The sequence below is a fragment of the Caretta caretta genome, chromosome 6, assembly GCF_965140235.1.
Source record: "Caretta caretta isolate rCarCar2 chromosome 6, rCarCar1.hap1, whole genome shotgun sequence".
NCBI lineage: Eukaryota > Metazoa > Chordata > Testudines > Cheloniidae > Caretta > Caretta caretta.
Window position 1 is genome coordinate 3,123,205 of NC_134211.1, and position 71,900 is coordinate 3,195,104.

At 44.6% G+C, this 71,900-nt stretch overlaps 5 protein-coding genes and 1 pseudogene across 5 annotated transcripts; 5 read left to right on the forward strand and 1 right to left on the reverse strand.

Annotated features, from left to right (window-relative positions):
• The first annotated feature begins 4,064 nt into the window (after window positions 1-4,064).
• LOC142072394 (olfactory receptor 5W2-like) lies at window positions 4,065-4,997 on the forward strand. The gene has a single exon (XM_075129058.1). The coding sequence runs from the start codon at window positions 4,065-4,067 to the stop codon at window positions 4,995-4,997; it is 933 nt and encodes a 310-aa protein (XP_074985159.1).
• A 17,764-nt stretch (window positions 4,998-22,761) lies between these two features.
• Window positions 22,762-23,700, forward strand: LOC142072274 (olfactory receptor 5AR1-like). Its single transcript, XM_075128969.1, has one exon. It carries the CDS (start codon window positions 22,762-22,764, stop codon window positions 23,698-23,700), a length of 939 nt encoding a protein of 312 aa, XP_074985070.1.
• A 14,741-nt stretch (window positions 23,701-38,441) lies between these two features.
• On the reverse strand, window positions 38,442-39,380 carry LOC125629755 (olfactory receptor-like protein OLF2). Its single transcript, XM_048835150.2, has one exon. The coding sequence runs from the start codon at window positions 39,378-39,380 to the stop codon at window positions 38,442-38,444; it is 939 nt and encodes a 312-aa protein (XP_048691107.2).
• A 10,288-nt stretch (window positions 39,381-49,668) lies between these two features.
• LOC142072275 (olfactory receptor 5W2-like) lies at window positions 49,669-50,607 on the forward strand. The gene has a single exon (XM_075128970.1). The coding sequence runs from the start codon at window positions 49,669-49,671 to the stop codon at window positions 50,605-50,607; it is 939 nt and encodes a 312-aa protein (XP_074985071.1).
• A 6,055-nt stretch (window positions 50,608-56,662) lies between these two features.
• Window positions 56,663-57,250, forward strand: LOC125629849 (olfactory receptor 5AS1-like). Its single transcript, XM_048835219.2, has one exon. The coding sequence runs from the start codon at window positions 56,663-56,665 to the stop codon at window positions 57,248-57,250; it is 588 nt and encodes a 195-aa protein (XP_048691176.2).
• Window positions 57,251-66,857: 9,607 nt separating this feature from the next.
• LOC142072395 (olfactory receptor 5G9-like) lies at window positions 66,858-68,801 on the forward strand (annotated as a pseudogene).
• Window positions 68,802-71,900: the final 3,099 nt, after the last annotated feature.

Here is a 71,900-nt window from a genome sequence, read left to right on the forward strand (position 1 = left end):
ACTCCTCCATTGATTCAGGGAATATCGATACTAAGGCCACTACATTGACTCAGCTATGATGTGCAGCCGTGCTGTAGCGTAGATGATTTCCACATTGATGGAAGAGTTTTTCCATCGATGTAGTTAATCCACGTCCCCGAGAGGCAGTAGCTAGGTCAATGGAAGAATGACACTGGGGTTCAGTACAAGCTAACTGCCTTGCACAGGGTGTGAAAAGTTTCCCCGCCCTGTGTGATGGAGCTCTGTTGATCTAATTTTTAAGCATAAACCAGGCCTCAGAGAAGCTGCTGATGGAAAAGACCAGTTGGGAAATCTAGTCCTATCTCCTTGCCAGGGCAGGAGAATCCCCTTAGGTTCTTTCTGTTCAGGCGAGTTGGAAATAGTCCAGCTGTTCCAGCCTCCCAACAGAGATTATTCTGCATTCTGACTGAGCTCAGTGTCAGGCTGTGTGTGTGTAGCAGGCACTCTGTCTGTGTGTGTGTGTTTGGTGTGCATCAGGGACTATGTGTGTACATGTGGTGGAGGGTACAGTGGAGCTGAATGTCAAGTGTAGGCGTGTGTGTCTCTTGTCCTGCCCAAGGCTCACCTTAAGAAGTGTTCCTGACTCTAACACTCAGATGCTCAGCTCCCAATGCGGTCCAAACCAGAAATAAATCAGTTTTACTCTGTATAAAAATTATACAGTGGAAACTCATAATTTGTTCACCCTCTGTAACACTGATAGATAGTTATGCACTGCTGTATGCTCCCCCAGGTTTTAATACATACTCTGGGTTAATTAATAAGTAAAAAGTGATTTTATTAAATACAGAAAGTAGGATGTAAGTGGTTCCAAGTAATAACAGACAGAACAAAGTAAATTACCAAACAAAATAAAACACACAAGTCTAAGCCTAATACAGTAAAAGCTAAATGGAGGTAAATCTCACCCTCAGAGATTTTCCAATAAGCCTCTTTTACTGATTAGAGTTCCTCCTAGTCTGGGTCGAGCAATCACTCACACCCCTGTAGTTACTGTCCTTTGTTCCAGTTTCTTTCAGGGATCTCCTTTGGGTGGAGGGGCTATCTTTTGTGCAAGCTGAAGATGAAATAGAGGGGTTTCCCCAGGGGCTTATATAGTCTCTCTCTTGTGGGTGGAAACCCCTTCCCCTCTCCTATGCAGAATGCAGCTCCAAGATGGAGTTTTGGAGTCACATGGGCAAGTCACATGTCCATGCATGACTCAGTTCCTCACAGGACAAAGCTACATTCCCAGGAACGTTCAGATGTGGATTGGAATCTCTCAAAGTTCATTCTTATCTTAAGTGTTTCTTGATTGGGCACTTATAGAGAATAGTCTTTTCTCATGAAGCTGACCAACTGCTTCACTGAGGCTACTTAAAATCAAACAATTACAGAGCACGTATTCATAACTTCGAATACAAAAATGTTACATGCATGCAAACAGGATGAATCTATCCAGTAGATCATAACGTTTGCAGAGATATCTTACATGGCCTATCTACCATGCATAAGCATATTTCTGTAAAGAATTATGGGGTGCAATGCCACACTCTGTTTCATGGACTATAAATGATAGGAAATAAAAAAAAAATAACAAAAGAATCAGAAGGGAGCTGGCATTCTCGGAGATATTCTCTAGCAGCTTCTGCAGAGATGCTGCAGAGATCTTGAGCTGAAGGGAGCTGGCCTGCTCAGAGATATTTTGTGGCAGCATCTGCAGAGATGCTGCAGACATCTTGAGTGTTAACCACCAGTTTGGGGAATATCCTCCTTTTTGCAGCCTGCCCTGACCTTTGTATTTTCAGTGAGGACTGCCCCAGGCACCTCCGGGTCACAGGAGGCACAGAAACCAGGAGGAGGAGTTATGAGCATGACTCTTAGAGGGGGCATAGTGTTTCCTGGGCACAGACCTGGGGTGACAGACTTTGGATAGAGAGATTGCTGGTTGTTTGTTTTTTCTAGTGGTGTTCAGGAAGCAGGACTTTGTGTACATTTCTATTTAGATTAACCGGCACACACATTTCTTTGTTGAAGAGAGACAAGTTTGCCAGCTTCAGTTTGGAACATATATGAATAACATGATACAGTGTCATCTTATAACTTCACATACATTAACAAAAAAATGTATTAATATTTGCAATGAAAGCATGAGTATTTCAAGTTGACTCATAGATTTATTTATCATCTTAAACTTTGCTCTGTGTGCAGATAATATGCATAAAGAGGGATAGTTTTGTGAACTGCAGAAGTCTGTAGCATGCTGTGGTCTCCTCCTCAGCTCCTCTGGTCATCATGTGGTCTCCATCAAGCAAAATGAGTGAACCTATCTTTTCTACATTGGGGAGTAACCTCGCAATGGAAGGACGTAAGATAACATGGTGATTGGCATGCTATAAATAGCGAGATAATCTGGAGCACTCTTACGTGTTTTACAGGTTTTACATTCCACCTACTGGGGCCAGGATAATGAGGTGATTCTGAAACCAGGAATAACTGAGAAGGAATCAGCTACAGCCGGAAACAATTATTACGTTTCACCTGTATCTAACTTTCTGATCCTTTGATTCCAAATTTGTTGCTTAGGTGGTTGAATTTTTTTCTTGAGAAGTTTTTTTTCTATAGGAAATTGGATTTTCCATTTAACTATTTCTTCCGAGAAATTATCTTTTCCCTGGAAATTATAAGCTTTCCATCAAAACACCAAACTCCTCTCCTCCCTAAACCATGGCTTTGTGATTCTGGTGATGTTCCAGAGCTGTTCAGCAAGAGGAGAGACCATCATGCATCATGGGCGATATCATCCAGCCTGGGAGCCTGGCCCATGGAAGAGATTGGTGGTGTGTGGTATCTGAGGAACCCCCGTGATACTTCAAGTCTAAATATTAAGTTTTTAGCTAAAAGATTTTGGTCTCCACAAAAAAAACAAAACAAACCCTTTGTGGATCAGGTCTTTGCAGTACCCAGCTTGCACTGAAAAGAGCAGGATGAAATATACCCCTCACCTCATATTCTGTAACTCTGGTAGAAATTGCATAATTTAATAACACAGTAAGAAAGTGTAGGTAAAATTAGTCCCCAGGGCACCAATTATGGGAGGGTGGCTTTGGTTCACCAAATGCATTAATTAGGTGTTGTGTCTCTCTGAGCTCAGGTATTCCCAGTTGCTTCTGGAATCATGTCCCATAGATCACACATCTCAGTATAAAACTTCCTGAATGCTCCTAAATGGCAGTTTCTTTCGATGAGGAAACACCAGCATACCTCTCTCTCTCTCTCTCTCTTCTAAGCAGGTACGTGTTATTGTCCCGATTGGTCCAAAGAGGCAGTTTCTGTCAATGAGGAAACACAAACACATCTCTTTCTGTCTTCTCATCAGGTACGTGCTATTGTCCTGAATTACAGTCCCACACACACACACGCAGACACCATGGGGATCAGCAGGTATTGAATATCAGACCTCCAGCACTAAAAGCCTCAGCCCCAACTCCTACCCCTTCAGCTAAAGGAGTGATGTCCTTGGTTGGAAAAAAAATAGGCAATTACCTAGTCACTGAAGCCAGGGCTTCCCATTCTGTCTCTGGGTTTTCACACAGGCTCAAGTAAATGCCAAATGGCTAAATTAGCACAGAAAGCAACTTCACCCCAAACGGACATGCCAAGCCACAGAGCTCCCCTTGCCCAAAGAAGGTGGAAAGATTGACACTCCTTTACTTTCACTTGTTCTTTAGCTGAGGAATAATCCCTTTAGACTGATTCTCTCCCAGCAGAGTCACAAGTTACAGTTTTCTGTTTGTAGTAGTGAACAGGAGTGTTTGTGGGTGGGGCATGATTAACCTGCATGTTATTATATTTGCACAGTGTCTGCATTTTATCAAACACTTGGAATGACCAGCTGTGAATATCTGGATCTCTGTACAAAGCCCTTTCCGGAGCGGGTCCTGATGTCCATTGAGAAACTGATCTCCATTTATCTTCACTTACTTCATTACAGAGACGTGACAGTTTTCCGCACCATCCACCAGACCACATCTATGTAGCAGCCTGATCTCTGTTCAGAGGTAATGGAAGAGGGAAATCACTCAGAGGCGACTGAGTTCATTCTCTCAGGACTGACAGATCGTCCGGAGCTGCAGGTTCCCCTGTTTGCAGTGTTCCTACTGATTTATGGTATCACCCTGGTGGGGAATGGGGGAATGATCTTGTTAATCACGATTGATCCCCAACTCCACACCCCCATGTACTTTTTCCTCAGGAATTTGTCTTTCTGTGACCTCTGCCTTTCCTCGATAATTTCCCCTAAGATGCTGCTGAATTTATTAGCTGAGAGGAAAAGTATTTCTTACACTGCCTGCTCTGTGCAAATGTATCTCTCTATCATTTTTGCAGATGTTGAGTGCCTCTTGCTGGCTGTGATGGCGTATGACCGTTATATGGCCATATGTAACCCGCTGCTCTATACGGTCACCATGTCCAGGCAGCTTTGTAAACAGCTGGTGGCTGGGGTGTACACTGTGGGGGTGGTGGATTCAATGATAATCACGTGTTGTATATTTCGACTGTCATTCTGCAGCTCCAACATCATCAATAATTTCTTCTGTGACATCCTCCCACTGCTGGTGCTCTCCTGTTCTGACACCCGCATCAATGAGATTGTGATCTTTGCTTCCATGAGCTGCATTCAAGTGATCAGCTTTGTGATTGTCCTCCTCTCCTATGTCTATATCATCTCCACCATCCTGCAGATCCGTGAGGGCCGGCACAAACCCTTCTCCACTTGCACTTTCCACTTGAGCTCTGTGGTCCTGTATTTTGGCACCCTCTTCTTCATGTATTTACGTCCCACCTCCAGCTATTCCATGGACACAGACAAAGTGACCTCAGTGTTTTACATGCTATTGATCCCCATGTTGAATCCCCTCATCTACAGCCTGAGGAATACGGAGGTGAAGGATTCCCTGAGGAAAGCAATGAATAAACTCCTAACCAATTTTTGAATCTGTTTAGTGGTGGGGAATGGGGAATGGAAATAGGTGAATTCAATTCCCAGCCTATTACAAAGTAATTTCGCAGAGTCCATGGGAGTATTGTACTTTATTGTATTGTTATTATTATTATTTTTTTCTATTCCTACAAGGTCTGCAGCCGCCAACTGAGATCAGTGGACAAAACATGGGAAGCATGACAGGGCCAGCGAGAAAGAATGATTTTATAAGCTGGTGGCTTGGGCATCCACCTAGAGGGTGAAATGTTCAACTTCACATCTCAGGACATTGGTTGGCAGTTCCAAAGGCGTTTCTGTGACCCAACCAGTTACACAGAGTTTTAGGAATAAAAATAGGAATAAAATTGTAAAAGTGTGTGTGTGTGTGTGTGCGTGTGGAGGGAGGATAGCACAAGAACCCATGAACTTCAATTGCAGAAGGGTGGTTTAGGTTGGACATTAGGAAACAGATCCCAACAGTGAGGGTGCCTATGCAGTGGAATAACTTGCCTCGGAAGTTTGTGGAATCTCCACTTTGGAGATTTTTAAGAGTAGGTTAGAGAAACACCTGTCAGGGATGTTCTATATAATACTCAGTTCTGCTGTGAGTGCAGGGGACTGCACTAGATGACTTCTCGAGGTCCCTTCCAGTCCTATGATTCTATGATCACACAAGGAGCCCTGCACTGGGAGGAGGGGGGACGCCAGCCAGAGCACTGGGCAGGGCAATAGACACACATCTGCCAACACTTGATATTCAGCTCCACTGTAACCCCACCACATGCACACACAGAGTGCCTAATGCACACACACAGAGAAGGCGCAGTACACACACACACACACACACACACACAATGCCAACTTCACACCAAACACACACACACAGCCTGACAGTGAGCTCAATCAGAATGCAGAATAATCTCTTCTGGGAATCTGGGAGAGCTCCAATATTTCCAACTCTCCTGAACAAAAAGAACCGAAGGGGATTCTGCTGCCCTGGCAGAGAGATAGTATTCAATTTCCAAACCAGTCTTTTCCATCGGCAGCTTTTGTGAGGCCACGTTTAGGCTTATAAAATAGATCAACAGAGCTCTGTCACACAGGGTGGGGAAACATTTCACACCCTGTGCGAGGCAGTTAGCTTGTACTGACCCTCAGTGTCATTCTTCCATTGACCTAGCTATTGCCCCTTGGGGATGTGGATTAACTATGTCGAAGGAAAAACCCTGCCATCAACGTGGAAATCATCTACACTATGGTGCTGCTGCACACCATTGCTGAGTCAATGTAATGGCCTGAGGATAGACATTCCCTGACTCGATGGAGGAGTTTTCCCCCTTCCAATTAAAGCAATTTTTCTCTCCTTTTCCGTCATTCTTCTCTCTCCCTTGTAAAGCTCTTTCCTTCTTTTGATGGGTAAATAGGTTCAGAAATTTTTACTCTCAGCATAATTCCTTCCTTCCCCTCCCATGAATGTCATTTCAATTAAAGGCCGAAATGCTCTGAAACTGACTTGTTTGCCCATGACTTGGTGGTACCTCTTTGTTTTTCCTCCCTTCACTTATAATGAGTTAAGACAGGTTTCAGAGTAGCATCTGTGTTAGTCTGTATCCTCAAAAAGAAAAGGAGGACTTGTGGCACCTTAGAGACTAACACATTTATTCGAGCATAAGCTTTCGTGAGCTACAGCTCACTTCATCAGATGCATTCAGTGGAAAATACAGTGGGGAGATTTATATACACAGAGAACATGAAACAATGGGTGTTACCATACACACTGTAACAAGAGTGGTCAGGTAAGGTGAGCTATTACCAGCAGGAGAGCGGGGAGGGGGGAAAAATCATGGGGAAATAGTTTTACTTTGTGTAATGACCCATCCACTCCCAGTCTTTAGTCAAGCCTAAGTTAATTTAATCCAGTTTTCAAATTAATTCCAATTCAGCAGTCTCTCGTTGGAGTCTGTTTTTGAAGTTTTTTTTGTTGAAGAATTTCCATTTTTAGGTCCACTTTTACTTTCAGGTAATCGAATGACCAAAGAGATTGAAGTGTTCTCCGACTGATGCGTAGGAGAGGTTTTAGTTGGGGGCTGAAGGGGATGGCTAGTGGCGTTCTGTTATTTTCTTTGTTGGGCCTGTCCTGTAGTAGGTAACTTCTGGGTACTCTTCTGGCTCTGTCAATCTGGTTCTTCACTTCAGCAGGTGGGTTCTGTCACAATCCATCCCCCAGTCCAACGGCTGCTTCCTTTATCCCTTCAGATGCAGTGAATCAATGGGCAGAGAGAGAGACAGAGAGAGAGAGAGAGAGAGCATGAGAGAGTGCACAGCTCCTTGGGATGTCTCCACCTTCTTTTTAGAATCCTACTCCCCCTTTGAGAAACATTTCCACCTGGTTACCAGAAGACAAAAGGTGTATGTAGAAGGATGTTCCCTGCTGCTTTTTCCTCACCTTTTGGGCTTCCTTTGTTTCCCTTCCTGCTTGGTGACTCTGGTTTGGTTTCCCCAGGAAGAGCCACTGAGTTTGGCTGGGCAGGTCATGAATAGACTTGGTTCCATGTGCCAGTGTGAAAGTGAAGGTCGGTAGACAGGTGTCAGTGTGGGTCACAGGAAGACGCCCAGAGTGCCCTGCGAAGCCGTGGGCTCATGACTGGCAAGGAGCCTGTCTGGGTCTAGGAGTGTGTGATTCCATCCCTTCCGTCCTCTGACAGTCTGTTTCCGGAGCCTCTTTCCTCCCCTGTCTCTGGTTCCCGCCTGAAGGAGGTTTGAAAAGCCACTGTGTGATCTGATCACCTCGCCCGAAGTGACAGAGTATGTGGCACCAGCTGACGCTCTTTGCTGAAGGGGGGCTGTAAGACAGTTGTGGAGGCCCGAAACAAACCTTCCCTGTGTGAGTGGGACGAGTGAAAGATCCGTAGGGATTCTGGGAGCCAGGGGGTCCAAAAGGGATTCCCGCACTCGCCAGCTGAGTGAAAGATCCATAGGGATTCTGGGAGTCAGGGGGTCGAAAATGGATTCCCGCACTCACCAGGTAAAATGTGGGCCGGTGAGTCAAAAAGGATCACCGTCCTCCCAAAAGGCACACACTAGTTCACTTGCAAGTTTCTGGAAAAATTGGAATTGGTATGCCAGGGATAGGGATCATTTAAAGTTAAAGTGAAAGTTTCAACCTTGACAAGGTTGTGCTCCTCAGAAGTGCACTTATGGCCAATGTCAGTGTGAGGCATATTTCTATTGGCATGAAGAAACAGAAGGGGAAAAAAAACAACTCCGTGAATCTCAAATGAGGAGTCACAAGGACTCCCAGGAATAACTTACAACATGATTAAAAGAGATAAAAAGAAAACTGGCAAAGAATTTAAATCCAACTAAGCCCACAAGAAATATTAAGTAACAGAAGCCCCTTATGTTCACCCCTCAGACAGTGTTTCCTTGTACTGAGGAAATGTTCCCCTTGCACCAGTTCCCGGGCTTTGGTGCTTCAGGTCATGAGATTGCGGAGTCTGCACATGCACCTTGGTCTCCTACGGAATTGTACAACTTACGTAAAAATTTTCCAAAAATAAGAGAGGACCCTGTTAAATTCAAAGAGGAATTGCAAATTGTTATAAACTGTTATAACCCTACATGGGCAGATTTAAACCAGCCTCTATGAGGGATCATGCCTCGGGAAACACTGAGTCACCTTTGTGAAGAAGCTCACTGGCCCAAGCAAAATCCAGGCCATGAGCAGGAAAAGTTAAATAAAATCAGGTAGAAGCTGTTCAATATAATTCTCACAGTCTGCCCAAAGAAAGCCGACTGGAGAAAAAAAATAGCACCTGTATAGTAAGTAAAAATAAGAATTTGAATAAAACCCAAATACTCTCACCGCCACATTAAAACTATGTTAAGGACCTTCCAGCTCCAGAAAATACAGGGACCCCATAATAGCCGCCCATTGAGGGGGAGAAGAGGAAGGCCAAACCAAGTCCCCACCGTCCAGCTCCCCTAGAGACCCAGTGATGGCGCGTGTTCCAATTGCAAGCAAATGGGCCACTGGATACAGTAAATGTCCCTACTGCCCTGATCGATCCAGAAGCGGTAGGGGTGGGCAATACTCTTATTCCGCACCCCATCTCTTCACCTCTGTCTGTTTCTATCGGTCCTTTGTTTGACCGTCATGCTTTCCTCCTAAGCCCTTGTTCACCTGCTAACCTTTTGGGAAAAGACTTGGTGTGTAAATTAAATTGTATAATCTGCTATACCCCAAATGGTGTGTATCTGGACGTGCCCGATCCTGCTCACAATGAGGTCCTGGCAGTTTACAGGAGAAGACCGACCCCAGCCCTTCCTCATTGCAACAGGAACTGCTGGCTAAGGTCTCTCCCTCCTTGTGAGCATTGTGAGCCGATCATGCCAATCAGGTTGGGTGCACTGCATCTGCCCAACTCGTTAAGATTTGCCTAAACCCAGCAAGACCCCTTCCCGAGGTGCAGCAGTACCCTCTATCAAAACAGGCCAAGGGAAAATCCAGCCTGTTCTTACCTCCTGTATTCAGTAAGGAATCATTATTCCTATGGTCAGTGAGTGTAGCTCCTCCATTTTACCATGCTGTTAATACTGCTGTACTCCCTACCTTTCCCATTGTCCCTAGCCCTGCAACTATCCTTTCCTCCAAAGCACCGGTGCTGAGGGGTTGTTACCGCCTCAAATAAGAGAAAGGTTGAATTAAGTCCAGACATAAAGAATTAAGGTTATTGTTAAATAAGATTGTCAAGGTTCCTTCCCCACTCTGAACGCTAGGATACAGATGTGGGGACCTGCATGAAAAACCTCCTAAGCTTATCTTTACCAGCTTAGGTCAAAACTTCCCCAAGGTACAAAATATTCCACCGTTTGTCCTTGGATTGGCCGCTACCACCACCAAACTAATACTGGTTACTGGGGAAGAGCTGTTTGGAAACATCTTTCCCCTCAAAATACTTCCCAAAACCTTGCACCCCACTTCCTGGACAAGGTTTGGTAAAAAGCCTCACCAATTTGCATAGGTAACCACAGACCCAAACCCTTGGATCTGAAAACAATGAAAAAAGCATTCAGTTTTCTTACAAGAAGACTTTTAATAGAAATAGAAGTAAATAGAAGTAAAGAAATCCCCTCTGTAAAATCAGGATGGTAGATACCTTACAGGGTAATTCGATTCAAAACATAGAGAACCCCTCTAGGCAAAACCTTAAGTTACAAAAAGGATACACAGACAGAAATAGTTATTCTATTCAGCACAATTCTTTTCTCAGCCATTTAAAGAAACCATTATCTAACACATACCTAGCTAGATTACTTACTAAAAGTTCTAAGACTCCATTCCTGGTCTATCCCCAGCAGAAGCAGCATATAGACAGACACAGACCTTAGTTTCTCTCCCTCCTCCCAGCTTTTGAAAGTATCTTGTCTCCTCATTGGTCATTTTGGTCAGGTGCCAGCGAGGTTACCTTTAGCTTCTTAACCCTTTCCAGGTGAGAGGATTTTCCCTCTGGCCAGGAGGGATTTTAAAGGGGTTTACCCTTCCCTTTATATTTATGACAAAGATGCATCTAGATATGAGAAATAAATGTGTGTATAAATAAATAAAAGGGGGGTTAGTCAAAAAGCCCACCCTCCTTGCTAAATTGGTAGTGAAACAATGCCTGTGTCCATGGAAACAAATAATGCAACAAGAAGAAAAAAAGGATTGGGCCCAGACAAGCAGGCAACCACAGTAGAGGAAGTTAAAAGAAAGAAAGTGAGAGGTTAACTCTGTAGTTACTGGAGGAAATTAGGCAGTGAAACTTTGTACGGATGTTAAAAGAAGGTGTTATAAAAAGAAAAATCTTGGTTTCTTTGCAGCCATTCCTTTGAAGAAAGGACACATTTCTCTGGAAGAATTTCTGTAAATAATCCAGGAAAAGGTTATTTAAGTGAAATCATTTAACTGTGAACAAGTTAGTCAAATTAGCTAAAAAACACTCCTGGTGTGTACAATCTTTGTTTTATAAGTTTAAGATAAATTGGTGTTGTTTTAAAATTGTAAAACCAAAAAATACTTTTGCCAGACAAAAGAAACTAGTGTTGTATTTAGCATTTAATCCTTAAGGTGACTTAATGCTTTACAAGATTTAAAATGTTTTTAAATAAAGACCAAAGTTGTGGTTGCAGCAGGACAGTCAAAGCCAGAAAAATGGAAAAAGATTTTAAATCTGTTTTGGTAACTTGTCTATAAAACAAATACAGGAAAATATGGGGAGTAATTCCTCAGTTTTGCCTGCAATCAGCAAGGGTATTTGTAAAAAAAAGTATATTTTAAGCAATACTGCCAACAGTGCGTAATCTACCGGCAACATAGTGTTGGTAAAGCTGTCAAGGTTAGGCAGGCAGCACATCCCCCTTCCCGGGGACCTTCTGTAAATATTCAAATGGATTTTATTTAAATGCCTAAATGTTGTAATTATAAGTATGTTAGTTTTAGTTCATGTATTTTCCAATTGCGTTGAGGCCTTTCCCTATAAAAAGGCAGAGGCGAAAAGTGTTGTAAAACTTTGTTTAAGGATTTTGTACCACAATTTGGCATACCTGTGAGTAGCAACAGTGATAGTGGACCTAATGTTATTGAACAAATTATAAGAAGTTATGTGTAGCTTTACAGATCCAACACAATCTCCACTGCCCCCACCACTCGCAGTTTGCTGGGACAGTAAAACATCAAAATGGGATTCTGAAAAATAAACTGGCCAAGATCTGTGCTAAAACAAATTTAAAGTGGCCAAATGCCCTCCCATTAGCATTAATGAATATGAGGGCCACTCCCAATCGAAAGACTGGACTTAGCCCTCGTGAAATTCTAACAGGGCTCCCGATGTGACTACTGGCTGTGCCCCCACTGGCCCTGGCTCAGATGGACAGTCATTTAATGGATGACACAATGCTTAATTATTGTCAGGCACTAACAAAATGTGTTAGGTCTGTTTATATACAGCAGCCTTGCCACTCGCTGAAACCAGGAGTTTCCAGGAGCTATATAGAGGTCCATCAGCAAGGAACTGCCCTGGCCCCATGCTGAAAGACCCTTATCAAGTCCTGTTAATAATCAACACCTCTGTGAAGTGCCAAGAATTGACTATCTGCCCATGTTTCTCACTGTAATGGCTCGCCAACTGATGATCAGTCTATCTTTCCTTCTGGCATTGTTGCTCCTTCTGGACAGCAGGAGTGAAGGACAAAGTGAAAAGCCGGTACCCTCTCCCTTATCCACTGACAAAACTACTGTGCATTTGGACTTTGCTAGAAGAACCAAACCATTACAGGGTGATATGCTAGTAACCTCTCCCCTGCATAATGCCAAAGCACGACTGTTCCAAGAAAGAAGAAGGAACACTCGCTCTGCTGAAACCACCAAAGTCCAGGGATTCCTGACTACAAAAGACATTAAGAATTGGACATGATGGAAAAGACAAAGTATTGTTTACTGGCAAGGATGGAGTTGTGGACACTTTGCTTGGGAATGTGGCACTACTTGGTATTTGGGGTTTCTCCTGGGGGGCCGCAAAATGTGCCGTTGAGCAAGTACCCTGGGGATGGACTGTCCTCCCTAATTGGCTCCCAGACAATGGATATCCAAAACACCTTGCTACCACAACCATGAACCCCACCATCCCTTCCTCCATTAACCTCACCACCACCCCCACAACCTACCCAAATATACACGATACCCTATATTCAAATGAAACCCAATGGTCAATACCTTCGCATTTCAGTGATTTATGGAAATTTTGCTCTGAGAAATCATTTTTTAAGGTTCAGGACCATTCATATGAGAGAATGATTGAGTGGAGAACAGATGGGTTGGTGGAAATAGAAATATATGATATCACTACAACTGAGCCCCAAAAGTCAGAAATTAAAATTAATGGGGCCCATAGCTGGACAAAGATGATGGCCATTCCTGGAGTTTGTAGCATAATAGATAAAAAAAGGCCCTTACTGTTATTTAATCACCCAACTGGTAATTAATCAAACAAATACCCCAAAAGTTTGTTCTGCTGCTGAAAAAATTACCAGTACTGAAAATGTCCCAGTAACGAACCATTGGCCTGTGCCCTATTGTAATATACCCCATCCTAGGCTATTGATGTGATGCGTCTCAGTCTTTTCGGGAAGTTGTTTAGCCAACAGATGTGGTCTAATACTTCTCAAGGGAGAGATGTGTCAGTGTGTTGGGACACCGATGGACTGTAATTCATGCTACACTAGGGATTGTAAAATTTACACCACCCTTATCCATTTTTCAGATTACCTCTATATATCCTAATTGTTCAAAAGGAGCTGCCATTCGGTTTGCACAACAACGCACCTGGGTTTCCGCTAGAAAGAAGAGGGACTTGGCTGGACACCTATGGGATGGTGAAAATCGCGTAGCTGCAATCTGGAATATCCATAAAGGTCAGCAACACGAGGAAAAATTGGGACAGTTGGAAAAAGCCACGGACCTTATTACTGGAGCACAGCTAGCCCAGGTTCAGGCTGGTGTCAGTGAATGATACGTTATATCCACCCTTAGTTCAATGACCCAAAAGCTGTTAACAGAAATGGTATTAGGTATCACCAATGCTGGAAAGGCATTGCAGTGGGATCTGGCTTGTTCAGAGGTTCAGAATTTTCTGAATGACCAGCTTAAGACCATTCAGAAGGATCTTGAACATCAGGCATGGCCTACTGCCTTTACAAATACCTCAGGAGTTCCATGTAATCTGTGGCCATGGAGACATACTTGGAGATTTTCTGAATGGAGATGCAGACGTTCACAGTGCTCCTTCCAAGCACACGGGCCACTCGGAGGGGTCTGGGCTCCCACCTGCTGAATCCTGCCTGGTCCGTGGGGAGGATGCATGTGGGATTGGACAATTCACTGAGACATTTGGGAACTTGAACTACCTGGTATGCCCAACCGATTAGTAGTCAGTGCTCCTGGAATAACACCGGACATTTGGGAAGGGATTGGAAGCCAGTGGACACTCTGGCCATTAGAGCCCCCTCAGCTCCAGTATGCATGTAAACTAAAACCAGGAGAAGTTGTCACTGTTCATGACAACATTTGTTGGGAGGGTATGGGACACGGGACTACCCTGCCAGGATGCCTACTTTTCCAAGCTAATAATAGTTGTATGCATCTTGAAACCACATCTTGAATGATGTACATTGTAATCTCACCACAGCCGCAGGCAATCATATCATTCATTGGCCTGCGGATAAAACTCTGCAATTAGCCCTTCGGTTCCAGATACCCTTTAACTGGACTGCTTTAGTACCTGACCAATTCCAAAATTTGCTTTCAATCCTACCAGAGGTTTAGAAAATTTCCAAATTACAGAGACAGATTCACATGCTCCAAAATATATATCAAGCCGAAAAGAATGCCTTTAATACTGCCTATAGAATGTTTACTTTGTGTACCCAGACAAATGTATTGTGTTTCGTGGCTAAAGCTATACAACAATCCCAACCACATCATATTATCCCCATGGGAATGCTGTTGCTTTTACCGCTGTTTAGCATAGGGCTATGTTCTTGTTGCTGTAAGAAATGTATTTATCATTGCCTATCCAGCCCTAGACCTGCCAACCTCAGTGCAAGGAAGCAGGTGGCACTAATGATTGTAAATGAAATGTGTGACACAGTTTGGGCAGAAGAACAGGAGGACCAAAAGGAGAAAATTAACAGGCTCATGGCTATAGAAGTATAGGCCCAATTAATGGTGCCAAAAAGGCACAAAAGGGGGGAATGTGAAGGAACATCTAGTAGGACTAAACTAAGGGTATGTCTACACTACAGAATAAGGTCGAATTTATAGAAGTCGGTTTTTTAGAAATCGGTTTTATAAATTCGAGTGTGTGTGTCCCCACAGTAAATGCTCTAAGTGCATTAAGTGCATTAACTCGGCGGAGCGCTTCCACAGTACCGAGGCAAGCGTCGACTTCCGGAGCGTTGCACTGTGGGTAGCTATCCCACAGTTCCCGCAGTCTCCGCTGCCCATTGGAATTCTGGGTTGAGATCCCAATGCCTGATGGGGCTAAAACATTGTCGCGGGTGGTTCTGGGTACATATCGTCAGCCTCCCGTTCCCTCCCTCCCCCCGTGAAAGCAAGGGCAGACAATCATTTCGCGCCTTTTTTCCTGAGTTACCTGTGCAGACGCCATACCATGGCAAGCATGGAGCCCGCTCAGGTAACCGTCACCCTATGTCTCCTGGGTGCTGGCAGACGCGGTACGGCATTGCTACACAGTAGCAGCAACCCCTTGCCTTGTGGCAGCAGACGGTACAGTACGACTGGTAGCCGTCATCGTCATGTCTGAGGTGCTCCTGGTCGCCTCTGTGAGGTCGATCAGGAGCGCCTGGGCAGACATGGGCACAGGGACTAAATTTGGAGTGACTTGACCAGGTCATTCTCTTTAGTCCTGCAGTCAGTCCTATTGAACCGTCTTATGGTGAGCGGGCAGGCGATACGGACTGCTAGCAGTCGTGCTGTACCATCTTCTGCCGAGCAGTCATGAGATGTGGATGGCATGCAGTCCGTCTGCTGCCAGCCAAAGATGTAAAAGATAGATGGAGTGGGTCAAAACAAGAAATAGACCAGATTTGTTTTGTACTCATTTGCTTCCCCCCCCCTCCCCTGTCTAGGGGACTCATTCTTCTAGATCACACTGCAGTCAAGGTGCAGCGAGGTAAATCTAGCCATGTATCAATCAGAGGCCAGGCTAACCTTCTTGCTCCAATAAGGACAATAACTTAGGTGCACCATTTCTTATTGGAACCCTCTGTGAAGTCCTGCCTGAAATACTCCTTGATGTAAAGCCACCCCCTTTGTTGATTTTAGCTCCCTGAAGCCAACCCTGTAAGCGCCCCTCCCAGCGTCAGAGCAATGGCAAACAATCGGGCATCTGAGAGTGCTGTCCAGAGCAGTCACAATGGAGCGCTCTGATGGGGCTAAAACATTGTCGCGGGTGGTTCTGGGTACGTGTCGTCAGGCCCCCGTTCCCTCCCTCCCTCCGTGAAAGCAAGGGCAGACAATCATTTCGCGCCTTTTTTCCTGAGTTACCTGTGCAGACGCCATACCACAGTAAGCATGGAGCCCGCTCAGGTAACCGTCACCCTATGTCTCCTGGGTGCTGGCAGACGCGGTACGGCTTTGCTGCACAGTAGCAGCAACCCCTTGCCTTCTGGCAGCAGACGGTGCAATACGATTGGTAGTCGTCCTCATCGTGTCCGAGGTGCTCCTGGCCGCGTCGGCTGGGAGCGCCTGGGCAGACATGGGCGCAGGGACTAAATTTGGAGTGACTTGACCAGGTCATTCTCTTTAGTCCTGCAGTCAGTCCTATTGAACCGTCTTATGGTGAGCAGGCAGGCGATACGGACTGCTAGCAGTCGTACTGTACCATCTTCTGCCAGGCAGGCAAGAGATGAGGATTGCTAGCAGTCGTATTGCACCATCTTCTGCCAGGCAGGCAAGAGATGGGGATGGCTAGCAGGCGTACTGTACCATCTTCTGCCAAGCAGCCATGAGATGTGGATGGCATGCAGTCCTTCTGCACCGTCTGCTGCCAGCCAAAGATGTAAAAGATAGATGGAGTGGGTCAAAACAAGAAATAGACCAGATTTGTTTTGTACTCATTTGCCTCCTCCCCTGTCTAGGGGACTCATTCCTCTAGGTCACACTGCAGTCACTCACAGAGAAGGTGCAGCGAGGTAAATCTAGCCATGTATCAATCAGAGGCCAGGCTAACCTCCTTGTTCCAATAACAACGATAACTTAGGTGCACCATTTCTTATTGGAACCCTCCGTGCAGTCCTGCCTGAAATACTCCTTGATGTACAGGCACCCCCTTTGTTGATTTTAGCTCCCTGAAGCCAACCCTGTAAGCCGTGTCGTCAGTCGCCCCTCCCTCCGTCAGAGCAACGGCAGACAATCGTTCCGCGCCTTTTTTCTGTGCGGACGCCATACCACGGCAAGCATGGAGCCCGCTCAGCTCACTTTGGCAATTAGGAGCACATTAACCACCACACGCATTATTCAGCAGTATATGCAGCACCAGAACATGGCAACGCGATACCGGGCGAGGAGGCGACGTCAGCGCGGTCCCGTGAGTGATCAGGACATGGACACAGATTTCTCTGAAAGCATGGGCCCTGACAATGCATGCATCATGGTGCTAATGGGGCAGGTTCATGCTGTGGAACGCCGATTCTGGGCTCGGGAAACAAGCACAGACTGGTGGGACCGCATAGTGTTGCAGGTCTGGGACGATTCCCAGTGGCTGCGAAACTTTCGCATGCGTAAGGGCACTTTCATGGAACTTTGTGACTTGCTTTCCCCTGTCCTGAAGCGCATGAATACCAAGATGAGAGCAGCCCTCACAGTTGAGAAGCGAGTGGCGATAGCCCTGTGGAAGCTTGCAACGCCAGACAGCTACCGGTCAGTTGGGAATCAATTTGGAGTGGGCAAATCTACTGTGGGGGCTGCTGTGATGCAAGTAGCCCACGCAATCAAAGATCTGCTGATATCAAGGGTAGTGACCCTGGGAAATGTGCAGGTCATAGTGGATGGCTTTGCTGCAATGGGATTCCCTAACTGTGGTGGGGCCATAGACGGAACCCATATCCCTATCTTGGCACCGGAGCACCAAGCCGCCGAGTACATAAACCGCAAGGGGTACTTTTCAATAGTGCTGCAAGCTCTGGTGGATCACAAGGGACGTTTCACCAACATCAACGTGGGATGGCCGGGAAAGGTGCATGATGCTCGCATCTTCAGGAACTCTGGTCTGTTTCAAAAGCTGCAGGAAGGGACTTTATTCCCAGACCAGAAAATAACTGTTGGGGATGTTGAAATGCCTATATGTATCCTTGGGGACCCAGCCTACCCCTTAATGCCATGGCTCATGAAGCCGTACACAGGCAGCCTGGACAGTGGTCAGGAGCTGTTCAACTACAGGCTGAGCAAGTGCAGAATGGTGGTAGAATGTGCATTTGGACGTTTAAAGGCGCGCTGGCGCAGTTTATTGACTCGCTTAGACCTCAGCGAAACCAATATTCCCACTGTTATTACTGCTTGCTGTGTGCTCCACAATATCTGTGAGAGTAAGGGGGAGACGTTTATGGCGGGGTGGGAGGTTGAGGCAAATCGCCTGGCTGCTGGTTACGCGCAGCCAGACACCAGGGCGGTTAGAAGAGCACAGGAGGGCGCGGTACGCATCAGAGAAGCTTTGAAAAACAGTTTCATGACTGGCCAGGCTACGGTGTAAAAGTTCTGTTTGTTTCTCCTTGATGAACCCCCCCGCCCCTTGGTTCACTCTACTTCCCTGTAAGCTAACCACCCTCCCCTCCTCCCTTTAATCATTGCTTGCAGAGCCAATAAAGTCATTGCTGCTTCACAGTCATGCATTCGTTATTCATTCATCACACAAATAGGGGGATGACTACCAAGGTATCCCAGGAGGGGTGGTGGAGGAGGGAAGGAAAATGCCACACAGCACTTTAAGCACAGCACTTTAAAAGTTTACAACTTTAAAATTTATTGAATGACAGCCTTCTTTTTTTTGGGCAATCCTCTGTGGGGGAGTGGCTGGTTGGCCGGAGGCCTCCCCACCGTGTTCTTGGGCGTCTGGGTGAGGAGGCTATGGAACTTGGGGAGGAGGGCGGTTGGTTACAGAGGGGCTGCAGTGGCAGTCTGTGCTCCAGCTGCCTTTGCTGCAGCTCAACCATACACTGGAGCATACTGGTTTGGTCCTGCAGCAGCCTCAGCATTGAATCCTGCCTCCTCTCATCACGCTGCCGCCACATTTGAGCTTCAGCCCTGTCTTCAGCCCGCCACTTACTCTCTTCAGCCCGCCACTTACTCTCTTCAGCCCGCCACCTCTCCTCCCGGTCATTTTGTGCTTTCCTGCACTCTGACATTATTTGCCTCCACGCATTCGTCTGTGCTCTGTCAGTGTGGGAGGACAGCATGAGCTCGGAGAACATTTCATCGCGAGTGCGTTTTTTTTTCTTTCTAAGCTTCACTAGCCTCTGGGAAGGAGAAGATCCTGTGATCATTGAAACACATGCAGCTGGTGGAGAAAAAAAAAGGGACAGCGGTATTTAAAAAGACACATTTTATAAAACAGTGGCTACACTCTTTCAGGGTAAACCTTGAAAGTTAACATTACATACATAGCACATGTGCTTTCGTTACAAGGTCGCATTTTGCCTCCTCCCACCGCGTGAACGGATTTTGGTTGAATGCCAGCAAACATACACTGCAATGCTTTGTTCTACAGTGATTCCCCAGTACGTGTTGCTGGCCTGGAGTGGTAAAGTGTCCTACCATGAAGGACGAAATAAGGCTGCCCTCCCCAGAAACCTTTTGCAAAGGCAGAACCGCAAATGCCAGGGCAAAGTAATCCTTTCACATGCTTGCTTTTAAACCATGTATAGCATTTTAAAAGGTACACTCACCAGAGGTCCCTTCTCCGCCTGCTGAGTCCAGGAGGCAGCCTTGGGTGGGTTCGGGGGGTACTGGCTCCAGGTCTAGGGTGAGAAACAGTTCCTGGCTGTCGGGAAAACCGGTTTCTCCGCTTGCTTGCTGTGAGCTATCTACAACCTCCTCCTCATCATCTTCTTCGTCCCCAAAACCTACTTCTGTATTGCCTCCATCTCCATTGAAGGAGTCAAACAACACGGCTGGGGTAGTGGTGGCTGAACCCCCTAAAATGGCATGCAGCTCATCATAGAAGCGGCATGTTTGGGGCTCTGACCCAGAGCGGCCGTTCGCCTCTCTGGTTTTCTGGTAGGCTTGCCTCAGCTCCTTCAGTTTCACGCGGCACTGCTTCGGGTCCCTGTTATGGCCTCTGTCCTTCATGCCCTGGGAGATTTTCAGAAAGGTTTTGGCATTTCGAAAACTGGAACGGAGTTCTGATAGCACGGATTCCTCTCCCCAAACAGCGATCAGATCCCGTACCTCCCGTTCAGTCCATGCTGGAGCTCTTTTGCGATTCTGGGACTCCATCATGGTCACCTCTGCTGATGAGCTCTGCATGGTCACCTGCAGCTTGCCACGCTGGCCAAACAGGAAATGAGATTCAAAAGTTCGCGGTTCTTTTCCTGTCTACCTGGCCAGTGCATCTGAGTTGAGAGCGCTGTCCAGAGCGGTCAGAATGGAGCACTCTGGGATAGCTCCCGGAGGCCAATACCATCGAATTGTGTCCACAGTACCCCAAATTCGAGCCGGCAACGTCGATTTAAGCGCTAATCCACTTGTCAGGGGTGGAGTAAGGAAATCGATTTTAAGAGCCCTTTAAGTCGAAATAAAGGGCTTCATTGTGTGGACGGGTGCAGGTTTAAATCGATTTAACGCTGCTAAATTCGATCTAAAGTCCTAGTGTAGACCAGGGCTAATAGGCCAAAAACTATGGTCAAACTAACTGTGTATATGAAGCATAAGGAGAGAGTGAGGAAAATTCCATTAAGGGGCAATTGTAACACCACAGCTTAAGAAATGTAACCATAACCTCTAAAAGTTTTTTTAAAAACCCATTAACCGCAAAGGAAACACCAGTCAATAACAGGAAAAGCTTGTTTTGCTAAACTCCAAGTAAGGCAAACCTACTGTTAAAGCTTGCACTATCTGCCAAAAAAGGAAAATGTTGTTGAAGGAAGTGGTTTAACAAATTGTGGTTTTCAGCAATATAAGCTTCTGTATTTCTGTTTACGCCAGGACAGCTCCGGCTGACTCTCCCTGTATGCGCATGCATGAAGAAAGGAGCCTCAGGTTTGTTCTGGTCCAAACACAACACATGGTTAATTTCCCACCACACTGTTTAGAAACAAAATTAAGCAGAACACACATTTCTTTGTTTACGACAGAGAGGTTTGCCAGCCTCAGTTTGGAACATGTATTAATAACATGACAGAGTGTAATCTTATAACTTCATAAACATTATCAAAAATATTAACGTTTATGATGACAGCAAGACTAGTTTTAGTTAACTCGTAGACGTATTTAGCATCTTACAGCTGAGCTCTGTGTGCAGATAATATGCATGCAAGAGGGATAGTTTTGTGAACTGCAGAAATCTGTAGCATGCTGTGGTCTCCTCCTGAGCTCCTCTGGTCATCATGTGGTCTCATCAAGCAAAATGAGTGAACCTACCTTTCCTACTTTGGGGAGTAACCTAGCAACAGAAGGACATAAGATACTCTGGTGATTGGCATCCTATAAATAGCTAGATAATTTGGAGTGACAGGACAATGACGTGATTCTGAAACCAGGAATGTTTGTGAAGATATCAGCTATGGCTGCCAATAATTAGTATGTTTCACCTGTATCTAACTTTCAGTTCCTTTGATTCCAAATGTGTTCCTAAGCCTGGTTGAAAATTCTTCTTGAGAAGTTTTTTTGATGGGAAATTGGATTTTCAGTTCAACTACTTTTTGCATAAAATTATTTTTTCCCTGGAAATTATGAGCTTTCCATCAAAAAAGCCAAACTTCCCTCCTCCCAAACCATGGCTGTGGGATTTTGGTGATGTTCCAGGGCAGTTCAACAAGAGGAGAGACCATTATGCATCATGGGGGATGTAGTCCAGCATGGGAGCCTGGCCTGTGGAAGAGATTGGTGGTGTGTGGTATCTGAGGCACCCCCGTGCTATATCTGAGTCAAAATATTTTAGTGAAAAGATTTTGGTCTCCAGAAGAAATACCCTTTGTGGATCAGCTCTACACAGTACTCGGCTTGAACTGAAAACAGCAGGAAAAAATATACCCCTCACCTTAAACTCTGTAACTCTGATAGTAATTGCATCATTTTATAACACAGTAGGAAGGAGTGGGACAAATTAATCCCCAGGGCACCAATTACACCAAGGTGGCTTTGGTTCACTGAATGGATTAATTAGGTGTTATGACTGTCTGAGCTCAGGTATTCCCAGTTGCTTCAGGAATCATGTCCCATAGATCACACATCTCAGTATAAAATTTCCCGAATGCTCCAAACTGGTGGTTTTTATCGATGGGGAAATGCCACCACATCTCTCTGTCTCTTATCAGCAGGTACATGCTATTGTCCCGAATTACAGTCCCACACACACACACGCAGACACCATGGGGATCAGCAGGTATTGAATTCTGGACCTCCAGCATTTAATGCCTCAACCCAGTTCCTACCCCTTCAGAAAAAGGAGCGACCTCCTGGGTTGGAAAAAATAGGCAATTACCTAGTCACTGAAGCCAGGGCTTCCCATTCTGTCTTTGGGTTTTCATACAGGCTCCAGTAAATGCCAAAAAAGCTTAATTAGCACAGTAAGCAAGCTTAACCCCAAACGGACATGTCAAGCCACAGAGCTCGCCTTGCCCAAAGAGGGTGGAAAGATTGACACTCCTTTACTCTCACCCCTTCTTTAGCTAAGGAATAATCTCTTCACAATGATTTTCTCACAGCAGAGTGACAAGTCATTGTTTTCTGTTTGGATGAGTGAACAGGAGTGTTTGTGTGGGGGGCACGATTAACCTGAAGTGTCATTGTATTTGCACCGTGTGTGTATCTTATCAAACACCTGGAATGACCAGCTGTGAACATCTGGTTCTGTGGACTAAGCCCTTCCCTGAGAAGGTATTGATGTCCATTAAGAAACTGATCTCCATTTATCTTCACTTATTTCATTACAGAGAAGGGGCAGGTCTTCCGCACCATTTATCTGCCCATATCTCTGAAGCAGCCTGATCTCTGTTCAGAGGAGATGGAAAAGGGAAATCACTCGGAGGTGAGTGAATTCATTCTCTCAGGACTGACAGATCGTCCGGAGCTTCAGGTCCCCCTGTTTGTGGTGTTCCTACTGATTTATGGTATCACCCTGGTGGGGAATGGGGGGATGATCTTGATAATTATGATTGACCCCCAACTCCACACCCCCATGTACTTTTTCCTCAGGAATTTGTCTTTCTGTGACCTCTGCATTTCCTTGATAATTTCCCCTAAGATGCTGTTGAATTTCTTAGCCAAGAGGAAAAGCATTTCCTATACTGCCTGCGCTGTGCAAATGTCTCTCTCTATCGTTTTTTCAGATGTTGAGTGTCTCTTGCTGGCTGTGATGGGGTATGACCATTATGTGGCCATCTGTAACCCGCTGCTCTATATGGTCACCATGTCCAGGCAGCTTTGTAACCAGCTGGTGGCTGGGGTGTACTCTGTGGGGATGGTGGATTCAATGATATACACGTGTTGTACATTTCGGCTGTCATTCTGCAGCTCCAACGTCATCAATCATTTCTTCTGTGACATCCCCCCGCTGCTGGCGCTCTCCTGTTCTGACACCCACATCAATGAGATTATGATGTTTGCTTTTACGTTGTGCTTTACAATGAGCATCTTTGTGACCATCCTCCTCTCCTATGTCTATATCACCTCCACTATCCTGCAGATCCACTCCGCTGAGGGCCGGCGCAAAGCCTTCTCCACCTGCTTTTTCCACTTGACCTCTGTGGTCCTGTTTTATGGCACCCAACTCTTCATGTATTTACGTCCCACCTCCATCTTTTCTATGGACACAGACAAAATAGTCTCAGTGTTTTACACATTGGTGATCCCCATGTTGAACCCCCTCATCTACAGTCTGAGGAATATGGAGGTGAAGGACTCCATGAGTAGAGCAATGAATAGACGGCTAACCAATTCTTGAATCTCTTTAACTCAGTCCTGGTTTAGTGATGGGGAGTGGAAACAGCTGAATTCAATTCCCATCCCATTACAATGTAATTTCGCATAGCCCGTGGGCGTATTGTTCATTATTATATTGTTATCATTATTAATTTGTTTGTATTCCAACAAGACCTCTAGGCCCCAACTAAAATCAGGGCTTTGTTAGGCTATTACCCCATCAAAATTCCAGGAGTCACCTGTTTCAGATTTTGTGAATATTTGTGATGTGCTTCTGTAGAACTGATCAATGAAATTGTTTTTAATTGTTCATTTTATTAATATAACTTCAAAATAAAGTTTTATGAATGAAACTACATTCATTCATAAAACCAGGTACCCCAATAACTGGCTAATTGAGTTTCACTTTCAATCCAATTGCTGCTTATATCGCTGAAACTTACACTGTTTCAACATTGTAACTTCTTCTCACTGTTTGTCATAGCTTACACTTGTCCATATTGTAACTCAAAACTCCATTTTAACTTGTCCCAAACTCCATTTTAAAATGCTCACTTCATTTTGTAAAAGTTTGCTGCAAGCTTCATTTTTGCAAAACCCTGCTGTAATCTTATTAGTGTAGTTTAGATGTGTGAATGATGGATATATGTATGGATGATGGAATCAACCTCCAGCCCCAGCCTGTCCTGATGAAATAAAGTGTAAACACAAATGACTGAAGATGCAGACAACAGCCCTCACAAAGCAAGAAGGGTCCACCCTCAAAAGAAAAGAATAAAAGTACAATTGAGGAAACATCAAAGCCAGTTCCTAGGCTGAAAGTCATGTCTACAATTGATGGGTGATCAATCACACCGAACCCAGAGGCAGCGTGACAGAGCAAGACCAATAGACTCTGGATTCAAAATAAAGCCTACAAAAAGGATGGGTGAGATGGATCACTTTGGAGGGTAACATTCTGCTGCCAACCTGGAAGGGCATTGGTGCATGCCCAACAGAGGCCCAGCCCTTTGTTGCGCCCGGCTTTCCTGGCCAGTTAGCCTCCACAAGCTAGAAACCCAGGCCACGAACTCAAGTTACATTCAGGACTGGTAACTAACTAGCAACTGCAGAACATTTGATGTGTGTGTGTGTAAGTATATATACATAGGTATTAGATATTAGTTATTGGTCAGAAATCAAATTGTGTTATAATAAACGTGACATCTTGTCTTGTCCCCTGAAAGGATCCGGTATAGTTTTCTGCTTTGTAGTGGGTTTGGTTTTGATATGCAGTTGCAAGTATGAAGTGCGTGAACTTTCCATGGCTGAACCAAAGGGAGTTTTGCACCTTGCACCCTCCTGATATTCTGCAGCCCTTTATGTCCTCCGTGGGGTTCTTGTGTAGATTTTTGCTTGGATTGTGTCCATTGCTGTGGAGGAGAAAGACACCATGGCCTTTATTTTAAGTTAAGGGAGCAACAAAACAAGTAAGAACAAGGGAAACATATCCAAAAGAGAACATGGTGTGTGTGCGTCCACTGTGAGAATCTGCACTGAACTGAATAAAGAATAATATGGAAAGGGTGAGTTTTCTCGAGCACATAAATTAAACAGAAAGAAAAAGTCATATCAGACACTCAATGTTTATACCACAGGAGCATGTTTGCTATGAGGTCTTACTCTTAGTTCTGCGGGTAAGTCCTATGGACTCTGAAGAATAGGGATTCTGGGAATTGTACAGCTCAGGTTACGGAGAGTGAGAAATGGCTAGAGCTGGGCCAATAGCTGATTTTTGAGTTCATGGGTGGTTACAAAAAATTGAAAAACAAATTCAGTTCAACCTGAACCAAATCTGAAAATTCCTCAAATGTTTGGCAAATTGAAAACATTGACAGAAATGTCCTGTGGGGTGGAAGGAACTATTTAGCATGACCAGAAATGGAACATTTCCTTTCCTTCCTGGATACTTTTTGATGTCAAAGCAAAGACAATGCAGGGCCACACTGACAAAATGAATGGGAATGGAAGAGACGGTAAAGGTGCTGCTTCCCCTGTAGACTTTAAATGAGTGATTAGATCACTCCCGTGGGAAGTGGGAGATCCCGGTCAATCCCCCCTCTGTCTGATGGGGAGAAACAATTTGAAAGTGGGTCTCCCACATTTCTGAACAGGATCCTAGCGACTGGGCTATGTTCTGTCCTGCATCGTTCTCAGGACTGGTCTACGCTACGGGCGTAAATTGATCTAATTTATGCTGCTTCAAGTTGACTAATTTAGTCTGACTTACAGCAGTGTTCACATCGTGCTATGTCAACCGGAGAGTTGTGTAACTGAAGTAGTGTAACACAGATCATCTGACAATGTTAGTGTAGATCATCCCTGAGGAAGATCCATGATGGAACAGTCTCTGAGGGGGGGTGGAGTACAGACTTCAACAGGTGAGCGCTCTCTTATTGACTTAGCATGTCTTCCCCAGACCTGCTCAATCAACACCATTTCATCTATAGCAGTAGTCCCAATTGAGCCACTTGTGTAGATATGGCCTCAGTCTCTCCTGTTGAAACTGTTGCATTGTGGATAAAACACAGGAAGAATCACAGGGCCAGAAAGAGAGAATGACTCTACAGACAAGTGGTTCGGGGCACCGACATGCTCAACTTCATGTCTGTGTTCCAATGGTTTTTTAATTAGTTTTCCACCGTAGAAGAACATTGAAAGGAGAGATTGAGAGCAACCCAGACTGGAATAGTACATCACTTAGGGGCTGGGGTGCTTTCTGGAAATACAGGAAAGCCAAGTGTATATCTTTGCCCAGCACTGGACAGAAGCGGGAATTGAACCTGGATCTCCCACCTCACAGGTGAAGAGCCTAACTATTGAGCTAAAAATTACAAAGAGAGGGAGTATCACCACCTCCTACCGGTGGCTGCTTTGCGACCGGTACCTAAGTCTTCCTCCTCCACACACATTGTTTTGTTTTGGGACAAGGCTATTAGGAGACTTTCTAACACATTTGTGAATAGTTTCAGGTCAATCCCAAAAGCATTGTTTTTCACAATAAAGTATTCATAAATTTAATAGTGAAATGTGCAAGGTCATGCATTTAGGGATTAATAACAAGAATTTTTGTTATAAACTGGGGAAGCATCACTTGGAAGTAACAGAAAAGGAGAAGAACCTCGTAGCATTGGTTCAACGCAGAATGACTATGAGTTCGCAAGGTGATATGGCCATGAAAAAAAGCTAATGCAGTCTTGGGATGCATCAGGCAAGGTATTTCCAGTAGAGAAAAGGAGCTGTTAGTGCCATTATCGAAGGCACTGGTGAGACCTTCTCTGGAATAGTGTGTGCAGTTCTGGTCTCCCATGTTTAAGAAAGATGAATTCAAACTGGAACAGGTACAGAGAAAGGCTACTAGGATGATCCAAGGAATGGAAAACCTGTCTTCTGAAAGGAGACTCAAGGAGCTTGGCTTGTTTAGCCTAACCAAAAGAAGGCTGAGGGGAGACATGATTGCTCTCTGTAAATATATCAGAGGGATAAATACCACAGAGGGAGAAGAATTCTTTAAGCTCGCTACCAATGTGGACACAAGAACAAATAGATAAAAACTAGCATCAGGGAGTTTAGACTTAAAATTATATGGAGGTTTCTAACCAGTAGAGGAGTGAAGTTCTGGAACAGCCTTCTAAGGGAAGCAGTGGGGGCAAAAGACTTATCTGGCTTCAAGACTAAGCTTGATAAGTTTATGGAAGGGATGATATGATAGGCTAGCCTAATTTTGGCAATTAATTGATCTTCAACAATTAGCGGTAAATATGCCCAATGGCCTGTGATGAGATGTTAGATTGGGTGGGATCTGAGTTAGTACAAAGAATTCTTTCCTGGGTGCCTGGCTGATGAGACTTGTTCACGTGCTCAGGGTTTATCTGATCACCATGTTTGGGGTTGGGAAGGAATTTTCCTCCAGGGCAGATTGTCAGAGGCCCTGGGGGGTTTTCATCTTCCTCTGCAGTGTGGGGCATGGGTCACTTGCTGTAGGATTCTCTTCACCTCAAAGACTTTCAACCATGATTTGAGGATTTCAATAGCTCAGACAGAGGTTAGAGGTTTGTTACAGGAGCGGGTGGGTGAGATTCTTTGGCCTGTGTTGTACAGAAGGTCAGACTAGACAATGATAATGGTCCTTTCTGACCTGAAAGTCTATGATTCTATGATTAGTCCTGTCATAAATATAAAGGGAAGGGTAAACCCCTTTAAAATCCCTCTTGGCCAGAGGAAAACTCCTCTCACCTGTAAAGGGTTAAGAAGCTAAAGGTAACCTCGCTGGCACCTGAACAAAATGACCAATGAGGAGACAAGATACTTTCAAAAGCTGGGAGGAGGGAGAGAAACGAAGGGTCTCTGTCGGTCTATATGCTGCTTCTGCCAGGGATAGACCAGGAATGGAGTCTTAGAACTTTTAGTAAGTAATCTAGCTAGGTATGTGTTCGATTATGATTTCTTTAAATGGCTGAGAAAAGAATTGTGCTAAATAGAATAACTATTTCTGTCTGTGTATCTTTTTTGTAACTTAAGGTTTTACCTAGAGGGGTTCTCTATGTTTTGAATCGAATTACCCTGTAAGGTATCTACCATCCTGATTTTACAGAGGGGATTTCTTTACTTCTATTTACTTCTATTTCTATTAAAAGTCTTCTTGTAAGAAAACTGAATGCTTTTTCATTGTTCTCAGATCCAAGGGTCTGGGTCTGTAGTCACCTAGGCAAATTGGTGAGGCTTTTTACCAAACCTTGTCCAGGAAGTGGGGTGCAAGATTTTGGGAAGTATTTTGGGGGGAAAGACGTTTCCAAACAGCTTCTTCCCCAGTAACTAGTATTTGTTTGGTGGTGGTAGTGGCCAATCCAAGGACAAAGGGTGGAATATTTTGTACCTTGGGGAAGTTTTGACCTAAGCTGGTAAAGATAAGCTTAGGAGGTTTTCATGCAGGTCCCCACATCTGTACCCTAGCGTTCAGCGTGGGGAAGGAACCTTGACAAGTCCGTGAAAAAAACACCCATTTCTAGATACTTTCTTGTCCCAACACTGGGAAATTACTTTAAGAGACTCTTGGAGAGGTGACCAGCACATGAAGTGGAATAGAATCACCTCAGTTACAGTGCAGGCAGGATGCTGTGGTCAAGCTCATGGGGGAGGAAACTGACATGCTCCCCTGTATGGTGGATCTAATGCGGGAAAAACAGCAAGACCACAGACTGCCACTGCAGCCCCTGAATAACCACCCTCCTTCCTCCCCAAGTTCCATAGCCTCCACACCCAGATGCCCAAGAACACGAGGGGAGGGGGAGGCTACAGGGAACCACACAGTCAACCCCAGAGGATTGCACAAGCAGCAGAAAAATGGCATATCCTAAATGTTGATTTGGTTTTTGTACTTGTCCTTCCCTCCTCCTCCACCCCCATAACCCAATACCCCCCTCCCCCATCTAGCCTCTGATTTCTCTCAATGTTTTGTTCAACAAATAATAAAGAAAGGTTTTTAAACAATTGTGACTATATTTCCTTTCATATATATAGAGGGGGTGGGTAACTTTAAGAGAAACAAACACAACTCTCACACCATACTCTGGCCAGACATGAAACTGGCTTTCAAAACTTCTCTGATGTGAAGCACACCCTGCTGAGCTCTTCTAATCGCCCTGTTGTCCGGCTGTGCAAAACTGGCCACCAGGCGAGTTGCTTCAATCTCGCACCCTGCCATAAATGTCTCCCCCTTACTCTCACAGATATTGTGGAGCACACAACAAGCAGCAATTAAAATTGAAATATTGGTTGTGCTGATATCTAACGGAGTCAGTAAACTGCGCCAGCGTGCTTTCAAATGTCAAAATGCACATTCTGCCACCATTCTGCACTTGCTCAGCCTAAAGATGAACTGCTCCTTACTACTGTCCAGGGTGCCTGTGTACGGCTTCATGAGCCATGGCATTAAGGGGTAGGCTGGGTCCCCGAGGATAACTATGGGCATTTCAACATCCCCAACAGTAATTTTCTGGTCTGGGAAGTAAGTTACTTCCTGCAGCTGTTCAAATAGACCAGAGTTCCTGAAGATGCGAGTGTCATGCACCTTTCCCGGCCATCCCACGTTGATGTTGGTGAAACGTCCCTTGTGATCCACTAGTGCTTGCAGCACCATGGAAAAGTACCCCTTGCGGTTTATGTCCTGGCTGCCCCGGTGTTCCGGGGCCAAGATAGGGATAAGTGTTCCATCTATCGCCCCGCCGCAGTTAGGGAACCCCAGCGTATTAAAGCCATCCACAATGGTCTGCACATTTCCCAAAGTCACTACCCCTGATAGCAGCTGGTCAATGATTGTGTTGGCTACTTGAAGTACAGCAGCCCCCACAGTGGATTTCCCCACTCCAAACTCATTCCCGACTGACCTGTATCAGTCAGGCATTGCAAGCTTCCACAGGGCTATGGCCACTCGCTTCTCAACTGTGAGGGCTGCTCTCATTTTGGTATCTTTGCGCTCAGGGCAGGGGACAGCAAGTCACAAAGTTCCATGAAAGTGGCCCTACGCATATGAAATTTTCTCAGCCACTGGGGATCATCCCATACCTGCAACACTATGTGTTCCCACAGTCTGTAGTTGTTTCCCGGGCCCAGAATCGATGTTCCACAGCATGAACCTGGCCCAAAACCACCACAATCTCCCAATCACCACATGCCGTGCCGTCTGTGTCCATGTTCTCGTCCTCATCAATATAGTAATCACGCTGTCATCGCTTCCTCACTCGGTTTTGCAGGTACTGCACATACTGCTGGATAATGCATGAGGTATTTACAATGGTCAGAACTGCAGCGGAGATCTGATTGGGCTCCATGGCTATGGCGCCTGCATGGATAATCCTGAAAAAAGGGCGCGAAACATAGTAGAGCAGAATGGCAGCAGCAGCTGTGCTGTTCAGTTCATGGTAGCTGAAGAATGGCGGAAAATGGTTGTCTTCTGTAGCTTTCACGGATGTGGGAGCCCAGGACAGACAACATGGAGAAGCTCGGAAGCATGGCAATAGCGGGAGAGCAGAGTTGGCGGTGGAAGCTGTGTTGCTCGGTTCACGATGGTAGAGCAGAGTTGGCAGCAGAAGTGTTTGATGAGGAAGAGAAAGAGTAGATAGTAAAGATTACATAGGAAAATGAGAGATGGATTCATAGTAGCAAGAGAGCAGCGGTGCACTGCCTGCTGAAAGCAGTATGGCGTCTGCATGCCAAGAAGGCGTGAAACAATTGTCTGCCATAGCTTTCAGACAGCATACACCCAGAAACACCCGCGAGAACGTTTTTGGCCCATCATGAACTGGGAGCTTAACCCAGTATTCCAATGGGTGGCGGGGACTGTGGGAACTGTGGGATAGCTACCCACAGTGCACCGCTCCGACATTCTATGCTAGCCTGGGTACTGTGGACTCAATGCACTGAATTCACGCTCTTTGGCGGGGACGCAGAAGACCAAACGTATAAAATAGCTTCAGAAAATTCGAATAGAATAATTTTGAAATAATTTCATACTGTAGACATACGCTTAGTTAACAGAGACTTTCCCAGTGCCCAGTGTTCAGCCTTTCTGGTCAGTCTGCAACTTTGGCAGTTCTAGCTTCTTCTGGTCTTCACTCTTACTTATTTTTCTTATTTTTACATCCCTATTTCCCTTACCTGAAAGAAGCAAACAAAAAATAACAAACCAGTAACCACTTTGTCTGTTCTTCACCCACCACACCCAAAACTCACTTAAAATCACTACCAATGTCTCAAAGCAATCAGCTGTGCACAGATCCTGCTCCACGAAAGCTTACATACTCTTGTGGGTGGAAACCCCTTCCCCCAGAGGAGAGATGGGGTGCAATGTCACACTTTCTTTCACAGACTATAAATTATAGGAAACAAATAAAATAAACAGAAGAATCGGGAGGGAGCTGACATGTTGGGAGATATTTTGGAGCAGCATCTGTAGTGATGCTGCAGAGATCTTCTGTGTTATCCACCATTTTGGGGAGTATCCTCCTTTTTGCAGCCTGCCCTGACCTTGGCATTTTTACTGACGACTGACCCAGGTACTTCCGAGTCACAGGAGGCAGGGAAGCCAGGAGGAGGAGTGATGAGCATGACTTCCAGATGAAGAAGGGGCACAGTGTTTCCTGGGCACAGATCTGGAGTGACAAACTCCAGAGTTTCTGAACAGAAAGAAGGGGGTACCACTTAGGAGAAGGGGGCACTAACATGCCCTGGAGCACTGATAATACCATCCAAGCCTGCACACCTGTGCGGGGTAATTTCCGCTACCATAGTGAAGAAGGGAAGAGTCATCACTGGGCCAACCAGGGATCTCCTTGCGGGGAGGTGATGACCACAGTGTCCTTGTGCATCTGCAGCTGTGCATCACTGCATGGGCCCATCCCTGTGGTGGCCTCATGCTTTCATGCCAATTGAACACTCCTGCCTCTCGGAGAAGTGGATTAACTACATCGATGGAAAAAACCCTTCCATCAATGTGGGACGCATCTACACTACGGCGCTGCTGCACGTCATAGCTGTGTCAATGTAAAGGCCTTAATATAGACATTCCCTGACTCAGTGTGGGATATTTCCCCCTTCCTATAAAAGCTATTTTTCTATCCTTATCCTGTCACTCCCCTCCCTCCCTTGATAAAGCTCTTTCCTTCTTTCGATAGGTAAATATTTTCAGAAAAGTTAAAATTTCTCTTCTCAGAATAATTCCTTCCTTTCCCTCCCATGAATGGCATACTTCTTTCATTAACCGAGTTACTGCCTCTCGGAGACATGGATTAACTACACTGAAGGAAAAACCCTTCCATCAATGTGGAAAGCATCTACACTCTGGCTCTCCTGCACAACATATGTAAGCCAAGTAATGGCTTTAGTATGGACATTCTCTGAATCGATGGGGGAGTTTCCCCTGTCCTATCAAAGCTATTTTTCTCTCCTCTTCCAGTTACTCTTCTCCCTCCCTTGGTAAAGCTCTTTCCTTCTTCTGTTAAGTAAATATGTTCAGAAACATTGAATTTTTCTCCTCTAAGGATAATTTCTTCCGTCCCCTCCCATGGATGACTCACTGTCATTTCAATTAAAGGCTGAAATGCTCTGAAACTGACTTGTTTGCCTATCACTTCCTTTTACCTCTTTGTTTTTCCTCCCTTCGCTTAAAATGAGTTGAGTACATGCTCAGAACCCTAAAATCAGCCTAAGAGTCGAATCTTTCCCTGTTTGCTAGCCACACCAACATTATCCTTCATACTTCTGGAGCTGCTTCCATGCATGGCAGAGGTTAAATTTGGCTTTGATGACTTTGATATTTACTCCCTGGAGCATCTTTGCTCCCAGGACAACAGGTATGCACAGCAAAGGCAATTATGTTGTTGTTGTATCTTTCCCTATGGAAATGGAAAACAAAGAGCCAGAGCATCAGCTGGCCTGAATCGCTGTCTCTCCCATGAGGTCTTTTTAATATAATACAAAACTGAGTTAAACGTATTCCACTTTATTTGTTGGTCACCTCTCCAAATGGCTCTTTAAGTAATTTCCCAGCACTGGGACACAAAGGTGTCTATAAATGGGTGAAATTTCTTCTGGACTAATAATTTATTGTCGAAAACAATACCGTTTGGATTGACCTGAAACTATTCACAAATGTGTTACAAATACTCCTAATAGCTTTGTCCCAAAACAATGTGTGTGTGCGGGGGTACGATTTAGGTGTCGGTCGCAACGCAGTCACCGTAGGAGGCGGTAGTGGTCCTCCCCTTTGGAATTTTTAGCCCAATAGTTGGGGTGGTCACCTGTGAGGTGGGACATCCAGGTTCAATTCCCCCTTCTGTCCAGTGCTGGGCAAAGTTCTGTGTGGCATTGCACTCTATATGCTTTATGAAAATATGCTCATGAATGTGATGTAACTGAAATATGCTTTATGCTAAGTGCCCCATATAACATATCATTATAAAGGTTATAATCTATTAAGTGTGTTCATCCTGTTTGTTCACATGGATTATTTTTATATCTGGAATTAGGAGAATAAGGTAAAAAGAAAAGGAGTACTTGTGGCACCTTAGAGACTAACCAATTTATTTGAGCATGAGCTTTCGTGAGCTACAGCTCACTTCATCAGATGTTTACCGTGGAAACTGCAGCAGACTTTATATACACACAGAGAATATGAAACAATACCTCCTCCCACCCCACTGTCCTGCTGGTAATAGCTTATCTAAAGTGATCAACAGGTGGGCCATTTCCAGCACAAATCCAGGTTTTCTCACCCTCCACCCCCCCACACAAATTCACTCTCCTGCTGGTGCTAGCCCATCCAAAGTGACAACTCTTTACATAGTCAAGTTGGGCTATTTCCTGCATAGATCCAGGTTTTCTCACATCCCCCCCACCCCCATACACACACAAACTCACTCTCCTGCTGGTAATAGCTCATCTAAACTGACCACTCTCCAAGTTTAAATCCAAGTTAAACCAGAACATCTGGGGAGGGGGGGTAGGAAAAAACAAGAGGAAATAGGCTACCTTGCATAATGACTTAGCCACTCCCAGTCTCTATTTAAGCCTAAATTAATAGTATCCAATTTGCAAATGAATTCCAATTCAGCAGTTTCTCGCTGGAGTCTGGATTTGAAGTTTTTTTGTTTTAAGATAGCGACCTTCATGTCTGTGATTGCGTGACCAGAGAGATTGAAGTGTTCTCCGACTGGTTTATGAATGTTATAATTCTTGACATCTGATTTGTGTCCATTTATTCTTTTACGTAGAGACTGTCCAGTTTGACCAATGTACATGGCACAGAGGTCTCCCTGCCAACACTACAGAAAGAGGGATTCTAGATGGACTCCTCCTGAAGGTCGAAACAGCAGACTGGACTTCTACATAGAGTGCTTCCGCCGACGTGCACGGGCTGAAATTGTGGAAAAGCAGCATCACTTGCCCCATAACCTCAGCCATGCGGAACGCAATGCCATCCACAGCCTCAGAAACAACTCTGACATCATAATCAAAAAGGCTGACAAAGGAGGTGCTGTTGTCATCATGAATAGGTCGGAATATGAACAGGAGGCTGCTCGGCAGCTCTCCAACACGAGTTTCTACAAGCCATTACCCTATGATCCCACTGAGAGTTACCAAAAGCAACTACAGCATTTGCTCAAGAAACTTCCTGAAAAAGCACAAGATCAAATCCGCACAGACACACCCCTGGAACCCCGACCTGGGATATTCTATCTACTACCCAAGATCCATAAACCTGGAAATCCTGGGCGCCCCATCATCTCAGGCATTGGCACCCTGACAGCAGGATTGTCTGGCTATGTAGACTCCCTCCTCAGGCCCTACGCTACCAGCACTCCCAGCTACCTTCGAGACACCACTGACTTCCTGAGGAAACTTCAATCCATCGGTGATCTTCCTGATAACACCATCCTGGCTACTATGGATGTAGAAGCCCTCTACACCAACATTCCACACAAAGATGGACTACAAGCCGTCAAGAACACTATCCCCGATAATGTCACGGCTAACCTGGTGGCTGAACTTTGTGACTTTGTCCTTACCCATAACTATTTCACATTTGGGGACAATGTATACCTTCAGATCAGCGGCACTGCTATGGGTACCCGCATGGCCCCACAGTATGCCAACATTTTTATGGCTGAGTTAGAACAACGCTTCCTCAGCTCTCGTCCCCTAAAGCCCCTACTCTACTTGCGCTATATTGATGACATCTTCATCATCTGGACCCATGGAAAAGAAGCCCTTGAGGAATTCCACCATGATTTCAACAATTTTCATCCCACCACCAACCTCAGCCTGGTCCAGTCCACACAAGAGATCCACTTCCTGGACACTACAGTGCTAATAAACAATGGCCACATAAACACCACCCTATACCGGAAACCTACTGACCGCTATTCCTACCTGCATGCCTCCAGCTTTCACCCTGACCACACCACACGATCCATCGTCTACAGCCAAGCTCTGCGATACAACTGCATTTGCTCCAACCCCTCAGACAGAGACAAACACCTACAAGATCTCTGTCAAGCTTTCTTACAACTACAATACCCACCTGCAGAAGTAAAGAAACAGATTGATAGAGCCAGAAGAGTTCCCAGAAGTTACCTACTACAGGACAGGCCTAACAAAGAAAATAACAGAACGCCAGTAGCGGTCACCTTCAGCCCCCAACTAAAACCCCTCCAACGCATTATTAAGGATCTACAACCTATCCTAAAGGATGACCCAACACTCTCACAAGTCTTGGGAGACAGGCCAGTCCTTGCCTACAGACAGCCCCGCAACCTGAAGCAAATACTCACCAACAACCACATACCACACAACAGAACCACTAACCCAGGAACTTATCCTTGCAACAAAGCCCGTTGCCAATTGTGCCCACATATCTATTCAGGGGACACCATCACAGGGCCTAATAACATCAGCCACACTATCAGAGGCTCGTTCACCTGCACATCCACCAATGTGATATATGCCATCATGTGCCAGCAATGCCCCTCTGCCATGTACATTGGTCAAACTGGACAGTCTCTACGTAAAAGAATAAATGGACACAAATCAGATGTCAAGAATTATAACATTCATAAACCAGTCGGAGAACACTTCAATCTCTCTGGTCACGCAATCACAGACATGAAGGTCGCTATCTTAAAACAAAAAAACTTCAAATCCAGACTCCAGCGAGAAACTGCTGAATTGGAATTCATTTGCAAATTGGATACTATTAATTTAGGCTTAAATAGAGACTGGGAGTGGCTAAGTCATTATGCAAGGTAGCCTATTTCCTCTTGTTTTTTCCTACCCCCCCTCCCCAGATGTTCTGGTTTAACTTGGATTTAAACTTGGAGAGTGGTCAGTTTAGATGAGCTATTACCAGCAGGAGAGTGAGTTTGTGTGTGTATGGGGGTGGGGGGGATGTGAGAAAACCTGGATCTATGCAGGAAATAGCCCAACTTGACTATGTAAAGAGTTGTCACTTTGGATGGGCTAGCACCAGCAGGAGAGTGAATTTGTGTTGGGGGGTGGAGGGTGAGAAAACCTGGATTTGTGCTGGAAATGGCCCACCTGTTGATCACTTTAGATAAGCTATTACCAGCAGGACAGTGGGGTGGGAGGAGGTATTGTTTCATATTCTCTGTGTGTATATAAAGTCTGCTGCAGTTTCCACGGTATACATCTGATGAAGTGAGCTGTAGCTCACGAAAGCTCATGCTCAAATAAATTGGTTAGTCTCTAAGGTGCCACAAGTACTCCTTTTCTTTTTGCGAATACAGACTAACAGGGCTGTTCCTCTGAAACCTGAGAATAAGGTATAAATTTGTATTTCTGATGTAGACATTTTAAGTGGAGGCCATTAAGGGTGCTTCAGAATCAATGAACTGTGAATGGCTCTGTTTACCTGCAAGCCTTCCTGTGTACCTGTGGGCCAACCCAAGAAGAATGGAAACTGGGGTCTTACAGTGACATGTGACCATGTCACCTGATACTGAAATCCATCTTGAAGCTGGTACTTTTTCAGAGGGGGGTGGAATTCCAAAAAAGGATTCCTGCCTTAGGGAAGTTCTATTCAAGTGTGGAAGGCAAACAATGAGTGTCTTCAGCTGGCTTCCCCACTCCACGGAGATACCTGCAAGCACCTGGAAACAAAAGGACTGTAACCACAGGAACACTGGAGAATAGGCTGGACCCAAGTCAGAAAAGGCATCTGACCAGAGAATGATTTTACCTCAAGTAATAACTGGGATAGGAAGTTAACATTTGTAACTGTTTTCTGAGTGTATTAAGTTTATCCTTGCATGTTTTGTTTTATTTTGCTTTGTGACTTATTTTGTTCTCTCTGTTATTTCTTAAAGCCCCTTAAATCCTACTTTTTATACTGAATACAATCACTTTTATTTATTTATAAATTCAGTGCAAGTATTTGTAACCTGGGGGGCAAACAGCTGTACATATCTCTCTTGCAGTGATATAGAGGGCAAACATTTATCATTTTACCCTGTATAACCTTTATACAGAGTAAAATGGATTAGTTTGGGGTTTAGATCCCATTAGGAGCTGGGTGTCTGCATGCTGGAGACAGGTATCCTGCTGAACTGGTTTCAGTCTAGATCTGCAGTTTTGGGGGTGTGGCCCAGACCCTCAGTCTGTGTTGCAGCAGGCTAGCATGTCTGGCTCAAAAAGGCAGGGTTCTGGGGGACCAGGCTGTCAGAAAATGGGCTCATAGGTAATTTCAGCACATGAGGTGACAGTCCCAATGAGGGTCTCTGTGACTGAATCTGTCACACTCTGGACTTGGGTTTCCTTCATTTCCAGAAAGCATCCCAGCTCCTGAGCTCTTGGTGCTATTCCAGTCTGGGCTGCTCTCACCTTTCAAAGTTGTTCAACTGTGGATAACTAATTAAATAACCCTTGGAAAAGAGACTTGCAATTGAGCATCTCACACTCTAGGTGGATGCCCCTAGCACCAGCTTATAAAATCATTCTCTCTTTCTGGCCGTGTGAGTCTCCCTGTGTTTTGTCCACTGATTTCAGCTGTGGTCTGCGGACCTTGTTGGAATATAAACAAATTAAGAATAATAACAATACAATAATGAACAATACTACCACGGGCTCTGCAAAATTACATTACAATTGTCTGCGAATTGAATTCACCTGTTTCCACTCCCCATCACTAAACCAGTACACAGTTAAACAGATTCAAGATTTGATGAGGAGTTTGTTCATTGCTTTTCTCAGGGAATCCTTCACCTCCGTGTTTCTCAGGCTGTAGATGAGGGGGTTCAACATTGGGATCACCAGCATGTAAAACACTGAGGCCACTTTGTCTGTGTCCATGGAATAGCTGGAGCTGGGACGTAAATATATGAAGAGGAGGGTGCCAAAATACAGGGCCACAGAGGTCAAGTGGAAAGAGCAGGTGGAGAAAGCTTTGTGTCGACCCTCAGCGGAGTGGATCTTCAGGATGGTGGAGATGATATAGACAAAGGAGAGGAGGACAGTCAGAAAGCTGATCACTTGAATGCAGCATGTAAAAGCAAAGATCAAAATCTCATTGATGTGGGTATCAGAACAGGAGAGCGCCAACAGTGGTGGGATGTCACAGAAGAAATGATTGATGATGTTGGAGCTGCAGAATGACAGCCGAAATGTACAACATGTGTTTATCATTGAATCCACCACCCCCACAGCGTACACCCCAGCCACCAGCTGGTTACAAAGCTGCCTGGACATAGTGACTGTATAGAGCAGTGGGTTACAGATGGCCACATAACGGTCATACGCCATCACAGCCAGCAAGAGGCACTCAACATCTGCAAAAATGATGCAGAGATACAGTTGCACAGCACAGGCAGTGTAAGAAATGTTTTTACTCTCGGCTAAGAAATTCAACAGCATCTTAGGGGAAATTATCAAGGAAAAGCAGAGGTCACAGAAAGACAAATTCCTGAGGAAAATGTACATGGGTGTGTGGAGTCGGGGATCAATCGTGATTAACAAGATCATTCCCCCATTCCCCACCAGGGTGATACCATAAATCAGTAGGAACACCCCAAACAGGGGGACCTGTAGCTCCGGACGATCTGTCAATCCTGAGAGAATGAACTCAGTCGCCTCCGAGTGATTTCCCTCTTCCATCACCTCTGAACAGAGATCAGGCAGCAACAGAGATGTGGGCAGGTGGATGGTGAGAAAAACCTGTCCCTTCTCTGTAATGAGGTAAGTGAAGATAAATGGAGAACAGTTTCTTAATGGACATCAGTACCAGCTCCGGGAAGGGCTTAGTCCACAGAGCCAGATGTTCACAGAGGGTCATTCCAGGTGTTCGATAAAATGCACACGCTGTGCAAACACAATGACATGCAGGTTAATCATGCCCCACACACAAATACTCCTGTTCACTCACCAGAACAGAAAACAATGACTTGTGACTCTGCTGTTGGAGAATCAGTCTAAAGAGATTATTCCTTAGCTAAAGAAGGGGTGAGAGTAAAGGAGTGTCAATCTTTCCACCCTCTTTGGGCAAGGGGAGCTATGTGGCTTAGCATGTCAGTTTGGGTTTGTCATAAATATAAAGGGAAGGGTAAACCCCTTTAAAATCCCTTATGGCCAGAGGAAAATCCTCTCACCAGGGTTAAGAAGCTAAAGGTAACCTCGCTGGCACCTGACCAAAATGACCAATGAGGAGACAAGATACTTTCAAAAGCCGGGAGGACGGAGAAAAAGAAAGTGTCTGTGTCTGTGTTTAACCTAAGCTGGTAAAAGTAAGCTTAGGAGGTTTTCATGCAGTTCCCTACATCTGTACCCTAGAGTTCAGAATGGGGAAGGAACCTTGACATGATGTGGGGACCTGCATGAAAACCTCCTAAGCTTACTTTTACCAGCTTAGGTTAAAACTTCCCCAAGGTACACATCAATTTTACCCTTTGCCCTTGGATTTCCACTGCCACCACCAAACTTTATCTGGGTTTACTGGGAAACGTAGTTTGGACACGTCTTTCCACCCAAAATCCTCCCAACCCTTGCACCCCACTTCCTGGGGAAGGTTTGGTAAAAAATCCTCACCAATTTGCATAGGTGACCACAGACCCAAACCCTTGGATCTGAGAACAATGAAAAAGCATTCTGTTTTCTTACAAGAAGATTTTTTAATAGAAGTAAAGGAATCACCTCTGTAAAATCAGGATGGTGAATACCTTACAGGGTAATTAGATTCAAAACATAGAGAATCCCTCTAGGCAAAACCTTAAGTTACAAAAAGACACACAGACTGGAATAGTCATTCTATTCAGCACAGCTATTTTCTCAGCCATTTAAAGAAATCATAATCTAACACATACCTAGCTAGATTACTTACTAAAAGTTCTAAGACTCCATTCCTGTTCTTTCTCCGGCAAAAGCAGCATACAGACAGACATAGACCCTTTGTTTTTCTCTGTCCTTCCAGCTTTTGAAAGTATGTTGTCTCCTCATTGGTCATTTTGGTCAGGTTCCAGCGAGGTTACCTTTAGCTTCTTGACCCTTTACATGTGAGAGGATTTTTCCTCTGGCCAGGAGGGATTTTAAAGGGGTTTACCCTTCCCTTTATATTTATGACAGGGTTAAAGTTGCTTACTGTGCTAATTAGTCTTTTTGGTATTTACTTGAGCCTGTATGAAAACCCAGAGACAGAATGGGAAGCCCTGGCTTCAGTGACTAGGTAATTGCCTATTTTTTTCCAAACAAGGAGGTTCCTCCTTTAGCTGAAGGGGTCGGAGTTGGGGCTGAGGCTTTCGGTGCTGGAGGTGTGGAATTCAATAGCTGCTGATCCCCATGGTGTCTGCGTGTGTGTGTGTGACTCTAATTCCGGACAATAGCACGTACCTGCTGATAAGAGACAGAGAGATGTGGTGACATTTACTCCTCGACAGAAACTGCCTCTTTGGACCATTCGGGAAGTTTTATACTGAGATGTGTGATCTATGGGACATGATTCCTGAAGCAACTGGGAATACCTGAGCTCAGAGAGCCAAAACACGTAATTAATGAATTCAGTAAACTAAAGCCATCCTCGGTGTAATTGGTGCCCTGGGGATTAATTTGACCTACTTTTTCTTACTGTGTTATTAAATGATGCAGTTTCTACCAGAGTTACAGAGTATGAGGTTTGGGGTATATTTCATCCTGCTGTTTTCAATGCAAGCTGGGTACTGCATAGAGCTGATCCACAAAGGAGCTTTTTTTTTTCTGGAGACCAAAATCTTTTTGATAAAAAACTTAATATTTCAACTCAGATATACCATTGGGTACGTCAGATATCACACACCACCAATCTCTTGCATGGGCCAGGCTCCCAGGCTGGACTACATCCCCCATGATGCATGATGGTCTCTCCTCTTGCTGTATGGCTCTGGAAGATCATCAGAGTCCCACAGCCATGATTTAAAGAGGAGGGAAGATTGGCTTTTTGGATGGAAAGCTGATCATTTCCAGGAAAAAAATAATTTAATGGAAAAATAGTTGAATTGAAAATAAAATTTCCCATCAAAATCTTCTCAAGAAAAGTTTTCAACCAGCCTTAGCAACACATTTGGAATCAAAGGAACTGAAAGTTAGATTCAGGTGAAACATACTAATTATTTGCAGCCATAACTGATATCTTCACTGCCATTCTTGGTTTCAGAATCACCTCATTGTCCTGGCCCCACTACATGAAATGTAAAATCTGTAAGATATGTAAGAGGATTCCAGATTATCGAGCTATTTATGGCATGCCAATCAACATGGTATCTTAGGTCCTTCCGTTTCTAGGTTACTCCCCAAAGTAGGAAAGATAGGTTCACTCATTTGGCTTGATGGAAACCACATGATGATCAGAAGAGCTCAGGAGGACACCACAGCGTGCTCCGGACTTCTGCAGTTCACAAAACTATCCCTCTTGCATGCATATTATCTGCACACAGAGCTCAGTTTAAGATGATAAATAAGTCAAATAGAAATAGTCATGCTCTCATCATAAATATTTATACATTTTCTTTTATAATGTATGTGAAGATATAAGATTACACTGCATCATGTTATTCATACATGTTCCAAACTGAGGCTGGCAAACTTGTCTGTCTTAAACAAAGAAATGTGTGATCTGCTTAATTTTGTATCTAAACAGTAACCAGAGTCATTAAGCAGGAAGGGAAACAAAGGTAGCCCAAAAAGGTGAGGAAAAAGCAGAAGGGAACATCCTTCTACATAGAGTTTTTCTCTTCCGGGAAACAGGTGGAAATGTTTGTATTAGGAGAAAAACTTGATGTTCCAAGTCAGCTATATTCTTTAGTATAATCCACTGGGAAAGGGGTTACAAAGAATGTACACAAAGTCCTGCTTCCCTGAACACCACTAGAAACAACCAACAACCAGCAATCTCTGTATTCAGAAACTCCAAAGTCTGTCACTCCAGGTCTGTGCCCAGGAAACGCTCTGCCCCTACTTCCTCTAGGAGTCATGCTCATAACTCCTCCTCCTGCCTTTCTGCCTCCTGTGACCCGGAGGTGCCTGGGGCAGCCCTCACTGAAAACGCCATGGTCAGGGCAGGCTGCAAAAAGGAGGATGCTCCCCAAACTGGTGGTTAACAGTCAATATCTCTGCAGCATCTCTGCAGATGCTGCCACAAAGTATCTCCGAGCAGGCCAGTTCCCTTCTGATTCTTTTGTTAATTTTATTTATTTCCTGTAATTTATAGTCCGTGAAACAGAATGTGACATTGCACCCCATAATTCTTTATAGAAATAGGCTCATGGCTGTAAATATGACATAACTGGAATATGTTTTATGCTAGATAGGCCATGTTACATATCTCGTCAAATCTTATGATCTACTGCTTGCATGCATGTATCATTTTTTAATCGAAGTTATGAATATTGGCTATTTACTTGTTTGAGATTAAGTAGCCTCAGTGAAGCAGTTGGTCAGCTTCTTGATAAAAGACTATTCTCTGTAAGTGCCCAATCAAGAAACACTTAAGCTAACAATGACCTTTGAGAGATGCCAGTCCACATTTGAGTTTTCCTGGGAATGTGGCTTCGGCCTGTAAGTAACCGAGTCATGCATGGACATGTGACTTGCCATGTGACTCCAAAACTCCATCTTGGAGCTGGATTCTGCAGAGGAGAAGGGAAGGGGTTTCCACCCACGAGAGAGAGAGAGTATATAACCCCTTGTGGAAATCCCTCCATTTTGTCTTCAGCTGTCACAAAAGGTAGTCTTTTCGGTCCAAGGAGATGCCTGAAAGAAACTGGAAAAAAGGACAGTAACTACAGGGGTGTGATTGATTGCTGGACCCAGACAAGGAGGAAGTGTAGTCTGTAAGAGAGGCTTATTGCAACATCTTTGAGGGTGACATTTACCTGCATTTAGTTTTTTACTGTATTAGGTTTAGACTGACGTGTTTTATTTTATTTTGTCTGGTAATTCATTTTCTTCTGTCTGTTATTACTTGGAACCACATCAATTCTACTTTCTGTATTTAATAAAATCACTTTTTACTTATTAATTAACCTAGAGTATTTATTAACACCTGTCAGGGATGGTCTAGATAATACTCAGTTCTGGTCTGAGTGCAGGGGAGGGGAATAGATGACCTCTCATTTCCCTTCCAGTCCTATGAGTCTATGATCGCACAAGAAACCCTGCACTGGGAGGAGGGGAGACGCCTTCCAGAGCACTGGGCAGGGTAAGGGACACACATCTGCCAACACTTGATATTCAGCTTCACTGTAACCCCCACAACACGCACACACAGAGTGCCTGATGAACACGAAACACACACACATACAACATGACACTGAGCTCAATCAGAATACAGAATAATCTCTACTGGGAAGCTGGGATAGCTGCAATATTTCCAACTTGCCTGAACAAAGAGAACCGAAGCAGATTCTGCTGCCCTGACAAGGAGATAGGATTGGAATTCCCTACTGGTCTTTTCCATTGGTAGCTTCTCTGGGGCCTGGTTTATGCTTAAAAATTAGATCAACCAATCTCCGTCGCACAGGGCTGAGAAACGTTTCGTACCATGTTCAACGAAGTTAGGTTGTACTGACCCTCAGTGTAATTCTTCCTTTGACCTACCTATTGTCTCTCGGGGACATGGATTCACTACATCGAAGGAAAAACCATTCCATGACTGTGGAAAGCATCTACACTGTGGAGCTGCTGCACACCATAGCTGAGTCAATGTAACGGCCTTAGTATCGACATTCCTTGTCTTGATGGGGGGGTTTCCCCCTTCCCATTAAAGCGATTTTTCTCTCCTTTTCCATCATTCTTCTCCCTCCCTTATAAATCTCTTTCCTTCTTTTGATGGGTAAATCTGTTCAGAAATTTTTACTCTCAGCATAATTCCTTCCTTCCCCTCCCATGAATGTCATTTCAATTAAAGGCTGAAATCCTCTGAAACTGACTTGTTTCCCCATGACTTGGTGGTACCTCTTTCTTTTTCCTCCCTTCACTTACAAGCAGTTAAGAGGGATGGAAGCAGCACCTGCTCTGAACCGTAAATTCAGAGTCAAATCTTCCCCTGTTTGCTAACCACACCGACGTTACCCTTAATACCTCTGGAACTGCTTCCTTGGCCAGAAGAGGTTAAATTTGGCTTTGATGACTTTGAGATTTGATCCCTGGAGCATCATTGCTCCCAGAAAAACCGGTATGCACAGCACATGCAATTAATGTTGTTGCCATGCCTTTCCTTGTGGAAATGGAACACAGACGGGCAGATCATCAGCTGGCCTGGATCGCTGTCTCTCCTGTGAGGTCATTTTACCATGAAAAAACCTGAGTTGACTGTCTTCAACTTTATTTGTTGTTCACCTCTCCAAACATCTCTTTAAGTAATTTCCCAGGGTTGGGACAAAAGGTGTCTAGAAATGAGTGAATTTCTTCTGGACTAATCATTTATTGTCAAAAAACAATACCGTTTGGATTGACCTGAAACTCTTTACAAATGTGTTACAAATATGCCTAATAGCTTTGTGCCAAAACACTGTGTGTGTGCAGGGGGAAGATTTAGATGCCGGTCACAAAGCAGCCACTGCAGGAGGCGGTGGTGGGCCTTCTCTTTGGAATTTTTAGCCCAAGAGTTGGGGTGTTCACCTGTGAGGAGGGAGATCCAGGTTCAATTTCCCCTTCTGTCCAGTGCTGGGCAAAGCTCTGTGTGACATTGCACTCCATATGCTTTATAAAAATATGCTTCTGACCAGTTGGGAAATCTAGTCCTATCTCCCTTACAGGGCAGCAGAATCCCCTTCGATACTTTTTGTTCAGGCAAGTTGGAAATATTGCAGCTGTCCCAGCTTCCCAGTAGAGATTATTCTGCATTCTCATTGAGCTCAGTGTCAGGCTGTGTGTGTCTTTGGTGTACAGTTGGCATTGAGTGTGTTGTATGCAGTGGGCAATGTGTGTGTTCTGTGTAGTGGACACTGTCTCTGTGTGTTTACTGGTCATTATGTGTGTGTGTGTGTGTGTGCTTGGTGTGCAGTGAGCACTATGTGTGTTCGTATGTTGTGGGGTACAGTGGAGATGAATGTCAAATGGAGGCAGGTGCATTTCCCTTGCCCTTCCCAGTGCTCAGACTGGCGTCCCCCCTCCTCCCAGTGCAAGGCTTCTTGTAAGATCACAGAATCATAGGACTGGAAGGGACCTCGAGAGGTCATCTAGTCCACTTCCTTGCACTCATGGCAGTGCTGAATATTATCTAGACCATCCCTGACTGGTGTTTGTCTAACCTGCTCTTAAAAATCTCCAATGGTGAAGATTCTACAACCTTCTTAGGCAAGTTATTCCAGTGCACAGCCACCCTCACTGTTGGGATGTTTTTCCTAATGTCCAACCTAAACCGCCGTTTCTGCAATTGAAGTCCATCGGTTCTTGTCCTATCCTGTCCCCCCACCCCAACACTTTGCTTTGCAGTTTTATTCCTAAACTCTGTTTCACAGATTACAAATAATAGGAAATAAATAAAATTAAGAAAAGAATAATCGGGACAGAGCTGGGATGCTCGGAGATATTTTGCAGCATCTTCGCAGATCTTCAGTGTTAACCTACTGGTTTGGGGAATATCCTCCTTTTAGCAGCCTGGCCTGCCCTTGGCATTTTCAATGAGGACTGCCCCAGCGACCTCCGGATCACAGGAAGGAGAAAGCCAGAAGGAGGATTATGATCATGAGTTTTAGAGTAAGTAGGGGCATAGTGTTTCCTGTGCACAGACCTGGAGTGATGGACTTGGGAGTTTCTGAATACAGAGATTGTTGGCTGTAGGTTTTTTCTACAGGTATCAGGGAATCAGGACTTTGTGTACACTCTTTGTAACCCCTCTTCCAAAGATTATAGCAAAGAATATAGCTTACTTGGATCATCAATTTTTCCTCCTAATACAATCAATCCTGCAATGCCTCAAAGATTGGCACCACTTAGGAGAAGGGGGCACCGATACGCTCCAGAGCACGGATAATACCAGGAAAGCCTGAACACACATAGGGGATAATTTCTGCTACCATAGTGAAGAAGGGAAGAATCATCACTGGGCCTGTCAGGGATCTCCTTGTGGGGAGGTTGATGCACATTGTCCTTGTGCATCTTCAGCCACAGATCAGTGCATGGGCCCATTCATTGGGGGACCTCACCCTTTCATGTCAATCAAACACTATTGTCATCAACCCAGACTAATCAGTAGTTGTGTCACAACCTTGCAATGCCTTGCTGAAGTGGCTTCCACCTAGGCCACTCTCAAACAACCATCTAGCATGCAAATCACACCCTGAGCGTGTGTGTAACTACAGCCTGGCCAGGAATAGTTGGGTTATGCTCAGGCTCTCACCACCCTTGGTTATACTGTAGGGTGACCCCAACACGCTCCCTAGTCTTTGATTTCCCTCCAGAAATGGATGTCCTGTGCTGCCCAGTCCTCTTTTGGACAATACAAGGTACATTGTCCATTATTTCTTTAATAGCACTAACATGCATACAACTTAGCTTCTCAGACACTTCTATTTAAATGCACTGGACCAGATAAAACAATCTTAATTGACTACAAAGATAGATCTTAAGTGAGTGCAAGTAAGGAAGCATAGAAGTCAGACATGGTTACAAGAAAACTAAAGCTATAATGAAACTTGTGCTTAAATTAACAAATGATGTGAAATTCAAAGCGAAACTTTCCTCTCCACATGCTTTCAGCAGTCTTGCTGACCAGACTTCTTAGGTCAGGACCCCTCCCCTAATCCAAGGCTGATTCCTTTATCCCTTTATTCAGACGCAGTGAATCAATGGGGAGGGAGAGAGAGAGAGAGAGCGAGCAAGAGAGAGCAGGGCCTTGGGATGCCTGCCCCTTCTTTTTATAGTCCTACCCACCCTTTGAGAAACATTTCCACCTGGTTACCAGAAGACAAAATGTCTATGTAGAAGGATATTCCCTGCCACTTTTTCCTCACCTTTTTAGGCTTCCTTTGTTTCCCTTCCTGCTTGACGACTCTTGTTTTACTGTTTAGATACAAAATTAAGCAGAGCACACGTTTCTTTGTTTAAGACAGACCAGCTTGCCAGCCTTAGTTTGCAATATGTATTAACTACATGATACAGTGTCATATTATAACTTCACATACATTATCAAAAAATCAGTGTTAATATTTGTGGTGAGAGCATGACTATTTCTAGTTGACTCATAGATTTATCTGGCATATTAAAGCAGAGCTTTGTGTGCAGATAATATGCATGCAAGAGGGATAGTATGTGAACTGAAGAAGTCCATAACATGGTGTGGTTTCCTCCTGAGCTCCTCAGGTCACCATGTGGTCTCCACCAGGCAAAAATCTATCTTTCCTATTTTGGAGAGTAACCTAGAAGGAAAGGACATAGAATACCATGGTGATTGGCATTCTATACATAGATGGATAATCTGGAGTACTCTTACTTGTTTTACAGTGTTTTACAGTGGTTTTACATTCGACCTATTTGGGCCAGGACAGTGAGGTGATTCTGAAATTTGGAAGGACTGAGAAGATATCAGCTACACCTGCAAAGAATTAGGACTTTTCTATTCCTTGATTCCAAATTTCTTCCTAAGGCTGTTTGAAAATTTTTCTTGAGATTTTTTATGATGGGTAATTGGATTTTCCTTTTAACTATTTTTTCCATGAAATTATCTTTTCTCTGGAAACTATCAGCATTCCATAAAAACACCAAACACCCCTCTTCCCTAAACCATGGCTGTGGGACTCTGGTGAAGTTCCAGAGCATTTCAGAAAGAGGAGAGACCATCATGCATCATGGGGGATGTAGTCCAACCTGGGAGCCAGGAACATGGAAGAGATTGGTGCTGTGTGGTGTCTGATGCACCACTATAGTATTTCCGAGCAAAAAGATTTCGGTCTCCACAAAAAAAAAACAAAACAAAAAACAACCTTTTGTGGATCAGCTCTACAGAGTACTTGGCTTGCACTGAAAAAATCAGGACGAAATATACCACTAACCTCATACTCTGTAACTCCGGTAGAAATTGCATCATTTAATAACACAGTAGGGAAGAATAGGACAAATTAATCCCCAGGGCACCAATTACACCAAGGTGGCTTTGGTTCACAGAATGCGTTAATTAGGTGTTATGGCTGTCTGAGCTCAGTTATTCCCAGTTGCTTCAGGAATCATGTCCCATAGATCACACATCTCAATATAAAATTTTCCGAATGCTCCTAATTGGCAGTTTCTTTCGATGAGGAAATGCCACCACATCTCTATCTCACACACACACACACGCAGACACCATGGGGATCAGCAACTATTAAATTCCAGACCTCCAGCACTAAAAGCCTCAGCCACAACTCCGACCCCTTCAGCTAAAGGAGCAACCTCCTGGGTTGGAAAAAAATAAGCAATTACCTAGTCACTGAAACCAGGGCTTCCCATGATATCTCTGGGTTTTCATACAGGCTCCAGTAAATGCCAAAAAGCTAAATTAGGACAGTAAGCAACTTCACCCCAAACTGACATGCCAAGCCACAGAGATCCCCTTGCCCAAAGAGGGTGGAAATATTGAAACTCTTTTACTCTCACCCCTTCTTTAGCTAAGGAATAATCCCTTCAGACTGATTCTCTCACAGCAGAGTCACAAGTCATTGTTTTGTGTTTGGATTAGTGAACAGGAGTGTGTGTGTGGTAGGACATGATTAACCTGCGTGTCATTGTATTTGCATAGTGTTTGCATCTTATCGAACACCTGGAATGACCAGCTGAGAACATCTGGCTCTGTGGACTAAGCCCTTCCCGGAGTGGGTACTGATGTCCATTGAGAAACTGATCTCCATTTATCTTCACTTACTTCATTACAGAGAAGGGGCAGGTTTTCTGCACCATTCACCTGCCCACATCTCTGTAGCAGCCTGATCTCTGTTGAGAGGAAATGGAAAAGGGAAATCACTCGGAGGTGACTGAGTTCATTCTCTCAGGACTGACAGATCGTCCAGAGCTGCAGGTTCCACTGTTTGGGCTGTTCCTACTGATATATGTTATCACCCTAGTGGGGAATGGGGGGATGATCTTGATAATCACGATTGACCCCCAACTCCACACCCCCATGTACTTTTTCCTCAGGAATTTGTCTTTCTGTGACCTCTGCCTTTCCTCGACAATTTCCCCCAAGATGCTGCTGAATTTATTAGCTGAGAGGAAAAGCATTTCTTTTACTACCTGTGCTGTGCAAATGTCTCTCTCTATTGCTTTTGCAGATTCTGAGGGCTTCTTGCTGACTGTCATGGCGTATGACCATTATGTGGCCATCTGTAACCCACTGCTCTATACAGTCACCATGTCCAGGCAGCTTTGTAAACAGCTGGTGGCTGGGGTGTACTCTGTGGGGGTGGTGGATTCAATGATATTCACGTGTTTTACATTTCGGCTGTCATTCTGCAGCTCCAACATTATCAATCATTTCTTCTGTGACACCCCCCCACTGTTGGTGCTCTCCTGTTCTGATACCCGCATCAATGAGATTATGATGTTTGTTTTCACGTTGTGCATTACCGGGAGCATATTTGTGACATTCCTCCTCTCCTATGTCTATATCACCTCCACCATCCTGCAGATACGCTCCGCCGAGGGCCGGCGCAAAGCCTTCTCCACCTGCTCTTTCCACTTGACCTCTGTGGTCCTGTTTTATGGCACCCAACTCTTCATGTATTTACGTCCCAGCTCCAGCTATTCCATGGACACGGACAAAATAGTCTCAGTGTTTTACTCGCTGGTGATCCCCATGTTGAACCCCCTCATCTACAGCCTGAGGAACACGGAGGTGAAGGACGCCCTAAGGAGAGCAATGAATAAACTGCTAACGAATTCTTGAATCTCTTTAACTCAGTCCTGGTTTAGTGATGGGAACAGTTGAATTCAATTCCCATCCCATTGCAATGTAATTTCGCAGAGCCCCTGGGAGTATTGTTCATTATTATATTGTTATTATTAATAATTTGTTTGTATTCTAATGAGGCCTGCAGGCCCCAACTAAAATCATGGCTTTATTAGGCTATTACCCCATCAAAATTCCAGGAGGCACCTGTTTCAGATGTGTGAATATTTGTGACGTGCTTCAAAAATATAGAAGTATTTGTATTGGGGAAGAAGATGGGGGCATCTAATCTTTCTCCTTCTGCTTTGTAGTGGGTTTGGTTTTTGTTATGCAGTTGGAAGTATGAAGTGTGTGGTTTCCATGGCTGAAGTAAAGGGAGTTTTGCACACCCTCCTGATATTCTGCAGCCCTTTATGTTCTCTGTGGGGTTGTTGTGTAGATTTTCACCTGGTTTGTATTCATGCATGTGAAGGAGAAAAGTGATTTCCATCAAAATGGCCTTTATTTTAAGCTTAGGGAGAAACAAAATAAGTAAAAACAAGGGTAACATATCCAAAAGACAACATGGTGTGTGTGCATCCTCTGTGAGAATCTGCACTGAACTGAATACAAAATAATATGGAAAGGGTGAGTTTTCTCCAGCACATAAATTAAACAGAAAGAAAAAGTCATATCAGACACTAGATGTTCATATCACATCAGCAGGTTAGCTATGAGGTCTTACTCTTAGTTCTTAGTCCTATGGACTCTGAAGAAGAGGGATTCTGGGAATTGTACAGCTCAGGTTACGGAGATTGAGAAATGAATAGACCTGAGCCAATAGCTGATTTTTGAGTTCATGGGTGTTTCAAAAAAATTGAAAAACAAATTCAGTTCAACCTGAACCAAATCTGAAAATTCCTTAAATGTTTGGCAAATTAAAAATATTGACAGAAATGTCCTGTGGGGTGGAAGGAACTATTTAGCATGACCAGAAATGGAACATTTCATTTCCTTCCTGGATACTTTTTGATGTACATGCAAAGACAATGTTGGGCCACACTTAAAAAAATGGATGGGAATGGAAGAGGCGGGAATGGTGCTGCTTCCCTTATAGACTGTAACCCAGTGATTAGATCACTCCCATGGGAAGTGGGAGATCCAGGCAAATCCCCAATCCGTCTGACGGGGAGAAACAATTTGAAAGTGGGTCTCACACATTGCTGGACAGTATCCTGGCTACTGGGCTATGTTCTGTCCTGCATCATTCTCAGGCTTGGTGTACGCTATTGCTGTAAATTGATCTAAATTAAGCTACTTCAAGTTGACTAAGTTAGTCTGACTTATAGTGGTGTCCACACCGTGCTAAGTCAACCAGAGAGTTACGTAACTGAAGTAGTGTAAAACAGATCATCCCACAGAGTAGGTGTAAACCAGCCCTGAGAAAGATCTACTGTGGAAGATAGTGTCTGAGTGAGGTGGAGTCCAGACTTCAACAGGCGAGAGCTCTCCCATCGATTTAGCATGTCTTCCCCAGACCTACTCAATCAAGACCATTTCATCTATCGCAGTAGTCCTGATTTAGCCAGTTGTGTAGATATGGCCTCAGTCTCTCCTGTTGAAGCTGTTGCATTGTGGATAAAACACGGGGAAGAATCACAGGGCCAGAAAGAGAGATTGACTCTATAGACAAGTGGTTCGGGACACCGACATGCTCATCTTCATGTCTCTGTTCCAATGGTTTTTTAATTAGTTTTGCACCATAGAACAACTTTGAAAGGAGAGATTGAGAGCAACCCAGACTGGAATGTCACATCCCTCAGGGGCTGGGATGCTTTCTGGAAATACAAGAAAGCCAAGTGCACATCTTTGCCCAGTACTGGACAGAATGGAGAACTGAACCTGGATCTCCCACCTCATAACTGAACAGCCTAACTATTGAGCTAAAAATTACAAAGAGAGGGAGCATCAGCACCTCCTACCGGTGGCTGCTTTGTGACCGGTACCTAAATCCTCCTACCCACACACATTGTTTTGGGACAAGACTATGAGGAGACTTAGTAACACATTTGTGAATAGTTTCAGGTCAACCCTCAATGGCATTGTTTTTTCCAATAAATTATTAATAAATTTAATAGTGAATAGTGCAAGGTCATGCATTTAGGGATTAATAACAAGAATTTTTGTTATGAAATGGGGACACATCACTTGGAAGTAACAGAGGAGAAGGACCTCGTAGTAGTGGTTGACCGCAGGATGACTATGAGCCACCAATGTGATATGTCTGTGAAAAAAAGCTAATGAGGTCTTGGGATGCATCAGGCGAGGTATTTCCAGTAGAGATAAGGAGGTGTTAGTATCATTATCCAAGGCACTAATGAGACCTCCTCTGGAATATTGTGTGCAGTTCTGGTCTCCTATGTTTAAGAAAGATGAATTCAAACTGGAACAGGTACAGAAAAGGGTTACAAACATGGTCCGAGAAATGGAAAACCTGTCTTATGAAAGGAGACTCAAGGAGTTTGGCTTGCTTAGCCTAACCAAAAGAAGGCTGAGGGGAGATATGATTACTTTCTATACATGTATCAAAGGGATAAATACCACGGAGGGTGAAGAATTATTTAAGCTCACTACCAATGTGGACACAAGAACAAATGGATATAAAGTGGCCATCAGGAAGTTTTGACTTGAAATTAGATGGAGGTTTCTAACCATCAGAGGAGTGACGTTCTGGAACAGCCTTCTAAGGGAAGCAGTGGGGGCAAAAGACTTATCTGGATTTAAGATTAAACTCAATAAGTTTACATAGGAGATTATATGATGTGATAGCCTAATTTTGGCAATTAATTGATCTTCAACTATTAGCGGTAGATATGCCGAATGGCCTGTGATGGGATGTTAGATGGTGTGGGATCTCAGTTACTACAGAGAATTCTTTCCTGGGTGCCTGGCTGGTGAGTCTTGCCCATGTGCTTAGGGTTTAGCTGATCTCCATATTTGTGGTTGAGAAGGAATTTTCCTCCAGGGCAGATTGTCAGAGGGGGTTTTCGCCTTCCTCTGCAGCGTGGGGCACAGGTCACTTGCTGGAGAATTCTCTGCAACTCAAAGTCTTTCAACCACAATTTGAGGACTTCAATAGCTCAGGCAGAGGTCAGAGGTTTGTTACAGGAGTGGCTGGGTGAGATTCTGTGGCCTGTATTGTACAGGAGGTGAGACTAGACAATCACAATGGTCCCTTCTGACTTTAAAGCCTATGATTCTATGATTAGCCTGGAAGAAATTCACCCATTTCTAGATACTTTCATGTTCCAATGCTGGAAGATTACTTAAAAAGACTTTTGGAGAGGTGACCAACACATGAAGTGGAATACAGTCACCTCAGTTTCGTATCATATTAAAAAGACATCATGGGAGAGAGAGCAATCCAGACCAGCTTATGCTCTGGCCCTCTGTGTTCCATTTCACAAGGAAGGCAACAACATTATTTGCATGTGCTGTGCACAGCTGTAGTCCTGGGAGCAAAGATGTTACAGGGAGCAAATCTCAAAGTCATCCCAGAAAGCAGCTCCAGAAGTATTAAGGGTAATAATGGTGTTGTTAGCAAACAGGAAAAATTCGACTCTTAGTCTGATTTTTACAGTTCTGAGAAGGTATAGCTTCTGCCCCAAACTCACTGTATGTGAAGGGAGGAAAAACAAAGAGGTACCACCAAGTCATGGGCAAACAAGTCAGTTTCAGAGCATTTAAGCCTTTAATTGAAATGACAGTAGGCCATTCATGGGAAGGGAAGTAAGGAATAATCCTGAGGGGAGAAAATTTAACTTTTCTGAACATATTTACCGATCAAAAGAAGGAAAGAATTTTATCAAGGGAGGGAGAAGAGTGACAGGAAAAGGAGAGAAAAATCACTTCAATAGGAAGGTGGAAAGCTCCCACATCCATTCAGGGAATTTGTATACTAAGGCCATTACATTGACTCAGCTATGATGGTCGGCAGTCCCACAGTGTAGATGCTTTCCACACTGATGGAAGGGGTTTTTCCATCGATGTAGTTAATCCAGGTCTCCGAGAGGCAGTAGCTACATCAATGGAAGAATTACACTGAGGTTCAGTACAAGCTAACTGCCTCGCACAGGGTATGAAAAGATTCCCCCCCTCCCCCCCGTGCGACAGAGCTCTGTTGATCTAATTTTTAAGCATAAACCAGTCCTCAGAGAAGCTGCTGATGGAAAAGACCAGTTGGGAAATCTAGTCCTATCTCCCTGCCAGGGCAGCAGAATCCCCTTCGGTTCTTTTTGTTCAGGCTCGTTGGAAATATTGCAGCTGTCCCAGCTTCCCCGTAGAGATTCTTCTGTATTCTGATTGAGCTCAGTGTCAGGTTGTGTGTGTGTAGTGGGCATTCTGTGTGCGTGTGTGTGTGTGTTTGGTGTGCATTGGGCACTATGTGTGTGCATGTGGTGGGGGTACCCTGGAACTGTATGTCAAGTGGAGGCAGGTGTGTGTCCCTTGCCCTGCCCAGTGCTCAGGCTGGTGTCCCCCCTTCTCCCAGTGCAGGGCTCCTTGTAAGATCATAGAATCATACCACTCGAAGGGACCTCGAGAGGCCATCTAGTCCACTCCCCTGCACTCATGGCAGTTCTAAGTATTATCTAGACCATCCCTGACAGGTGTTTGTCTAACCTGCTGTTAAAAATCTCCAATGGTGCAGATTCCAAAACCACCGAAGTTATTCCAGTACTTACCCAGTCTCACTGTTGAAATGTGTTTCCTAATGTCCAATCTAAACCACCCTCGCTTCAATCGAAGTCCATAGGTTATGTATGGAGGGCGTGCAGTTTTAGGAGGAAAAATTGATGATCCAAGTCAGCTATATTTTTTGGTATAATCCTTGGAGGAGGGGTTACAAAGAATGGATGCAGAATCCTTCCCTGAACACCAGTAGAAACAATCAACAACCAGCAACTTCTGTATTCATAAACTCCAGAGTCTGTCACTCCAGGTCTGTGCTCAGGAAACCCTATGCCCCAACTTCCTCTAGGAGTCATGCTCATAATTCCTCCTCCTGGCTTTTTGCCGCTTGTGACCCGGAGGTGCTTGGGGCAGTCCTCACTGATAATTCCAAGGTCAGGGAAGGCTGCAAAAAGGAGAATATTCCCCAAACTGGTGGTTAACACAGAAGATCTCTGCAGAAGCTGCTGCAAAATATCTCCGAGCAGGCCAGCTCTGCCCCTGTTAGTCTGTTCTTAATTTTATTTATTTCCTATAATTTATAGTCAGTGAAACAGAGTTTAGGAATAAAACTGCAAAGCAACGTGTCTGGGGGGGACAGGATAGGACAAGAATGGATGGACTTCAATTGAAGAAAGGGCGATTTAAGTTGGACATTAGGAAAAACATTCCAACAGTGAGGGTGGCTGTGCACTAGAATAACTTGTCTAGGAAGGTTGTGGAATCTCCACCATTGGAGATTTTTAAGAGCAGGTTGGATAAACACCTGTCAGGGATGGTCTAGAGAATACTTAGCAATGCCTTGAGTACAGGGGAGTGGAATAGATGACCTCTCGAGGTCCCTTCAAACCTTATGATTCTATGATCTTACAAGGAGCCCCGCACTGGGAGGAGGGGGGACGCCAGCCTGAGCCATGGGCAGGACAAGGGACACGCACCTGCCTCCACTTGACATTCAGCTCCACTGTACCCATCAACACATTCACACACATACTGCCCACCAAGCACACACACACACATAATGCCCACTAAACACACACACACAGTGCCAACTGCACACCAAACAGTCCCCCTGTTTGAACTGTTCCTACTGCTTTATGGTATCACCCTGCTGGGGAATGGGGGGTTGATCTTGTTAATCACAATTGACCCCCGACTCCACACCCCCATGTACTTTTTCCTCAGAAATTTGTCTTTCTGTGACCTCTGCCTTTCCTCGACAATTTCCCCCAAGATGCTGCTGAATTTATTAGCCGAGAGGAAAAGCATTTCTTTTACCGCCTGCGCTGTGCAAATGTCTCTCTCTATCACTTTTGCAGATTCTCAGGGCTTCTTGCTGGCTGTGATGGCGTATTACCATTATGTGCCCATCTGTAACCCGCTGCTCTATACGGTCACCATGTCCAGGCAGCTTTGTAAACAGCTGGTGACTGGGGTGTACGCTGTGGGGTTGGTGGATTCAATGATATTCACGTGTTTCACATTTCAGCTGTCATTCTGCAGCTCCAACATCATCAATAATTTCTCCTGTGAATTCCCCCCGCTGCTGGCGCTCTCCTGTTCTGACACCCGCATCAATGAGATTGTGATGTTTGCTTTCACGTTGTGCATTACAGAGAGCATCTTTGTGACTGTCCTCCTCTCCTATGTTTATATCACCTCCACTATCCTGCAGATCTGCTCCACCAAGTGCCTGCGCAAAGCCTTCTCCACCTGCATTTTCCACTTGACCGCTGTGGTCCTGTTTTATGGCACCCTCCTCTTCATGTATTTACGTCCCACCTCCAGCTATTCCATGGACACAGATAAAATGGCCTCAGTGTCTTACACATTGGTGATCCCCATGTTCAACCCCCTCATCTACAGCCTGATGAACACAGAGGTGAAGGACGCCCTGAGGAAAGCAATGAATAAACTCCTAACCAATTCTTGAATCTGTTTAACTCTGTACTGGTTTACTGATGGGGAGTGGAAACAGGTGAATTCAATTCTCAGCCATTTGAAAAATAATTTTGCAGAGCCCGTGGTAGTATTGTTTATTATTATTAATTTTTATATTCCAACAAGGTCTGCAGACCCCATCTGAAATCAGTGGACAAAACACAGGAAGACTCATAGGGGAAGAAAGAGAGAATGATTTTATAAGCTGGTGCTAGGGGCATCTACTTAGAGAGTGAGTTGCTCAATTTCATGTCTCTGTTCCATGGGTTATTTAATTAGTTATCCACAGTTGAACAACTTTCAAAGGCAAGAGCAGCCCAGACTGTAATAGAACATCACTCAGGGGCTGGGATGCTTTCTGGAAATGCAGGAAACCCAAGTCCAGAGTGTGACGGTTTTGGTCACAGAGACCCTCATGGTGACTGTCATCTAAAGTGCTGAAATTACATCTGAGCTCATTTTCCCTGACTGCTTAGGCCCCCAGAACCCTGCCTTGTTGAGCCAGACACGCGAGCCAGCTGCAACCAAGACTGAGGTTGCAAAAACTGCAGATCTAGATTGAAACCACCTCAGCAGGACACCTGTCTCCAGCACACAGACACGCAGCTACCAGTGGAATCTAAACCCCAAATAAATCCATTTTACTCTGTATAAAGGTTATACAGGGTAAAATGATAAATGTTTGCCCTCTATATCACTGCAAGAGACATATGCACAGCTGTTTGCCCCCCAGATAACAATTACTTGCACTGAATTTACAAATATACAAAAGTGATTTTATTAAGCATAAAAAGTAGGATTTAAGCGGTTTTAAGAAATAACAAAGCAAACAAAATAAGTCACAAAGCAAAATAAAACAAAACACGCAAGGCTAAGCTTAATACGCTCAGAAATCCATGACAAATGTTAACTTCTCATCCCAGTTGTTACTTGCAGTAAAATCCTTCTAAGATCAGATGTCTTTTCTGACCTGGGTGCAGCCTGTTCTTACCCACTCCTGTGGTTACAGTCCTTTTGTTTCCAGGTACTTGCAGGTATCTCCATGGGGTGGGGAGGCCCTGACTTATGCCAGCTGAAGACACTCATTGTTTGCTTCCCCACTTGGGTAGAACTTCCCTAAGGCAAGAATCCTTTTTTTGGAATTCCACTCCCCTCTGGAAAAGTACCATCTTCACGATGGAGGTCATATCTGGTGACATGGTCTTGGGTTGTCCCACAGGTACACAGGAAGGTAAACAGAGCCATTCACCATTCATTGATTCTGAAGCACCTTTAATGGCCTCCACTTAAAATGTCTACATCAGTAAATCAAGTTTATACCGTATACTCCTAACTCCAGACATAAAAATAATCCATGTAAAAATAAGATGAACACACTTAGTAGATTATAAGATTTATAATGATATGTTACATGGGACACTTAGCATGAAGCATATTCCAGTTATGTCTTATTCATAAGCATATTTTTATAACGCATATGGAGTGCAATGTCACACAGAGCTTTGCCCAGCACTGGACAGAAGTGGAATTGAACCCGAATCTCCCACCTCACAGGTGAACACCCCAACTCTTGGGCTAAAAATTACAAAGGGAAAGACCACTACTGTCTCCTATGGTGGCTATGTTGCAATCGGCACCCAAATCCTCCCGCTGCGCACACACAGTGTTCTGGGACAAAGCTATTAAGAGTATTTGTAACACATTTGTGAAGAGTTTCAGGTGAATCCAAACAGTATTGTTTTTGACAATAAATGATTAGTCCAGAATAAATTCACCCATTTCTAGACACTGTTGTGTCCCAATGCTGGAAATTACTTGGAGACATTTGGAGAGGTGACCAACTTAACAAAAGAAGGAAAGAGCTTTACCAAGGGAGGGAGAAGAGTGACATGAAAAGGAGAGAGAAATAGCTTTAAGAGGAAGGGTGAAAACTCCCCAATCGATTCAGGGAATATCTATACTAAGGCCACTACATTGATTCAGCTATGCTGTGCAGAAGTGCCATAATGTAGATGCTTTCCACATTGATGGAAGGGTTTTTCCATCGATGTAGTTAATCCACATCTCCAAGAGGCAGTAGCTAGGTCAATGGAAGAATGACACTGAGGGTCAGTACAAACTAACTTGTGAAAAGTTTCCCCGCCCTGTGCAACAGAGCTCTGTTGATCTAATTTTTAAGCATAAACCAGGACTCAGAGAAGCTGCTGATGGAAAAGACCAGTTGGGAAATCTAGTCATATCTCCCTGCCAGGGCAGCAGAATCCCCTTTGGTTCTTTTTGTTCAGGCTAGTTGGAAATATTGCAGCTGTCCCAGCTTCCCAGTAGAGATTATTCTGCATTCTGATTGAGCTCAGTGTCAGGCTGTGTGTGTGTAGCGAGCATTCTCTGTGTGTGTGTGTGTGTGCGCGTGTGTTTGGTGTGCATAAGGAACTATGTGTGTACATGTGGTGGGGGGTACAGTGGAGCTGAATGTCAAGTGTAGGCAGATGTGTGTCCCTTGCCCTGCCCAAGGTTCAGATTAAAAAGTGTTTCTGTTTCTAACACTCAGATGCCCAGCTCCCAAAGGGATCCAAACCAGAAATAAATCAATTTTACTCTGTATGAACCTTATACAGGGGAAACTCATAATTTGTTCACCCTCTATAACACTGATAGATAGTTATGCACAGCTGTATGCCCCCCCCCCCCAGGTATTAATACATTCTCTGGGTTAATTAATAAGTACAACATGATTTTATTAAATACAGAAAGTAGGATTTAAGTTGTTCCAAGTAATAACAGACAGAACAAAGTAAATGACCAAACAAAATAAAACACGCAAGTCTAAGCCTAATACAGTAAATACTAAATGGAGGTAAATCTCACCCCCAGAGCTGTTCCAATAAGCCTCTTTTACTGATTAGACTTCCTCCTAGTCTGGGTTGAGCAATCACTCACACCCCTGTAGTTACTGTCCTTTGTTCCAGTTTCTTTCAGGGATCTCCTTGGGGTGGAGAGGCTCTCTCTTGCGCTAGATGAAGACAAAATGGAGGGGTTTCCCCAGGGGCTTATACCGTCTCTCTCTTGTGGGTGGAAACCCCTTCCCCTCTCCTATGGAGAATCCAGCTCCAAGACGGGGTTTTGGAGTCACATGGGCAAGTCACATGTCCACACACAACTCAGTTCCTTACATGCCGACGCCACATTCCCAGGAAAGCTCACATGTGGTTGCCGTCTCTCAAAGTTCATTGTTAGCTTAAATGTTTCTTGACTGGACACTTATGGACAACACTCTTTTCTCAAGAGGCTGTCCAACTGCTTCACTGAGGCTACTTAAAATCAAACAAGTACATAACAAGTATTCATAACTTTGAATAAAAAATGTCACATGCATGCAAACAGGATGAATATATCCAGTAGATTATAACATTTGCAGAGATATGTTACATGGCATATGTCAAGGTTCCTTCCCCACTCTGAACTCTAGGGTATACATGAGGGGACCTGCATGAAAAACCCCCTCAGATTAGTTTTACCAGCTTAGGTTAAAACTTGCCCAAGGTACAAACTATTTTACCTTTTGTCCCTGGACTTTATTGCTGCTGCCACCAAGCGTCTAACAAATATAACAGGGAAAGAGCGTGTTTGGAAATGTCTTTCCCCCCAAAATCCTCCCAAGCCCTACACCCCCTTTCCTGGGGAAGGCTTGATAAAAATCCTCACCAATTTGCACAGGTGAACACAGACCCAAACCCTTGGATCTTAAGAACAATGAAAAAGCAATCAGGTTCTTAAAAGAAGAATTTTAATTGAAGAAAAAGTAAAAGAATCACCTCTGTAAAATCAGGGTGGTAAACACCTTACAGGGTAATCAGATTGAAAACATAGAGAATCCTTCAAGACTAAACCTTAAGTTACAAAAACACACAAAAACAGGAATATCCATTCCATTCAGCACAACTTATTTTATCAGCCATTTAAACAAAACAGAATCTAACACATATCTAACTAGATTGCTTATTAACCCTTTTCAGGAGTTCTGACCTGCATTCCTGCTCTGGTCCCGGCAAAAGCATCACACAGACAGAGAGAAACCTTTCTTTTCACCCCCCGCCCAGCTTTGAAAGTATCTTGTCTCCTCATTGGTCATTTTGGTCAGGTGCCAGCGAGGTAGTCTAAGCTTCTTAACCCTTTACAGGTGGAAGTGTTTTTCCTCTGGCCAGGAGGGATTTAAAGGTGGTTACCCTTCCCTTTATATTTATGACAGCACATCTAGCATAACCCACATTCCAGTTATGTCATATTTACACTCATAAGCATATTTCTAGAAAGCATTATGGGGTACATCATCACACCCTCCTCCTGAACTTACTGCCAGAGACTTGGACACTGTCCATGGTGGAGGCAGGTCATGTAAAATCCCTGTTTGTTTCTGTTCACACCCCCTTTTAGTACCTCTAAACCGTATGATGTCATTCATAGGTGCTCTATCAGGGTTTGGGGATCTTGGTCCCCGGAAAACTGAAAACAGGTTGGGATGTAGTATTGTTAACAGAATGCAGGCACCAATATCTGTTAAAGTGTAGGTGTCTTGGCATTTAGCCACCAATGCCATGAGGCAGTGTGCCTCAGTTTCCCCTTCCATACAGCAGCATAGGCCTGTTATGCTTTTGTTGCTTTGCCAAGCTTCCAGCCTCTTTACAGGTAGAAGCTGAAAAGCAACATGATTGTGGGACTGTCTTATCCTCCCTAGCATGAACAAAAGTTGTTTCCACAAAGCAGGTGTGTCCCACATTTTTCAAGGGTATACCGAGAGTATTAACTCCTTTGTCTTGACCCATAGATGAAGTAGCAAAAGACACAAGATTATAAGGAAATCTTCGGTGGACAGGCTTTGTTCACACAATTTAGCTTGTTTAGTGTCTATTGCATTTCCAAATTCCTTTGTGTACCCTGGTAGGTGTTCTGATGCAGATTCTTCTGCCTCTTTGGAGAAGGCTTTTAATTCAGACATGTGTTTGAGGCTTTGGCAAGGAAAGGGGGCACTTCAACCATGCCTGCCCTCGGCCACCCACTCTTGTGAAGCTTCCCAAGTGCAGAGATTTTCTCCCCCCAGCCTTGAAAAGACAGTGTTATTTTTTATAAGGGTATCAGGAATAACATTCTTTAATGGAGTGCTTTGGATCAGTAAGATCCCCTCAGTTATCAACAGGTCAGTTGGGTAGACTCTCCCCTCCAGGAGATCTGACCCTCAGTCTTCCCTTAAAACCTGATTCACAGGATAGGGGTTTGGCATTTTAAATACAGATTTTTCATCCTCCTCCTGGGAAAATACCTCCCTACAAAAGGTGGGCAGCCTCTCCGATTCCCCCTCACCTTCCGTCTGGACTTCCCTCTCTGAGCCAGACACTCCTGCGCCCAACAAAAGTAAAGGTGATTCTCTTCCGGCTGTGAACTAACAGCGACCAGCTAGGACAGACCATTATCTGACCAGCAAAATCCCCCTCTTTCCTTCAGGTTGGGCTTGCTACAAGCTATAAAGTCCCTGGGGTGTGTTCCCACCAAAGCAGTTACCAGGACCCCAACTTCCACCTTTGGGGTACATATTTCTGTGCACCCCAGAGCAGGGCCTATCCCCTGCCAACCTGCAACTTTCTAGCAGTCATCAGCTGGAATGTTCCTTGTTACAGCTGGAACATTCCCCTCCAGCAGGCAGATGATCACAGGACAGGAGCTGGCTTTGTCCAGCCTCTCCCGCAGGGATTTGCCTTGAGTCCCGGAGCTACAGTAACTGGTTACAGCCATTCCTGCCCCGAAGGCTGCATGCTTCACTGCTACAGAAGAATTTAAGAGACTCTCTCCTATTCCCCCACTAGCCCATGTGACTTCACACACACACCCAGCCCCGGTGCTTTGAGCACAAGATTCCTTCTCGCTGTTAACCAAGCCTGGGACGGATTCTGCCACATCAAAGAAATCATTCCCCAGTTGAAATGGTTCAAAATTGTGTGCCACTGTGGCAACAGTCAGCTCAGCCTGCAAATCACCAGTTTCCATGTGGACTTTAGCTAAAGGGGCAAGGACTTTGTCACCTCCCACCAGTTCTAATTCTGCCATTTTCCCTGGCAACAAATCCCTCTCCTGTATCAGGTCCCTCCTGACCACAGAAATCTCTGCATCCATGTCCCTCAATCCCAGGAGAACTTTCCCCTTGAATTTAACACCATGCATGTGCTCACTGCTCGGTTGTGTAGAACCCCCTTTACAAATCCTGGGTGGAAAGAGGCAGCAGCCTGGCTCTGAGAAGCAGCAGCTTTGTGTGTTATCTGCTACCTGTTCAGACTCAGCAAAGGACATTTATTCCTCAGGTGCTCAGTGGACTCACAATCCAAGCATCTCTTGGGCTCCTCTGCATGTACAGGAGACTTGGGACGAGTAACAGGGGAATGGGGAGATGGACACCCAGTCTCCTTTAGCCTAGGGTAAAACGGTGCTTCTGCTTCCCCCAACCCTGTGTCCCTCTGCCCCTGGTTTCTGTTTAGTTGCAGCTTGTGATAGGTCAAAAGAGTCTGCAAACTCAGCCAATCCACCCACTGCATCCACCTTTTTGTCCCACAAGACCTGTTTCTTAAATTTACCACAGTTTGAAGCATCATCAATACCCATCTTATTGAATATGTCCAGAGCTCTTCCCATCAATTTTACAACCACTGTGGTCATTTTTTGATTGTCAGGAATTGTATGGAGGATGCACAAATGTGATGACATATTTGGCAATATCACTGGACTCATCATATCATGGATATTGTTGCTCCAATTTGTGTATTTTGGGGAAGTGGGGCCTGATGCTGGTGGGTTTTGTATCTTCCACTCCATAACAGCCAGTTCATGCTTCTGGGCCTCAATCTGGGCCTGTATTTCTCTGTCTCTTAACTCCAGGGATCATTTGTCCCTGGCTGCCTCTGCTTCCCTAGCCCTTTTGTGTGCAGCTTCTTCCCTGGCTGCCTCTCCCTCTTTGAGCTTCAATTGAAACTCCAGGTCCTTTGCCTTCTCTTCTGCTTCCAGTCTGGCCAGCTCTACCTTAGCAGCTGCCGCACTGGTAGTCATTTTTCTGCTTTCTTGTGCTGGGCCACACCCCCTCTGCATATCACTGAAACTGAGATGCACTCAGCTCAGGGGCTTCTTAGTTAACATAGACTTTCCCATTGCCCAGTGTCCAGGCTTTCTGGGCAGTCTGCAACTTCTGCAGTTTTAGCTTCTTTTGATCTTCACTCTTACTTATTTTGCTTATTTTTCTGTCCCTATTTCCCTTACCTGAAATAAGCAAACAGAAAATAACAAACCAGTAACTACTTTGTCTGTTCTTCACCCACCACACCCAAAACTAATGCAAAATCACAACCAGTGTATCAAAGAAATCAGTTGTGCACAGATCCTGCTTGACTACACCACTGTGAGGTGTTGGGTCTCAGAAACCCCTTTGGGACTGCCACCCGATGTGCTGAGTCTCCCTCCTAACCTGTTTCCCCTGAAAGCTTGGGACTTAACTACCTTATCTTGTTTGAGCCAGACACACTTGCCTGCTGCAAACCCAGATCCAAGTCTCAACCACATCCCCCACAAGCTGCAGGCTTCACTGAAAACAGCTTAGGAAGAGCTACTGTCTCCAGCACTCAGATACCCAGCTCCCAATGTGGTCCAAACCCCAAATAAATCTGTTTCACTCTGTACAAAGCTTATACAGGGTAAACTCATAAACTGTTTGCCTTTTATAACACTGATAGAGAGATACACACTCCTGTTTGCTCCCTTCCGCCCCCGCCGGGTATTAATACATACTCTGGGTTAATTAATAAGTAAAAAGTGATTTTATTAAATACAAAAAGTAGGATTTAAGAGGTTCCAAGTAATAACAGACAGAACAAAATGAATTACTAAACAAAATACAACAAAACACATAACTCTAAACCTAATACAGTAAAAAACTAAATGCAGGTAAATCTCACCCACAGAGATTTTGCAATAAGCCTCTTTTACAGACTACACTTCCTCCTAGTCTGGGTCCAGCAATCAATCACACCCCTGTAGTCACTGTCCTTTGTTCCAGTTTCTTTCAGGCATCTCCTTGGGGTAGAAAGACTACCTTCTGTGCCAGCTGAAGACAAAATTGAGGGATTTCCCCAAGGGCTTATACCGTCTCTCTCTTGTGAGTGGAAACCCCCTCCCCTCTCCTAGGGAGAATCCAGCTCCAAGATGGAGTTTTGGAGTCACATGGGCAAGTCACATGTCCATGCATGACTCAGTTCCTTACAGGCTGATGCCACATTCCCAGGAAAGCTCAGATGTGGATTGGTGTCTCTCAAAGTTCATTGTTAGTTTAAGTGTTTCTTGATTGGGCACTTACAGAGAATAGTCTTTTCTTGAGAAGTTTTTTTGATGGGAAATTTGATTTTCCATTCAACTCTTTTTTCCATGAAATTATCTTTTCCCTGAAAATTATAAGATTTCCATCAACATGCCAAACTCTCCTCCTCCCTGAACCATGGCTGTGGGACTCTGGTGATGTTCCAGGGCAGTTCAGCAAGAGAAGAGAACATCATGCATCATGGGTGATGTAGTCCAGCCTGAAAGCCTGGCCCATGGAAGAGATTGGTGGTGTGTGGTATCTGAGGCACCCCCATGGTATTTACGAGCTGAAATGTTAAGTTTTAGCAAAAAAAAATTGGTCTTCAAAAGAAAAAAACAAACCCTGTGTGGATCAGCTCTACGCAGTACCCAGCTGTCACTGAAAACAGCAGGATGAAATGTACCCCAAACCTCATATTCTGTAACTGTGGTAGAAATTGCATCATTTAATAACACAGTGAGAAAGAGTAGGTTGAATTAATCCCCAGGACACCAATTACACTGAGGGTGGCTTTAGTTCACTGAATGCATTAATTAGGTTTTATGGCTATCTGAGGTCAGTTATTCCCAGTTGCTGAAAGAATCATGTCCCACAGATCACAAATCTCCATATAAACCTTCCCAAATGCTCCAAACTTGCAGATTTTGTCAATGGGGAAACACCACCACATCTCTCTCTCTCTTCTCAGCAGGCACGTGCTCTGGTCCTGAATTACAGTCACACATGCCCACACGTAGACACCATGGTGATCAACAGGTATTAAATTCCAGACCTCCAGCACTAAAAGCTTTAGTCCCAACTCCTACCCCTTCAGCTAAAAAATGACCAGCTGGGTTGGAAAAAATAGGCTATTACATAGTCACTGAAGCCAGGGCTTCCCATTATGTCTCTGGGTTTTCATACAGGCTCAAGTAAATGCCAAAAAGGTTAATTAGCACAATGAGCAACTTTACCCCAAACGGAGAAGCCAAGCCATAGAGCTCCCCTTGCTCAAAGCGGATGGAAAGATTGACACTCCTTTACTCTCACCCCTTGTTCAGCTAACAAATAATCTCTTCAGACAGAGATGATTTTCGCCCTGGTTCTCTCACAGCAGAGTCACAAGTCACTACTTGTTGCTCGGAGTAGTGAACAGGAGTGTTTGTGCGGGGGGCATGATTAACCTGCGTGTCATTGTATTTGCACAGCATGTGCATTTTATCGAACACCTGGTATGACCAGCTGTGATCAGTACCAGCGGGTACTGATGACCATTGAGAAACTGATCTCCATTTATCTTCACTTACTTCATTACAGAGAAGGGACAGGTTTTCTGCACCATCCACCTGCCCACATCTCTGTAGCAGCCTGATCTCTGTGCGGAGGAGACGGAAGAGGGAAATCACTTGGAGGTGACTGAATTCATTTTCTCAGGACTGACAGATCATCCGGAGCTGCAGGTTCCTCTGTTTCTGGTGTTTCTACTTATTTATAGTATCACCCTGCTGGGGAATGGGGGGATGATCTTGTTAATCTCAATTGATCCCCGACTCCATACACCCATGTACTTTTTCCTGAGTAATTTGTCTTTCTGTGACCTCTGCATTTCCTTGATAATTTCCCCTAAGATGCTGCTGAATTTATTAGCCGAGAGGAAAAGCATTTCTTACACTGCCTGCTCTGTGCAAATGTATCTCTCTATTGTTTTTTCAGATGTTGAGTGCCTCTTGCTGGCTGTAATGGCGTATGACCGTTATGTGGCCATCTGTAACCCGCTGCTCTATACGGTCACCATGTCCAGGCAGCTTTGTAAACAGCTGGTTGCTGGGGTGTACGCTGTGGGGGGGGGTGGATTCAATGATACACACGTGTTGTACATTTCGGCTGTCATTCTGCAGCTCCAACATCATCAATCATTTCTTTTGTGACGTCCCCCCAATGTTGGCGCTCTCCTGCTCCGACACCCACATCAATGGATACAGGATACAGAAGGACCTAGACAAATTGGAGGATTGGGCCAAAAGAAATCTGATGAGGTTCAATAAGGATAAGTGCAGGGTCCTGTACTTAGGACGGAAGAACCCAATGCACAGCTACAGACTAGGGACCGAATGGCTAGGCAGCAGTTCTGCGGAAAAGGACCTAGGGGTGACAGTGGACGAGAAGCTGGATATGAGTCAGCAGTGTGCCCTTGTTGCCAAGAAGGCCAATGGCATTTTGGGATGTATAAGTAGGGGCATAGCGAGCAGATCAAGGGACGTGATCGTTCCCCTCTATTCGACATTGGTGAGGCCTCATCTGGAGTACTGTGTCCAGTTTTGGGCCCCACACTTCAAGAAGGATGTGGATAAATTGGAGAGAGTCCAGCGAAGGGCAAGAAAAATGATTAGGGGTCTGGAACACATGAGTTATGAGGAGAGGCTGAGGGAGCTGGGATTGTTTAGCCTGCAGAAGAGAAGAATGAGGGGGGATTTGATAGCTGCTTTCAACTACCTGAAAGGGGGTTCCAAAGAGGATGGCTCTAGACTGTTCTCAATGGTATCAGATGACAGAACGAGGAGTAATGGTCTCAAGCTGCAGTGGGGGAGGTTTAGATTGGATATTAGGAAAAACTTTTTCACTAAGAGGGTGGTGAAACACTGGAATGCGTTACCTAGGGAGGTGGTAGAATCTCCTTCCTTAGAGGTTTTTAAGGTCAGGCTTGACAAAGCCCTGGCTGGGATGATTTAACTGGGAATTGGTCCTGCTTCGAGCATGGGGTTGGACTAGATGACCTTCTGGGGTCCCTTCCAACCCTTATATTCTATGATTCTATGATTCTAATGAGATTGTGACGTTTGCTTTCATGAGCTGCATTACAGGGAGCAGCTTTGTGACTGTCCTAGTCTCCTATGTCTATATCACCTCCACCATCCTTCGGATCCGCTCTGCTGAGAGCCAGCGCAAAGCCTTCTCCACCTGCACTTTCCACTTAACCGCTGTGGTCCTGTTTTTTGGCACCTTCCTCTTCATGTATTTGCGTCCCGCCTCCAGCTATTCCATGGACAGAGACAAAGTGACCTCAGTGTTTTACACGCTGGTGATCCCCATGTTGAACCCCCTCATCTACAGCCTGAGGAACACAGAGGTGAAGGATGCCCTGAGGAACTCAATGAAGAAACTCCTAACCAATTCTTGAATCTGTTTAACTCTGTATTGGTTTCGTGGTGGGGAATGGAAACATGTGAATTCATTTCCCAGCCCATCACAAAGAAATTTCGCAGAGCCCATGGGAGTATTGTTCATTATTGTCTTGTTATTACTTTGTTTGTATCCCAACAAGGTCTGCTGGCCCCAACTGAGTTCAGTGGATGAAACATGGGAAGCATAACAGAGCCAAAGAGAGAGAATGATTTTATAAGCTGGTGGCTAGGGACACCCACCTAGAGCGTGAAAAGTTCAACTTTATGTCTCAGGACATTGGGTGGCAGTTCGAAAGGGGCTTCTGTGACCCAACCCATCACACAGAGTTTAGGAATAAAATTAGGAATAAAATTGAAAAAGTAAGAGAGAGAGATGGGGGAGACAGAGAGAGAGTATGAGCGTGTGTGTGCGTGCGCGTGCAGGGGGACGATAGCTCAGTGGTTTGAGCATTGAGCTTGTAAACCCCGGGTTGTGAGTTCAATCCTTGAGGGGGCCATTTAGGGACTGGGGCAAAAATTGGGGATTGGTCCTGATTTAAGCTGTGGTTTGGACGTGATGACATTCTGAGGTCCCTTCCAACCCTGATATTCTATGATAGCTAGAAACAGTGAATTTCTTCTGGACTAATAATTTATTGTTAAAAACAATACCGTTTGGATTGACCTGAAACTCTTCACAAATGTGTTAAAAATACGCTGAATAGCTTTGTCCCAAAACAATGTGTGTGTGTGTGGGGGGGGGAGGATTTCCATAAAGGTCGCAGCACAGCCACTGTTGGAGGCAGTGGTGGTCCTTCCCTTTGTAATTTTCACTCCAATAATTGGGGTGTTCACCTGTGAGGTGGGAGATCCAGGTTCAATTCCCCCTTCTGTCCAGTGCTGGGCAAAGCTCTGTCTGACATTGCACTCCATATGCTTTATGAAAATATGCATATGAATATGACATCACTGGAATATGCTTTATGCTAAGTACCCCTTGTAACATCATCATAAAGCCTATAATCTACTAAATGCATTCATCCTATTTGTTTACATGGATTATTTTTATGTCTGGAATTAGGAGAATAGGATATTAACTTGTATTACTGATTTAGACATATTAAGTGGAGACCATTAAAGGTGCTTCAGAATCAATGGACTGTAAATTACTCTTTTTACCTGCAAGCCTTCCTGTGTACCTGTGGGATAATTCAGGAAGAATGGAGATTGGGGTTTTACAGTGACATGTGACCATGTCACAAGAAACTGAGCTCCATCTTGAAGCTGGTACTTTTCCTGAGTGATATGGAATTCCAAACAAGGGTTTCTCACCTTGGGGAAGTTCTATATAAAATGGGGAAGCAAACAATGAGTGTTTTCAGCTGGTTTAAGAGATGGCCTCCCCACCCCACAAGAATACCTGCAATCACCTAGAAACATAAGGACTGTAACCACAGGGGTGGGTGAGAGCAGGCTGGACCTAGGTCAGAAAAGGCATCTTTACCTGAAATAACATCTGGGGTGAGAAGTTAACTGATTTCTGAATGTATTAAGCTTAGCCTTGCATGTTTTACTTTGTGATTTACTTTGTTCTATCTGTTATGACTTAAACCCACTTAAATCTGACTTTTTATACTTAATAAAATCACTATTGTTTATTTATAAACTCAGTGTGAATAATTGTTACCTTGTGGGCAAACAGCTGTGCATATCTTTCTTACAGTGATACATGGGGCAAACATATTATTTTACCCTGTATAAGCTTTATGCAGAGTCAAATGCATTTATTTGGGGTTTAGAGCCATTTGAGAGCTGGTTGTCTGCCTGCTGTTGACAGGTATCCTGCTGAGCTGGTTTCAATCTACATATGCAGTTTTGGGGGTGTGTCCCGGACCCTTGGTCTGTGTTGCAGCTGGCGAGCATGTCTGGCTCAACAAGGCAGGGTTCTGGAGGCCCAGGCTGACAGGGAAAACAGCACACCAGATGACAGGAGGGAGGGAGGGGGGTGACATGCTTGAAGATACTTTGTTGAAGCAGCTGCAGAGATGCTGCAGAGATCTTCAGTGGTAACCATCAATGACCAACACATGAAGGGGAATACAGTCACCTCAGTTTCGTATAATATTGAAAAAGCGTCACGGGAGAGACAGCAATCGAGACCAGGTGATTCGCTGTCCCTGTGTGTTCCATTTCCAGAAGGAAAGACACGGCAACAACATTAATTGCATGTGCTGTGCACACCGGTTGTCCTGGGAGCAAAGATGCTCCAGGGAGCAAATCTCAAAGTCATCCCAGGAAGCAGCTCCAGAGGTACTAAGGAAAACATTGGTGTGGTTTGCAAAGAGGGATAGATTCAACTCTGATTTTACGGTTCTGATTTCAGGGTTCTGAGCAGGTACTGCTTCTGTCCTCAACTCATTGTAAGTGAAGGGAGGGAATATAAAGAGGTACCACCAATTCATGGGCAAATAAGTCAGTTTCAGAGCATTTCAGCCTTTAATTGACATGAGAGTGAGCCGTTCATGGGAGGGAAACAAAGGAATTATTCTAAGAGGAGAAATGTCAACTTTTCTGAACATATTTACGAAAGGAAATAGCTTTACAAGGGAGGAAGAAGACTGATTGGAAAAGGAGAGAAAAATAGCTTTAAGAGGAAGGGGGAAAACTCCCCCATCAATTCAGGGAATGTCTATACTAAGGCCATTACATCGGTTCAGCTATGGTGTGCAGCAGTTCCACAGTGTAGATGCTTTCCACATTGATGGAAGGGTTTTTCCTTCGATATAGTTAATCCACGTCTCCGAGAGGCAGTAGCTAGGTCAATGGAAGAATGACACTGAGGGTCAGTACAAGCTAACTGCCTCGGACAGGGTGAGAAAAATTTCCCTGCCCTGTGATACAGAGCTCTGTTCATCAAATTTTTAAGCATAAACCAGGCTTCAGAGAAGCTGCCGATGGAAAAGACCAGTTGGGAAATCTAGTCTTATCTCCCTGCTATTTCAGCAGTATCCTCTTCGGTTCTTTTTGTTCAGGCGAGTTGGAAATATTGCAGCTGTCCCAGTTTCCCAGTCAAGATTTTTCTGCATTCTGACTGAGCTCACGGTCAGGTGTGTGTG

Coding starts and splice junctions, on each gene's coding strand:
- LOC142072394 (XM_075129058.1), top strand. CDS start 4,065: ATGGAAGAGGGAAATCACTCAGAGGCGACTGAGTTCATTCTCTCAGGA.
- LOC142072274 (XM_075128969.1), top strand. CDS start 22,762: ATGGAAAAGGGAAATCACTCGGAGGTGAGTGAATTCATTCTCTCAGGA.
- LOC125629755 (XM_048835150.2), bottom strand. CDS start 39,380: ATGGAAGAGGGAAATCACTCGGAGGCGACTGAGTTCATTCTCTCAGGA.
- LOC142072275 (XM_075128970.1), top strand. CDS start 49,669: ATGGAAAAGGGAAATCACTCGGAGGTGACTGAGTTCATTCTCTCAGGA.
- LOC125629849 (XM_048835219.2), top strand. CDS start 56,663: ATGGCGTATTACCATTATGTGCCCATCTGTAACCCGCTGCTCTATACG.